The 72,089-nt window shown below is 44.1% G+C and overlaps 1 protein-coding gene across 1 annotated transcript; it reads left to right on the top strand.

The window, feature by feature from the left end:
* Window positions 1–17,730: 17,730 nt before the first annotated feature.
* On the top strand, window positions 17,731–61,103 carry LOC143984048 (solute carrier family 35 member F2-like). The gene is made up of 8 exons (XM_077484330.1): window positions 17,731–17,966; window positions 39,385–39,560; window positions 41,438–41,565; window positions 47,750–47,909; window positions 49,409–49,565; window positions 50,379–50,431; window positions 53,043–53,197; window positions 60,528–61,103. Exons 1-8 carry the CDS (start codon window positions 17,866–17,868, stop codon window positions 60,729–60,731), a joined length of 1,134 nt encoding a protein of 377 aa, XP_077340456.1. The 5' UTR covers window positions 17,731–17,865; the 3' UTR covers window positions 60,732–61,103.
* The last annotated feature ends 10,986 nt before the right edge of the window (window positions 61,104–72,089 follow it).

The raw sequence follows: 72,089 nt of genomic DNA, 5'->3' as shown, positions 1-72,089 counted from the left end.
TTTTTTTATCGTGACTGTGATATTGTGGCAGACACATTAGACACTTTTGACACATTTGTGGGTCGATTGACAATTATACAGCGATCGGTGCTATAAAAATACACTGATTACTGTATAAATGTCACTGGCAGCGAAGGGGTTAAATGTGTTCCCTAGGTGTCTGTCCTAACTGTAGAGGGAGGGGACCTAGCTATTAGGAACTCGCGATCTGTCACTCCTCACAGAACCGGGATTTCTGTGTTTTACACACACAGGCGTCCCTGTTCTGCCTCTCGTGCCCGCGATCGTCATCGCGACCGTCGACCACAAGCATCGGCACCCCCACAGTGTATGCGTGCTGCTATCCCGCTTAAAGGAGCCGATGTACAGCTACGATGGCTCATGGGATTGTGCCGACCTGCCGCAGTATATTGATGGCGGCTGGTCAGCAAGAGGTTAATCTATGTTTTTCTCCCTATGACTTAAACGAGGCACACATGGGCCAAAAATGGTCAATTCGGAAATTAAAGGCGAACTTTCGGCCCATATGTACTGCTCCTTCCCTGACAGAAGCTTATGAGCATTCTGGAAAAGCAGCATCTGATCGGTGCCTGCAGGTAATGGTTACTGTGTTCTGGTGGGACATTCTGAATGAATGAATGACTTGTATAGCACTACCTATGCGAATTGAATCGTCTCAGGGCGCTTTCTTGCCACCAGTCCATCTGCAGCTTTTTACGCGGTCCTTTAACCTGTAGGGCCCCGACACACTTGCAACATACATACACGTATTATGGACCCAAAGCAGTCCTGAACCTTGAATTGTAACACATGAAGGCCTCATTTATCCTTCACGCCAATATGACTTGTCATGCGATTTGACAATTCAAAATCACATGATACGCCACACCCTATTTGCTACACATACTAGGACATTATGAAATACTTCGAACGAAGCCCTCCAGTGCCACACTGGCACTGCTGACGGGCACTTCCATTTTCACCCTGTCTTCCTTCCGGCTTTGCATCTTCCGGTCGCGGGAGTCATGGACCGCGGCACTGAGCTCTGTAGGGACAGCACGGGTATATACCGTCCCTTCAGAGCGCATGCGCCGGTGATATCAACGGCTGCATGCAGTATGAATATTCATAAATAGCGCAGGTTTAGGAGATATTCACTCTACCTACAGGCAAGCTTTATTACAGGCCTAACTATAGGTACACAAAGGGGTTTACTTCTACTTTAAATGAAGTTGCAAGCTACAATGAAATCGCACATCCAAATTGCACTGATCTGCGGCTTTGAAATGGTCCTGATGAAGTAGCACAATTTCCAAGCTGCACTGGTCTGAACCGGGGCTTATACTCCTTTTATATTGCTTCAAAACAGCTGGGAATGTTCAAACATACAATGGAAGTTTACAGCTGTAGTGTTAAAGAACTGGATTAGCTGCTTTGGAAAAGTTTGGTCTATTGCTCTTTGAAATGGAGTTTCAGTGCTCTTCTAAGTTGAAAAGATCTATTCTGATGGACACCTGGTCCTTCTACACTGAGGATGCTGTGGAGTCACCCATGGAATTCTTCAATCAGCCTTTCTCAACCAGGGTTCCTCCAGAGGTTGAGGGGTTTCTAGTGCAATGAGCAATTTCTGCCTCTCGGATATGTAGCCACTGTCAACCATAATCGTTTTGGCTATCTGTAATCTTGCTGAATGGGATTTATGCAAGGAATGGGCCATGTAAGGCTTGTCTTGCCCTAGAATTTTTTTTTTTTGTTTTTTTGTTTTTTTTCAGAAATTTTCCAGCAGCTTTCAGTCAAATAATCAGTTATGATGACCTAAAGCCAACAGTGTTGTGTGTGTGTGTGTGTGTGTGTGTGTGTGTGTGTGTTTTTTTTTTTTGTGTGTTTTTTATAATTGAAACTGAAGTGCTTCCTGACATTTCATTGTTTTGTGATCAAAAGCTGACTGGTGAGAAATGTCTCAAAGTTTCCTAGTGAATCGCCAGCCTACGGCCGGCCATAGACAGTGCAAATTTCTTTCCTGCAGCCACGGGTTGCAGGAAAGAAATTTGCATGTTTCCCCTATCAACACGGACAGCGCTGACAGGAATCCCTCCTGCCGAGCCATTGTCTTCTCCCAGCGAGGGGAAAGTTGTCCCTGCTGGGAGAAGACAGTGATTATCGCTAGCGGCTATAGCAGCCACTTTTGAGAATTGGAAGTGAATCTGGTAGTTGGTACATTCAGCCTACCCAATAATGGTTTGAATCTTGGCAGGTTCCTGGTGAACCTGCAGAGAATCAAACCATGAATAGCCAGCCTTAAAGGCACTAGTGAGGGATTCAAACGGTTGAGAGCTCATTAGCGCATTCAGAGATTTTCTGACCTACAATGTGGTTGATAATTCCTGGAGCCTTGGACCATCTCATTGAAAAGAGGAGTTCTTAATACGTCTTTCAATAAATTTCCTGAATTGTAAGTTACAGTGCAGGTGGTTCTGTGGTGATCAAAGACGGGCAGATGCATCAATCTTGTTGGTTGTTGATAAGACGCTTCTGCCTGTTTGTGGCCACCCTTAAGACCTAAACCATTGAATGCTAAAGATTGATGTCAAAACAATCTTATGAAAAAAACAAAAACGAAAAAACGCGTGGGTATGATTAACCTCATGCAACTGTAAGATTCTAAAGTTTTATAAATTAATATGGTGATGGATATTGATTGCCAAATGATCCAATACAGTGTTTTCACTTTATATATTTGTTTTTCTTTTGTATGGCGATGAACACTAGAACTCCCAGATTTTTTTTTAGATTTTTTTTTTTTTACCTCATTTGTATCTGTGAAATGATGTTCCTGCTGGCAACATGGTTTTCTTCTATGTATGTTAAGTAGTTTTGTTTGTTTTTCAGTATGTTTTTTATATTTATTTTGGAGAAAATTTTAGTAAAAACTTCAACTTTTTTTAAAGAAAATGTTAATGTTTTGTATAATATTTAATAAATCATTTGCCTATTACTTGTGTGGTCGTGTGTAATTAAGCTATGTTTTATTTTTATGTTGATTTGAAAGGTTTGTCTACTCGTAAATGAAATCTAACCTTCAGGGTGCAACACTGGTTAGCCCAATCTTCCATTAAGTTCTCTCTCCTACAGATTTCAGCAGGAAGGTTTTCCCTGTGACTCGGTTCTCTAATGTAAAATGACCGTGACTGCAAAATATATAAAATGCCAGTGAATTCTTCTGCGTTTAAGGCTCCATGCACACTAGTGGTTTTTTTAATTCTTTTTGGTCAAAAAATGCTGCTAATGGCTATTTGTAGTAGGGTTTTCGGAGCATTAGCATTTTATTGACATTTTTGCAGTAAAAAGGCTCAAACGCTATTAGTAGCATATAGAAACGTTTCTGCTGGAAAAACACTATAGGAAATTTTTTTTTTCCTGCTCCTAGATGCTGACGCTCTTGTCATTAATCTGGAGGATGCAGCACCCATGCATACCAAAAAGAATATCAGATTTAGATTTGTCTGACCATAGAACAGTTTTCCACTTTGCAACAGACCATTTTAAATGAACTTTGGCACAGAGAAGACAGCTGCGTGTTTGAATTATTATGTTTATATATGGCGGCTTCTTTGCATGATAGAGCTTTAACTTGCATTTTTGGATGCCATAGAGAACTGTCAAACGTCATGGGGCAGACCCCTAAAACACCCAGTAAGAAACAGTGGGGGAGGGGAAAATAGAAGGGAGGTATCCTATTTTTTCCTCTCCAAAAAAAAAATAAAATAAAAATAAAAACCCAATGATTTGGGGCAGTTCCAGTACCTCAGCAAGAGACAAATCTGGCTTTCTATTTGCATGTTTTTGTGGTACAGAAACCATCGGGCAAATTCCGCCTAATTCTAAATTTGAAAGTCTCTAAACAAGGGGGTGGTCTTCAAAACGTTTTGAATGGAGATAATTTTTACGGTAAAGGCAATCCCCCCCCCAAATTGCTTTATGTAAGCAGCTTTAATGTGGGCAGGACGAAAATGAATGTGGATGTTCTCATGTATATGCAATAGAACAAGATATAAGTTACCAGTACTTATGGCCTCTTCATGGCTATTCATTATTGGATCAATGTACTAACTTATTGTTGACTATTTTGTATTTGAATTTTATAGCTTAAATATTTACTGTTAATCCCTGATGGAGACAACACTCATCCCCCAAACGTGCTGGGTGTAGGAGTCTGTATCTTCATTTTGCATAGCTTGATTCCTCAGTATCCATGACCATGTTCGATATTTCATATTTTTTTAATAATTAAAATCATATTTTCTCAAATCGCCTTTCAGGACAACCTTGGAGGTCCGCCTTCTTCACAGGAAACACATGCAGCCTTTAAATCCCTCCCCTTCCACCATGGCCATATATATATATATATATATATATATATATATATATATATATATATATATATATATATATATATTTATTTATTTTCTCCGCCATGGTGGATGCATGTGCCTGGAACCAGGGGGCTGTACTCTCTCCAAGGTTAGAAGGGTGTTAGGCTTACCACTTGTTGCTAGTTTCAGCTACCATCCCAGCACCCCCTTGGGGCGGGGGGTGTTCCAGAGCATCTCTGTTCCGGGTCCCGACTGCTGAGGGTGTCATGTCCAGTGACGCGGCTTCCTGAGAAGGCATGGCGCCAGTGGTCCCAAGTGCCTGGAACGCAGGGACCAGAGGGCGGGTCTATAGACCAGTGTTTTAGGCCCTCGATGATGCGGGGACCTGGAAATTTTAAAAAACTTGTGGGTTTTTCTTTCTTGCTGTGGTTTCTCTGCAAAATTGATGAGAGCAAGATGGCAATGGTAGATGCAGACGCCCTTAGCACCAATCAAGCCCAGGTAAGAAAGGTACAGTGGTGCCTTTTTTTTCTTATCCCTATGGGCTTTATTGGTTTTGTTTGTTTCCTCCCCATGGGGAACCTGTAGTTGCATGGTCAGAGGTTATTTCTCTCTGACCCTACAGCATGGACTGGGTGCTTCACTGTTAATACTGCTTGGGTTTCTGTTTTCCTTGGCTTGGTGGTGGCTTTGCTATCCACTAGTGTGTGTGGTTTTAGGGACACTAGGTTTAGTTAAAATTGTTTCTTGTACAGGAAAAAGCGTTAGTAAAAACTAAACATGTAAATTCACCAAACCAAAGGAAATGTCCTCCTTGCAAGAAACCCCTTAGAGATTCATGGCAGAAGGCAATGTGCAGATCCTGTATTAAGGAACTGGTGGAAGAAGAAACGTCCCAGAAGTACAAGGACTTATTCTCTTCTGTAAAGGAACTTACGAACTCGCTGAGTTCTGTCAGGTCAATATTGGTGCAGAACCCAGCAGCTCAGCTTGAGTCCCAGAATCCACCACCTAGTCCCAGAGCATCCTCATCCAGACTAGTGGTGACTGAGGACTCAGGTGATGAAGGGGTAAGTACTCTCCTCTCACTCAAGGATTCAGATGAGGAAAAGAAAGATGATAGCAGACCCTCTCGGTACAAACTATCCTTGGAGGAAGTGGATGACCTCTTAAGCGCAATCTACACTACCCTTGAAATTCAGGAGGAAAAAGTACAACTGTCAGTTCATGACAAAATGTACCAGGGTCTGGATGAAACTAAACAGAGTGTTTCCAGTTCATAGGGTCCTATCAGAGTCAGTCAAGAAAGAATGGAAGCACCCCGAGAGGGCCTTGGAGAAGGGATACCTACTCTAAGACCCTTAGGAGAAGGTTTTCATTTGAAGATAAAGACTCTGAAGTTTGGAATAAGAAATCATGGGTAGATGCTGCTTTCTCACAGGTTTCTAGACGCACAGACCTTGCATTTGAGGACATGGGTTGCTCAAAGACCCAATGGATAAGAAGGCAGACTCCCTTCTTAAAGCTTGGGGTTCTACATCAATCGGTCTCAAACCCAAGGAACCTGGAAGGCTGGGTGGAAAAACTGAAAAGCCATATTGAAGCGGGCACACCGCGTAAAGATTTGTTAATAGCTTTTAATATTAAGGGAAAAGACACTAAGTATATGGCTGATGCGTTGTTTGAATCAGTCAAGTTGGCGGCAAGGTCGTCAGCACTGGTGAACTCCGCCAGATGTGTGGTCTGGCTGAAGACCTGGTCTGGTGACACATTCATTCTGAGCATAATCAGGGAGGGTACCCAATTCATTTCAAGGGCATTCCGGCAACAAGAACACTTGTAACCTCCCCTCCCAGGGATCCTTCAAAGGCAGCAGCACTTCTATCTCAAATTGGCAAACTGATAGACCAGCGGGTGCTCATTCCAGTACCACGGCAAGAGACAAATCTGGGTTTCTATTTGGATGTTTTCGTGGTACAGAAACCATCAGGCAAATTCCACTTAATTCTAAATTGAAAGTCTCTAAACAAGAGGGTGGTCTTCAAAAAGTTTTGAATGGGGACAATTTTTACGGCAAAGGCAATTCTCCCTCCCCCAAATTGCTTTACGCAAGAGCTATAATGTGGGCAGGATGAAAATGAATGTGGATGTTCTCATGTAAATGCAATAGAACAAGATGTAAGTTACCAGTACTTATGGCCTCTTCATGGCTATTCATTATTGGATCGATGTACTAACTTATTGACTATTTTGTATCTGAATTTTATAGCACTGGTGAACTCAGCTAGATGTGCGGTCTGGCTGAAGACTTGGCCTGGTGACACAGCTTCTAAGGTTAAGCTGTGCAGTTTTACCCTTTTCAGGTGATTTTCTTTTTGGTCTAGACCTTGAAACAGTCTTCGATAGGACAGCCTACAAGAAAAAGGCTTTCCCTGCCAAAAAGAAACAGCCGATTAAAAAATAATTTTTGTGCTGTTCAACAGCCCCATAAGAATAAGGAACAGGACAGTAAGAGCCGTTGGGATTCCCAAAGGGGTAATGGAAGAGGAGTTCTCTTCAGATCTCCCCCAGATCAGTCCTCCAAAAGTGTCAATCTCACTCCAGTAGGGGGAAGATTTTCAGCTTTTCACCTACAGTGGAAGTTGACATCTCCAAGTCTGTTTGTGAAAAGCATCATAACTCGGGGATACAGGCTGGAATTTTTAGAGCCACCCCTGAGCAGATTTTGTTACAGCCCTACCAAGAGACCAAGAAAAAGCTTCTGCAGTGATGAGCCTACTACAGGATCTGATTCAGCAAGAAGTAGGGGCTTCTACTCTCATATATTCCTGGTAAAGAAGCCATCAGGGAAGTATCATCTGATTCTAAACTTAAAAAACTTGAACAAATAAATACGGTACAAGCATTTCAGGATGGATACAATCTTTTCAAATACAAAGTTGCTGACTCCAGGCTGTTTCATGACATCCCCTGGATCTAAGTCTGGCACCTTAAATTCAGAGCTCTGCCGTTCGTTCTGTCATCCTTCCCCAGGATCTTCACAAAAATAATGGTGGAAGCTCTGGAACCTCTGAAGTTGAGAGGGGTTTCAGTTGTTTTTGGGTTACATCATATACTCTGTGCTTCAAAAAGTATTTTTACTGCAGGAGAAAGGGAAAAGATCCAATCAGTGGAGACGGGTTCAGAACAACCTGTCAGTGTCAGTCAGGTCAGCTATGGAGGTGTTGGGTCTTCTTACAGCATCAATTCCTGCCAGTCAGTGGGCCAGATTGCATTCCAGGCCCTTTCAGTTAAACATACTACGCAGTTGGTCCTACCAGGAATAACTAGAAAAACAGATAAAACTTTCCTTAAAGTAAAGAGGGCTCTCTGGTGGTGGAGAAATCCGTCCAACCTGACGATAGGCCCGATGGTCAGATTTCTCAGGGGGTCGGGTCCAAGTCCCAAAATTCCTCAAACTGGCGGGAACTGAAGGCAATTTTTCTGGGTCTCCTAGTCTTTCAACATGTAGTAAAGGGCCATCATGTTCAGATTCTATCAGACAATACAACTTCTGTAGCCTACATAATGAAACAAGGAGGAACCTGGAGCAAAAGGCTCCTAGAGTTGACCAGTCAGTTACTGACCTGGGTGGAACAGAACGTGGCCTCATTATCAGCTGTCCACCCGAAAGGTTCTCAGAATCTGCTAGCAGATCTTCTAAGCAGGCGGAAGCTGGTGGAAGCGGAATGGAGCCTAAATCAAGAAGTCTTCCTGATTAACTCCAAAGCTTGGGGGCAACCCCAAATATATCTGTTTGCCAACCAACAAAACACAAAAATACACAAATTCTTCTCTCTCCACCGAGAAGATCAAGCAGTAGGCATAGATGCCTTCGCCCAACCGTGGCATTACCTGCTGTGTTATGCGTTTCCCCCCTTTCCTCTGATACCACTGGTCTTAAGGAAGTTCAGTGAAGAAAAGACCAATTTGATCCTGGTCACTCCCTTCTGGCCAAAAAGGCCTTGGTTCACAGTTCTGTTAAATCTAGCCACAAAACCTCCATGGAAGTTGCCGTCCGGAAAAGATCTCTCGCAGGGGTCAGTGAACCATCCGGAAGTGGACTATCTTCAGTTAACAGCTTGGCTTCTGAAATAGACCTCATGAAGGCAAAAGGACTATCTGACAAAGTAGTAAAGACCCTTCTTTCAAGTAGAAAAGAGGTCACTCGGCCACATACATGAAGGTCTGGAAAAAATGTAACTCCTGGTGTGCTTCTAAGGGCCTCCAGGTCAAGCGTTCAGTATCTGTTCTTGAATTTCTCCATGAGGGAATGGAGAAGGCACTGGCAGCCAGCACCCTGAAGACTCAGATGGCAGCTCTATCTATCTGTTTATTTTGAAAGAGCTTTATCCAAAGAAGTTTTAATTTCAAGATTTTTCAGGGCACTCACACAAAATTAGGCCAAGAGCCCTTAAAGATTTTCCCAGTTGGGATTTGTCTATGGTTTTGCAGGGTCTCTCGGGAGCTCTGTTTGAACCCTTACAAGAAGCATCCTTGCAGAATTTGGTTCTCAAAACAATTTTTCTGGTGGTCATCACCTCCACATGAAGAATCAGTGAGCTCCAAGCTCTGGCAGTTACAGAACCTTTCCTGAAAGTTTTTGCAGACAGAGTGGTCCTTCAAATGGACCCAGCGTTTCTTCCTAAGGTTTCTTCTACCTTTCACTGATCACAAGAAATAGTCCTAATTTCTCTTCAACTACGACCAATGCAGAAGAAGCTTTTCATGCTCTGGACCTGAGGAGATGTTTGTTACGTTTTCTTACAGTAACCAAAGAATTCAGAAGATCGAATGCTCTTTGTGGTGTTCTCAGGCTCACGCAAGGGAGGAAAAGCCTCAAAAAGTACACTGGGCAGATGGCTTAGAATGGCAATCACAGAAGCCTATAAAGCCAAAGGAAAAATACCCCCTTCAGGTATTGCTGCTCATTGTACATTTCTTGGCTGAAAGGGCCGGTGCTACGCCTGAACAAATCTGTAAGGCTGCTACTTGGTCCAACTAGTCAACATTTCTCTGACACTATCGGTTGGATTTACTGTCCGCTGCAGATCAAGCCTTTGGCCGGAAAGGTACTGCAGGCAGTAGTCCCACCCTAGGGTAAGTTTCTCTTATCGTCTCCAAGGTTGTCCTGAAAGACGATTTGAGAAAGGCATAGTTAGACTTGCCAGTGACGGTATTTCCAAGAGCCTTTCAGGATAACCGTTACTTCCCTCCCTTTGTTTATCTTAAGAGTGGTTTTAAGTATCTATCATGATTGTTTGGTGGTTTTCTTTGCTTTGTTTTACAGTTTGTCGGCGACCACAATAACTGAGGCCATGGTGGATTGGAGGGATTTAAAGGATACAAGTGTTTCCTGTGAAGAAGGCGGAGCTACGCTCTCTCTCCAAGGTTGTCCTGAAAAGCTCTTATAAATACAGTCACTGGTAAGTCTAACTATGCCTTTTTTACTTTCATTGTCTTTGGTAGTACCTTTAACATCCCACCCCAGGAGCATTCTTTCTTTTTGTTCTTCATGGGATGTGGCACACTTTTTTGAAGTCTTATACATCAGAATTCTTTTCTCCAATTTTTACTGTACAACTAAAGTTCAAGCATTCTGTATGTTACTCTTATACATAAAAATAATTTTGAAAAGATAAAGAGCATTTTAGAGAGAGTGTCTCAGACGTAAAAGTTGGGAAGAGGTTCTCAAGTTTGTGAAAAGTTAGGTATAAAAAAATGTTGAACAATTTTAGAATAACGTTCCTCAATGTAAAATTGCAAAGACTTTAAATATATCATCATCTACAGTACATAATATTAACCACTTGCCGACTAGCCGCCGTCATTATACTGTGGCAGGTTGGCTCGTTCCCGCAAATCGCTGTAGGTGTACATCAGCTCGGAAATTCCCTTTTTGTGGGCACGCGCTCCCATTGGCCAGCGGGGGAGCCATTTGGCAGGTCTGGCGGACTCTGTCTGCCGGCCACCCTGATCGTTCCCCACTGTGACAGAACGGGGATCTGCCCGTGTAAACAAGGCAGATCTCCATTCCGACAGGGGACATCACACAGATCGTGTCTTCCTGCGAAGCAGGAAGATGGATCTGTGTGTTTCCTAAGGTAGCCCATCCCCCATACAGTTAGAAAACACCTGCAAGAAATACATTTAACCCCTTGATAGCCCCTGAGGTTACCCCTTCCCTGCCAGTGTCATTAGTACAATAACTGCATATTTTTAACACAGATTACTGTAATAATGTCACGGGTTCCCAAAAAAGTCACAAATGTCAGATGTCCGATCTGTCTGCTGCAATGTCTCAGTCCCGCTAAAAATGACTGATCGCCACCATTACCAGTAAAAATTTAATAAAAATGCCATGAATCTATCCCCTGTTTTGTAGACACAACAACTTTTGCACAAACCAATCAATATACGCTTATTGCTTTTTATTTTTTTTATTTTTTTTTTCAAAAAATATGTAGCAGAATACATATCAGCCTAAACTGACGAACAAATGTGTTATTTTTAAAAAAATTTAATTGGAAATGTTTTATAGCAGGACATAAAAAATGTATTTTATTTTTTTCAAAATTGTCACTCTTTTTTTGTTTACAGCGCAAAAAATAGGTACATCATCACACGCCCACGCAATTGTCAGTTTAAGAGATGTAGTATTAAAAAATATATATATTTTTTTTCCTCAGTTTAGGCCTATACGTATTCTTCTACATTTTTTTTGGTTGAAAAAAAACACAATTAGCGATTATTGATTGGTTTGCACAAAAGTTATAGCGTTTACAAAATAGGGGATAGTTTTATAGCATTTTTATTAATTGTTTTTATTTTTTTTTTATTTTTTATTTTTTTTACTAGTAATAGGCGGCGATCGGTGATTTTTATTGTGACTGCTACATTATGGCGGACACATCGGCCATTTTTGACACATTTTTGGAACCATTGTCGTTTATACAGCAATCGGTGCTATTTAAATGCACTAATTCCTGTGTAAATGACACTGGCAGTGAAGTTAACCACTAGGGGGAGGGGTTATGTGTGACGTGTGTGTGTGTGTGTTTTTTTTTTTTTACTGTTGGGGGGTGTGGCTTGGCATGTGACGTCACTGATCATCTTTCCCTATAACAGGGAACAGACGATCTGTGACAGCCACAGTAGGAAGCACGGGGAGAGGTTTGTTTACACAGACCTCTCCTCATTCTTCAGCTCTGTGACCCAATCTTGGGACACCAGCGGCGATCGGGTCCCGTGGCCATGGTCATGGAGCTCAGAACCGGGTCCTGCTCACGACCCATGGCTGGGCACTTAAAGAGCCACGTACAGGTACGTGATTGTGCCCAGCCGTGCCATTCTGCCGACATATGTGCAGGAGGTGGTCCTTAAGCGGTTAAAAAGAACATTTATTGCAAAGAATTAAAAGATATTCAACTCGCATGTATGAGTGCCTGATATCCTGGCACCGTGAGTGAACAGCAGGTAAAAATATCATCCGTAAAATCTGCCTGATCAGTTCATGTAGTGAAGGGCTCGATTTCTGGGTATGGGCGGAAGTTGTCACGATCACGTAACTCAACCTCTATGCATTTCGGCCTATCAGATTGGCTGTCCTCAGGAACATTCATCATCGTCAAACAACGGTCCAGAGGACATCTACAGGGGTCACCCCACACACGCATTTGACCTAACTAGCAATAGTTGGTCCAATACCAAGAGTGAGTGCACATCTACTGGGGGGGGGGGCACCCTCTTTTAAGCACATAAGGAGCATGGAACTACTTATCAAGTCACAGCACTGTATATGAGTTTTTTATAATTGTTCCATAAGCCCCAACACTTTTCACTGGGGACTGTTTTATTTATTGATTGTCTTTTTTTTTTTTTTTTCAGTATCTTACATTTATTTTTTTGTATGTAGCAATGTATTACATATAGCATTTAGCGTGGTATATTTATTATTATTTATTTTATTTTTTTATCCAATAGGGTGGCCTGGCACTTTGGCCTATCGGGAAGCAGGTCTGATGTCCTGTCTCCTGATTGGCAGGGAGGAATTTTAGTGTGAAAATAGCGAAAATTAATTTGCTATGGTCACACAATTGGGTGGGGTCAGGGAGCACTCTCTGCGCCCCAAGCCCACACTATTTTGAAGCCTATTAGAGCCTCTGGCTCTAATCGGGTGCTTCAAAAAATACCACCCCTGCCATAGGAATCCATGCATCTGGCATCCTGAAAGGGGCCGGGCTCATGGATGGGGGGGCGGTGCCCGTGCGCCCATAGAGGACGGGCCGCCACTGGGTGAAAGGGTTAACTGGGGGCGAGCAAAGGGTTAAACCTTTATTATGGGGGGGGCCCTAGATCGAACGGGGCTTACTACTAACTGCCCTAACACTTATTACCATCACAAATGACACCAATGCAGTGATCAGTGGAAAATATGAAAACTGCAATTGGTGACACAGTGACAGGGAGTGAATGGGGTTAATGGGGGGGGGGGGCGATCGGGGGTGGCAAGTGTACCTATGTTTAATGGTGTAAGTGTAGTGTTGTGAATCCCACAGTAAGACGTCTTGTCTCCTTTCACTGGAATCGAAAAGACTCCGCGAGGAGAGATGACATCACTTCCTCCAGTCTGTGTTTACACTTGAACAGACAGGGAAAGTATTTCATTCTTTAGGACCAATCAGCAGGTACAGACCATAAGCCATTGTTCTGGCCCTGAGGGTTGATTGCTTCTCTAACGATTCCGACCGCGGCAAGCACGGGAGGGATGTACAGGTACGCTCATTTGCCCACTTGTGCCATTCTGCCGATTGTATATCGGCGTGAGGCGGTCGGCAACTGGTTAAGGACAGATCTTCCTCTGGTGGACGTTTTGTCCACCCTTGCAACACAATTTTCAAATCCCACTTTGGCAGGATCCTGAATGAAATCTGCCTAATTCTTGATAACCCCTTGAAAAACCCGCCAACTAGCGGGTCTAAAGCCAGGGATTGTTCTAAAAACACTGACAAGGCTGCCACTTGAACCTTTAAGGCCCTTGGTCCACTCCATCTTGTAACAATTTCAAGATGGCCAGAACTCCTACAGACACATTCCTGGTTTACAGCCATGAACAAAAAACTTTCCAAAATTTTAAATAATTTGCTTGGGTCACCTTTTTTTCTTCTGGAAAGGATTGTATTTACCACCTTGTCTGAAAGCCCCTTAGCCTTCAGGAGGCTTTCTTCAGACACAATGCCAACAGCTTTAGACTCTGTAACTTTGGCACCCGGACCGGGCCCTGAGATAGCAGGTCTTCTCTCTCGGGCAATATGAGGCGAGGATCCACTGCCAGGCGCAGCAGTGTGGAAAACCAGGCCCTCTTCGGCCAATACGGAACCACTATAATCGTTGTGTGTTCTTGAGCAAATTTCCTCAGTACCAGGGAGTTGTTTTGAACAGGGTAAATGCATAGCATAGGCGAAATGCTGACTTCTGAGCCAAGGCATCTATCCCCTTGGCCCCTTTGTCCCTCTCTAATTAAAATGATGTCGGGACTTTGACATTTGACTGGAAGGTCCCATTTCTCTGCAGTTAGCTGAAAAATTTCCCAGTTCAGAGACCATTCTGCTTCGCAGACCTGGTGGCGATTTAAAAATTCTTCCAGAGGGTTGTCCACCCCCTTGAGGTAAACTGCGGAGATTGATCTCAGCCCAGGCAAAAATGGCCTTTGCCAACCGGATCAAGGAAGGACACTGTGTTTCTCCCTGCTTGTTGATATGTGCGACCGCTACTATGCTGTCCAAAAGAACCTATACATGGTGATCTCTCAATTCATTGGCGAATGCCTTCAGGGCTTCCCAAATTGCCTGCAACTCCCTCCAATTGGCTGACCTTTGGGACGCCACTCTGGACCAAGCTCCTTGGGCCACTTTTGACCCCCAGTGGGCCCCACATCCCCAAACAATGGCATCCGTGGTGATACGTGCGGACACCAGAAAGCACCACATTCGGTTTGCAAAGTATGCATGCTTTATTCCTATAGTAAATCATCCTCGGAACAATAACGCATGTGCAGAAGAAAGAAATGAAATGTGAAAGTCGCATCAAAATCTGTGGAAGTTCATCATTCTCTTTTTTTTTTTTTTTTTTTTTTCTTTTACAACCAGCGGGATGTGAATGGGGGAATACTTCCCGCTGAGCTTTTGTATTCTGACAGAGGGGAGCCTTCCCCGCCATCACAATACATTGATCAGTTTGCCAGCTATAGCCTGCTACCCTGGTCAATTGGGAAAAACCTGACAGGCTGGTTGTTAACAAGTCAATCGATTGTCTTGTGTACAACCACATTTCCCATACATGGATGGAAATTCAACTGGTCCCTGCTGAACCGGCCAAATTTCGATCCAGCTTAAGGCAAGCCATGCAATATTTGCTCAAAATCTGGGGTTGTGATCACCACAAAGGAGCATGGAACTACTTATCAAGTCACAGCACTGTATATGAGTTTTTTTATAATTGTTCCATAAGCCCCAACACTTTTCACTGGGGATTGTTTTATTTATTGATTTTTTTTTTTCAGTATTTTACATTTATTTTTTGTATGTAGCAATGTATTTCATATAGCATTTAGCGTGGTATATTTATTATTTACTTTATCCAATAGGGTGGCCTGGCACTTTGGCCTATCAGGAAGCAGGTCTGACGTCCTGTCTCCTAATTGGCAGGGAGGAATTTTAGTGTGAAAATAGCAAAAATTAATTTGCTATAGTCACACAATTGGGTGGGATCAGGGAGCACTTTCTGCGCCCCAAGCCCACCCTATTTTGAAGCCTATTAGAGCCTCTGGCTCTAATCAGGTGCTTCAAAAAAAACCACCCCCGCCATAGGAATCCATGCATCTGGCATCCTGAAAGGGGCCGGCCTCATGGATGGGGGGGGGGGGGGGGGGCGGTGCCCGTGCACCCATAGAGGCCTGGTGTGGCCTGGTAGTTGTGAAGGATGGGAATTTATTTTGAAGGCCAAAGGTAATTTGTTTGTATCTTTTTTGCTTTTTTTTTTTTTCCGATACCATTCACCAAACTTTTTAAACACACCTCATATTTCACGGCATGGAACAAGGTATGCCTCTATGGTTTATAGAGATTACAAAATGAAATTCACAGTCGTGTCTGCCCCTAAGACTGGTCATACACGGAGTGAATTTCACTGTCGCTGTCTTTGTTAATGGGGGAATCAAGCAAATTTCTTTCCTGCAATCTGTGGCTCCATTTACCCATCAACACAGAAAGTGTTTATGCTGGAATCCCTCCTGCAGGGCCATTGTCTTCTCCCAGCAGGGGAGGGCGGGGGAAGCTGTCCCCACCTGGAGACTGGTTGTACTCAACTTGATCGATCAACTTGGTACATTCAGCCTGCCCACTAATGCTTTGAACTGAGTATGGCTGGCCTAAGGCAACTTGAAAATTAAGGTCTCCCCCACAGTTATATGGAGACCCTTAATAGGCACAAATTGGTTTAAAGCAAATTAGCCTCCCAGCATGTATTTTTGGGATTGTAAGACCCCCCACAAGCAGATAAGACGTATATATTGTAAACATATGGTTTATTTGTGTGGGGACGGATCCTAGGACCCCAGATCTCTACTGTATTGTAGCTAACCACTTACCCAGCTTGCACTAATTGTGCCTAGCTTTGGGTAGATTAGCCATGCATTAACCAACAACCATTAGTCTCCTGCGCATGAGTGTACCATCTGTGTATTCTCCTAGAACCTTGCTGCCCTTAAGGACTGGAAGTGCATTATTTCACAAATTTGAATAAATAATGATTAGAAAGAACTACTCCCAAACACATGAGTTAAAAGCGCTGATCTAGCCACTCGTCCATGGCTTGGTACTCCCAAACTGGAAAGTCACCAGTACATAAGGGGGACCTCACCGGGATCCCTGCAAGCTGATGCGTTTTAAAGGGGTTTCCTTTTTCTTCAGAGACAAAACAGGCCTGTGTGCTCTTTTTTTTTTTTTTCCTCTATTTTTCATTAGCCTTGCATTGGCTGAAAATGCAATCTTACCTGTTTATCTGACCGCACGCTCATGTCTATAGCCAGCTTTAAGGTGTCCAGTAGGGCTATTTTAGACCTGATCAGGAATGTCTGTGAGCAGCAGTTACTGTTGGCTGAGAATTGTTTGATGGAAAAGCAATTGGACAGGTTGGGGAACTTTAGCTAATCACTTTTATTTTTCCACTGAAGGTTCGGCACCATTTGTGTCTGATGATCACCTCTCCCAACATCTCTGTGAACAAGACCAGCCACCGCAGTTGCACTGCGGCAGGTTGGCTCTCCTGGACAAATCATCGTAATTGTACGTTGGCTGCTGTAACAGCACTTGGGGGAGCTGCCGGAGCCGATGCGTGTCTGCGATGTCTGCTTGGCACCCTGGCACCCATGATCGCTCCTGAGAGAGACAGAATGGGAATCTGTCAATGTAAACTAGTGACGAGGAACAGAGATCTCTCTCTACACTGTCAGTACACTGCCCCCACAATTAGAAACACCTCCCCAGGGAACACTTAACCCCTTGATTGCCCCCCAGTTTTAACACCTTCCCTGCCAGTGATATTTATACAGTAATTAGTGGATAGTTTTAGCTCTGATCGCTGTAAAAATTTCAATGGTGTCAAAAGAATACATATTGACCTAAACTGATAAAGACATTTTTTGTTTTCTTTACATTTTTTTTTTTGTTTGGATATTTATTATAACAAAAAGTAAAAAAATATTGTTTTTTTTTATTTATTTTATTCAAAATTGTCGCTCTTTTTTTGTATTATAGCGCAAAAAAAGAAAAACCGCAGAGGTGAGCAAATACCATTAAAAGAAAGCTCTATTTGTGGGAAAAAAAAGGACATCAGTTTTGTTTTGAGTACAGCGTTGCACCGCGCAATTGTCATTTAAAGCGACGCAGTGCCGTATTGCAAAAAATGGCCTGGTCATTAAGGGGGTAAATCCTTTTGGGGCTGAAGTGGTTAAAGTTGTTTATTTCTTTTTAAATGACCAGTTTGCACTTTTTATTGAATCTCATGGTATTACTTAGGACTTGTTAAAACCAGGTGCATTTTCATTAAATGTGCTTTATTTTTAAGTGCATGATAAATTATCTTCAATAGGACACGTTCACACCATTCATTTTAGTAAATGCAAATCCATGCTTTGCAAATGATATCAATAGGACACACCCTATTGCATGTGTTATGTAGTGAACGAGCCTTTGCTTGCACGTTTCTTATTGCAATCCAGACACTGACTCTACTTATATCACACCTTTTGTTATGGAACTCCTGAAATCTGACCCTAGCAGTGATGGGGCGTGGATTTTTTTTTTTTGGTCTGTAGACTTTACTACTCTTATGTAAATTGTCAGTATTCTCATGTTCTCAGTGTATGTGGTCAGTGGTCTTGTGAGGCTGCAGGATGATGGATGCAGGAGCCAGCCAGCCATTGCTGGGCCACCCAAGCCCTCCAGCACGCAATGATCCAGCATACCGACGTCTCTGGAGGAAGATCTTCTCATGGTAAACGTAATTATTTATTTCAGGTGTTTACATAACCCCAAAAATATATACAATGCTTTATATATTGTACGATCACATGCGCCCTGTGTTCAGATTTTATACAAGAGTGGTCCGCAGGACCAATAGAGATAGTGAATCCCCATATTTAGTGGTAGAGGCAGCAATAATCATCTCACCATTCTATAATATATATATGTGTGTGTGTGTGTGTGTATATATATAAAATAATATAATATAGATCTCATGCTGTAAATACTGTACTGAAAATACAAGCAGTTTAAACAAAACAATAACTTTCCTTTCCCATAAAAAAATAAAAATGACTACTATTCATTACTGTGCAGCTGAAAATATGCTTTATTGCAAAAAAAACCTAAAAACTAAATTTGAGACACAGTGGAATAAGTAAAACAAAAAAACAACAACTCTGCACTGCAGCATGGTGAGTTGAGTGACCAGTTTTGAATGTGTCATTTGGTTTCCATGCAGGGAAGAGTTGCAAGTACTGCTACAAACTACACAAAGGCTTATGCAAACAGACACCCTAAGAATTCAGTGTATTTCTGCATATGGTCACAGGTGTTGACAGCTATGACCAGCAGCCTGTACAAATCGGTGGCAGGCTGTCGTATGTCACAGCTGTATGCCTGTAACTGTACATCTGAGATCATCCATCCGTGTGTGTGTGTGTGTGTGTGTGGTTACACATGTACAGCCGCGGCACTTGGCAGCGTCTCCTTGATTTGTGCAGGTTTCTAGCCGCAGTTGTAAGCCAACATCTGTGACTCCTAGGTACAGAAATTTGCTGAATTCTTGCGGCGTACACCTGAATGTAACTGTGCATGAGCCCTAAGTGTGAAAAAGCTTGTACAGTGTTTTAGCAACCTATGGAATATATTTTGTGGGCTCAACCAATATTCACGAGGATGTTGGCCATAAATTTTAGAAGAATAGAGGATACAATTATAAACGCTGAAGACACAACTGAATGAGCCTCTGTGACTAGTATCCTGGTAATCTCTCTAGTTCCTGCAATATTTAAAGTAGAATTCAAGCTTAAACTCAGCCTTAAAACTGTCTCCTCTGCCCTCTTACATAGTTACATAGTAGGTGAGGTTGAAAAAAGACGTAAGTCCATTAAGTCCAACCTATGTGTGTGATTATATGTCAGTATTACATTGTATATCCCTGTATGTTGTGGTCGTTCAGCTGCTTATCTAATAGTTTCTTGAAACTATCAATGCCCCTCGCTGAGACCACGGCCTTTGTAAGTGAATTCCACATCCTTGCCGCTCTTACAGTAAAAACACCTATGCTCAGTAACCTGAGTGAAAAAGATATATGTAATTGCCTATTTTTTAGCCTGCTCTGGTCTGATCATGTGATCCCTTGTGTCAGCTAGATGCAGCTGCAGGGGAGAGGTAAGAGCGCTCCTACAGTGGCTGGTAAAGCCTGGGGGGGTGACGTCACCCCTAAGCTTCAATGGCCCATCCATTGTCTGTGCTCCCTCTCCCCTGCAGCTGCTCTGACTGACACAGGGGAGCCAGATCACACGAATGGACTGAAGCAGCTTTGAAATGGGCAAGTATATAATTTTTTTTTTGTACACAGGTTAGTCAAGATAGGTGTTAGGAAGGATGACTGTTATCAATCTAGTTAGGTTTAGGGTGGAATTCTATTTTAACCACCTCCTGCCCGCCATATAGTAAAATGATCGGCGCATGATTGGTTTCTCTTCATATGACGTCGCCCCTGTGGCAATCGGCAGTGCGCTGTGCCAATGGGACACGGTGCATCCCTGATCTTGGTAAAGAGCCGATGACCAGGCTCTTCAGGAATGTGATCAGCTGTGTCTAATCACAGCTGATCACATGTAAACAAGGAAATGCTTGTTTACATGTGAATAAGGGAAATACTTCCTTATTATCACACTGACAGCGTGAGGAGAGGAGAACCGAGGGGGAGATATGCACAGATAATCGGGGCACTGATCATCAGAACCCTGATAATCAGTGCAGCCCCAACAGTGCCTAGCAATAATGTCAGTCAGTGCCCAGCAGTAAAGCCAGGGGGGCCAATCACTGCTTATCAGTGCCGCCTATCACTGCTTATCAGTGCCGCCTATCACTGCTTATCAGTGCCGCCTATCACTGCTTATCAGTGCCGCCTATCACTGCTTATCAGTGCCGCCTATCACTGCTTATCAGTGCCGCCTATCACTGCTTATCAGTGCCGCCTATCACTGCTTATCAGTGCCGCCTATCACTGCTCATCAGTGCCGCCTATCACTGCTTATCAGTACTGCATTTCAGTGTCCATCAGTTCAGCCTCATGAGAACACATCCGTGAAGGAGAAAAAATACCTCTGCAAAATTTTATAACTAAAAATTTTCGGTCTTTTTACTTTTTATTCATTTTTTATTTTTTTATTTTATCCTCACTTCCTGTTTTCTGGCAACATTTCATCAAATGGGAAGGAAGGGGCCGTTTGCAACAGCAACACAGAAAAAAATATTAGCAAAGTAGGGCAACACTAGAACCAGTTGATTTTGAAAATTTTGACTGTGCCCCTGTTGTAGCTTTTCCATAGGTCCCAACTGTCCCTGATTTGGAGCAATGTCCCTCATTCCTCCTCATTTGTCCCTCATTTTGGTCTCCTCTATATAGATGTATATAAAATGCACTTTTTATCTATCAAAAAGTGTTTTTCCAGTGCTAAACCTTTCATCTGATTTCTAAAATGCTGCATTTGTAAATTCCAAAAGCCAATTTAATGGAATAGTAGTGGTAAAAAAGCACTTGTGGGTATAACCAATCTTGGATTTTTGTAAAATTCTCCTTTAAGGGGGCGAGGCGGGGGTGTCCTATGCCTGCATACTTTTGCTGATAGGTGTCCCTCATTCCCAGATCAAAAAGTTGGGAGGTATGGCTTTTCCCCTCACCTCCTGTACAGTGTTGTCGGCAGGACTAGAAGTAAGGATAAATCTTTCTATGGCTGCATTCACACTTCAGTGTTTTGAATTACGTGCAGATTTGCTGCGATTCTGCCCGTGATTTGAAAGCGTCGATGTGTGAAAGACTAATCGTGGGACTTACATATGAGATGCCATTCATTTTCTTTACACCTAAAATCGTGGTGCGGGTCTGCCGCGATTGTCATTCGACAAATCTCACTGCAATCGTGGCAACCTGCATCGCATGAAGCATGTCACACAAACAAAGTTCAGGAGCTACGTTTGGATGACGACATGCTTCCCACGATACGGGTTGCTGCAAGATTTATCACGGAAGACCCTCACTGCGATTTTACATGTAATTCAAATGAATACTATCTCAAATGTCAGTCCTGTGATTTGTCATTCACACATCGGCTCTTTCAAATTGCGGCAAATTCAAAACGCTGAAGTGTAATTGCAGTCTAACAGAGCCCTGGGTAGTAATAATAAAAAAAAATAAAAAAAAACATGAGTTCTAATCCTTATCCACTCTAAAGTTAAAAAAAAATTGTCTTGATGTACATTTTAAATATTATTTTGGCTTACAAATAGCTGCTCTTTATCCTGGGTTCACACTGCCGCAACTTTTTTTTTTTTTTTCTCCAACCCACTGAGCCATGATTGCTGTAGCCATGCCCAGAGTAGTCAATGTGCAGGTCAGGATCTAACCACCAGTATGTTTTTACATTTGTATTAGGAGTCTTCTCCTGCTGTGCTAAGTGTAGTAAGAAACTATCAAGTCTGGCTTATTGTCAATGTTTGGGTGTTCCTGGTATCTGAGCTTTTTTTTTAATCCACACGTCCGAATATGCATGTGAATGGGACAGTCAGAGGTGTGAAGGGCCAACCACCATGTCTAAGGTTCTATTATGTATAAATACAGTACAGCTAATTGACATACAATGTGTTGGTCAGTCTAACAGATTTTGTTTCCATGAATGACTGTCTCCATTATTATTATTATTATCCATTATTATTGTTTCCTTTTTACAGCATCAACAGTTTGCACAGCACTTTACAAAATAAAGGGAGACAGTACAGTTACAATATACTTGAAAACAGGAGGGTTAGGGGAGCCTGCTCCTGGGAGCTTACAATCTAAAATAGTCTGAAATGATTGTTTATTTTCCAATAAATATTATCTGGCTGATACTTTCTGTTACTAAACCCAGGACCCTGCATTCACTAGATCTGGTCTCCCACAGTACACAGAACATAGAAATGCAATTATTTTAGTAAATATAAACTGCTATAAAATACCTTTTCTCATCAGCAGCATATAGCAGCCTTGCGACTTCTATTAGTTTCTAGTAAAGCTTGTAGAAGGAGTTTTCCTTCTCCCCTCACCCTCTGTCTGGCAAGTGCTGATTGGCCCTGTGCAGATCACATGCACTCACTCCCCCAAGAAAAAAAAAAAAAAAACTCTCAAGCTATACACCAAATTGAGCATGTGCAGCCTGACTCCTAATGCTCTGTTCTATCACAGGATGGGTTGGAGTCAGTTAAAAAAAAAAAAACAGGAGGATCAGAGAGACAAGATCACACAGAGAGCAGACGTGCAGCAGAGCAGACGTGCACGAGAGGCTCCATCCCAGCGCCAGCTTAGCCAGTCTCCCCCTCCCTCGGCTCTCCCCGCTCTCCCCCGGGCGCCCACCAACCTCAACTCTACCAGTACCTCACCGGCTAGTTAGCTCAGTGACACGGGGGCTGGGAACAACCCCCCCAGTCACCTTCCACCTCCTCGCCTTCCACCGCGGCCGCGGACTGCGGACTGCCTGCCTGCCACCCGCTCGGGTAAGGCAGTAGGCTACACTGCGGCTCCGGCCCAGTCACTGCCCGGCAGCCGCCTTACCAGTACTGAAACTCGGCATTTGGGGCTCGCACGCCGCGCAGCCCCCCCGGCCCCCTACCGTCCTCAGGACCGGGCCCCCGGGACGGGAATTAGGAAAGCCCGGGGTTCCGGCCTAGTCGGCGGCCATCTTGGTCCACCCATTCTGTGTGGAAAACATTAATTTCCCCCAGCTCACCAGCAAATCTCCTAGAACTCTTAAAGTGTCACACCGCAGCCACCCTGTCATCACCCCAAAGGGGCTAAGCATTTAGCCACACATAGACTGGTGGCTGCGGCAGAACCACAAAAAAAAAAAAACAATAAAAAAAAACTTTTTTTTCTCTGCCAGGTATCCTACCACCATCCTCCCCCCCCCCCCCCCTCATTTTAAAGATCCCACTGCAAAGGGCAACCTGACCACTCTCCAGAAATGTCCGGCTGACAGCAAGCCAGATTCACCGGAATCAGACAGTTAATGGGGATCACCGCGACCAGGTAAGCTCGCACCTCCACTCCCCACCCCCCCAGTAATTGTTCCAGGGACTCCGTCCGACCACCTACGGGGGTCAGGAAGGAATTTTTGCCCCACTGGTACATTTGGCTGCTACTGCCAGGGTTTTTTTTCGCCTTCCTCTGGAACAATCAGGAACAACCGTAGGTGAGCATACCCCTACCTCCGGCCTCCATTCCATTTTGTCACTCTACCCTAGGACGGCTACTCCAGATCACAGCCAGACGTATTTTCTGAGCAGGGACCTTCACCTCAAGTAAAGGTAGCCGGAACAGCCAGCAACCGTTTACAACAACTGCTTCAGCATCCATATAGGCATCCCCTGATCAACTTGCGCGCTAAGCCTCAAGCACGGCGTCAAGTCTGATACCTAGCCCCTCCTCGGGGTCAAGACTCTGATCTGGATCAGCATCTTTAGGCCCATTGTATCATCAACCACATCCACAAACCATGTGCCACTTCAAATACTCAGCGGAAGTTCTGCACACCAACTTTAACACCACATTGCGTTCTTCCATACAAAAAATACTTCAAAGAGAACAACTATTAAAAACTGGACGACAAGCAACTCCCAACCGCAGGAAGAGATCTACTCAACCACCACAATTAGAGTGCGCCTTGATTAACGCCAGGTCTGCAGTCAAACATAGACTGGAAGTACACAACTTCATCATCGAGAGCAATGTAGACTGCCTCTTCATCTCCGAAAGCTGGTTAACCTCTGACTGCAACACCATCCTCACCGAATTGGTGCCGGAAAACTACAGGATGCTAACCGAACACCGGATAGGGAAAAAAAGGGGAGGCCTAGCAGTGATCTTTAAAGCTCACCTGGATCTCACTAAATCATCATCACAGAACCCAGTGCCTTTTATGGAAACCCTGACGCTAAATCTTCAATCAACTCCCCATGACACCATTCATATTCTACTGTGCTACAGACCACCGGGACCAAAGTCCGATCATCTTTCACCCCTCACGGAATTCTTCGCAATGCACACCCTAAAATTCAAAAAATTTCCTGGCGCTCGGAGATTTCAACCTTTGGGCAAACGAGCCCAAAGACCCCATTGCGACGGCCTGCATCAATCAACTAGAAGAACTGGGTCTCCAGCAACTGATAAAGACTCCCACGCATGGGTCAGGACACACCCTGGACCTCATTTTCAAACAGAACATTGACGTCAACATACTCGACAACATAACTCTGCCATGGACTGATCACCACGCCATCAAATTCAAAATCTCTACCAACATCACCAAAACGGAATCCTGTAACAACCAACTGGACCAGATCGCATAAAAAAACTGTACTTCGAAGCCTTCAAAACCACTCTGCCCAAAAAGACATCTACAATAACCTTAAACCACTCTACGGAGGAAACACTCAACTCCCTTAACAGGGCATTACTGCAATCAGCGTACTCGGTAGCACCAAAACGCAGGGCACTCATCAGGAAGAAAAATGCTGGATGGTTTAATAGCTCCCTCGCCGTACTAAAGAGAGAACGCAGAAGAGCGGAAAGAACATGGAGAAGAAATCCCACCGAGGAAAACCACTTTAACTACAAATGTATCACAGAGAATTATCGGAAATCAATCTTCAAAGCTAAAAAGGACCACTTCGCATACACAATCTCAACGGCCGCAAACCAACCACGGGAACTGTTTAATCTAGTCAATCTATCAATGAATCCAGTGTGCCTAGAACCCCCAGAAAGTGAATCCCAGGATTACTGTGACAAACTGATTTTTTCATCAATAAAGTCAAAACCATCAGGGAAACAATCTGTCAGAAGAAAACATCAGACCTCAGCCAGCAAACACATAAAGAGGATGTCTGCACCAACACTCCGCAACCGCCAAGATTTTCACTATCCCCAAATACCGCAGACACCGTAAAAAAACATCATCAATAAACTGCGTGACAGTACCTCACCTATTGACATCATCCCCACAAAACTACTGAAAGAATGCTCCGACATCGTGGCTCCAACCATAACCCACCTCATAAACCGATCATTCATCGAAGGGATTGTTCCCAGCATCCTCAAACAAGGCATTGTCAAACCTCTACTCAAAAAACCAAACTTGGACCCTCAGGACCCAAACAACCGTAGGCCAATTACAAGCCTCAATACCATTTCCAAGATCATGGAGAAAGTAGTAGTACATCAGCTACAACTCCACCTGGATACTAACAAACTCCTGGACCTGCTGCAATCAGGCTTCCGACCAGGTCATGGAACAGAAACAGCACTCCTGAAGATCTGGGATGACGCCCTCGAAGCAGCAGATGACGGAGAGCCGCGTCTCCTCGTACTGTTAGACCTAAGTGCAGTGTTTGATACAGTAGATCACAATACTCTACTCGTCCGCCTCACAGAAGTAGCCAGAGTCCAAGACATAGATCTCCAATGGTTCGTGTCCTTCCTAGGAAATCGGTCACAGACAGTGAAACTAGGAAAATACTATTCAGAAGCTCGGGCAATCACCTGCGGAGTCCCTCAAGGCTCTCCTTTGTCACCCGTTCTCTTTAACATTTATATCCGCCCACTGCTCCAAATCATCAGATGCTCAGACCTCTACTTCCACTCTTACGCTGACGACACACAACTTTACTTAAGGATCAATGGAAAAAAAGATCACCAACAACAACTTGAAAATTGCCTCAAATCAATAGAGGACTGGATTACCACCAACTCCCTCCAACTGAACGAATCAAAAACAGAGCTGCTTATCTTACAGCCAAATCATAAACCCGCAACCAAAACCCCATGGTCTCCAATAACTGTCTTTGGGCAGGCTATCCCCCCAAAAACCAAAGCCAAGAGTCTCAGGGTTATTTTAGATGCACAAATGTCAATGGATGCGCAAATAGGAGCAGTAGTCAGGGGATCTCACCATCTGCTGCGCATGCTTCGCAGACTCATCCCTTTTATCCCAAAGAATGACAAGGCAGTGGTAGTTGGAACAATCATCAATTCGCGATTGGACTACGCAAACTCGCTTTACATAGGATTACCTCAATATCAACTTGCACGATTACAACTTATCCAAAACACGGCGGCAAGGCTGATAACAGGGAAAAAACCCTGGGAATCCATCTCTCCTTCGCTGCGGAGCTTACATTGGCTAACCTTAAAAAATCGGATCACGTTCAAGACCCTTTGCCTCACCCACAAATGCGTGCATGGAGAAGCTCCGCAATACCTTATGGAGAAAATAAATCATTACACACCAAACCGCAGTCTTCGATCAGCTAACAAAAACCTCCTCCTCGTGCCCAAAGTCCGGTATAAATCCAAGGGGGATCGGAGATTTGCTGTCCAAGGGCCCCGGCTATGGAATGCTCTACCAATCAACATCCGTCTGGAAGAAAATCACCTGGCTTTTAGGAAAAAACGTAAGACCTTCCTCTTTTAGCTGATGATCAAAGCTCGCCTCAGCGCCTAGAGGCGATTCAGTTCGCATTGTGCGCTATATAAGTATTTCATTCATTCATTCATTCACACAGCCTTTATACACAAAGCAGACGATTAACCCCTTAGGTTCCACACTGAGTAAAGCTGAGCTGTTCTGTTTTGACAGGGGGACATCTCCCCCCACCAGAACACTCTGATCAACACTTTCTGCCATTGGCTGAGAGTGCTGATCCGGAGTCGGTTTGCTGCTGGCTTTCCAGCATGCTAAATGGACAGTTTCTGTCAAACAGACTGACCTACACACGGGCCAAATGTCATGTCGGTCGTTTTTTTATTGTATTGAACCGGCTGATGTCTCCCGACATTCAGCCCATGTGTACCTGGCTTTAGGATCCATATGCAGCAGACGTTTTTGCACATTTAGACAAATTGGGTTAAGCTGGCCATAGATGGGTAGCATATTGAACAAAAATTCAAGAGAAACAAATAATCGTTTGATTTTCTATTGGTTAGTGTGCTTAATTGGACTATCGGTTTCAGATTCTTTATGAAAAAAGAAACAGATGGTCATGTTGGAAAATGTTCTAAGCGTGAGTAGTGAAATCAATTAAAAAAAACATTAAAAGCATAATCTGCATGTGCTTGTTGACTTCTTAGGCCTCCCTCTGATTACCTGCAGCCAGTTGCTAGGTGTTTTCACTTATCCCCCCTTACTCCCGCTTGCTTGTTACTCAATAAACAGTCCAGGAAATTTGGTTTTGATATTTATTTAGAACTTGGATGGGCGAAAGGACTAGCGGGATACTCCAACTTGGACTATTCACAGTAGATAAGGACAACTCTCACTTGGCCTTACTCGAAGATTTGTGGAAACAGACGCACTGGTTTTGCCATACTTCCACATATATGGAAGAATTAAGTCCTCTTGCTCTTTCTACCAGCAAATAGCGCATTCAGCATCTGTTTTGTGGACTTTTGACTCCAGGCCTTTCTGTAGCCCTGTGTCTGGTTATGAGGCTTACACTGTGTCCCTGACAATGGAGGCCATCGAGACTGCCTGGAAGCCATTGCCCCAGACAACTAAGGAGAAGGTTACTCAGCCAAGAGCTTCTTGCATGTTAACTCAGCTGATCAGTTCTTTAGCCACAGAATCCTGCTCACATGTATCAACATGAGCGCAATCCTGATGAATAGAATCGATCGAGTGGGGAGAAGACCGTGGTGGTTTTCAGAAACTTTGCGAGAGAAAATCCAAGACAAGTGGGTTCCCTCTGGTGTAGCCCTGGGCTACAAACATAGAGTCCCAAGAGTTTCTACTATTGCGTTTTCTAAAATCAAACATTCCCAAGGTCCCAGTAAAGAAAAAGTCCTTATTTCTGGCACTGGACCGATTACTGTATCAGGGAGGTTCCCTCAGAAGAGAGGGAATGCGGTTTTATTCAAATCTCTTTATGGTACCAAAACCAAATGGAGATGTCAGACCCATTCTAGATCCCAGGAATTTCAATCACTTCCTAAACATTCACTCCTTTCCAATAGAGTTGATTCAGTCAGTTTCCATCCTATGGTGAGAAGAGATTCTAGCATCCATAGAAGGATGCATATCTACATGTGCCATATTTCCCCCTCACCAGAAATTTCTGGAGTTTGCGGGAGACTAACACCACTTTCAGTTCGTGGCCTTGCCTTTCGGGTTAGCCACCGATCCCTGACTGGTTACAAAAGTGTTAGCCTCAGTACTAGCAAGACTAAGGGGCCAGGGTATAGCAGTAATAGCATACCTAGACGACCTTCTACTGGTAGATCAGTCAATAGCAGGGTTAAATCAAGGAGTGTCCAGAACAAACTGATCCAAGCCTTGGATTATCCAATGAATCTAGCTTCAAAGGTACGCCGGAGTCTCAACTGCTGGTTGACAACCAAGAATTTACTGAAGGGAAAATCCTTCATTCCAGTTTCCTGGAAAGTAGGAACAACGGATGCCAGCCTATGGGGCTGGGCAGCAGTTCTAGAAGAGACCACTGTTCAGGGGAAGTGGTCAGAGTCTGAGAAGACCTTGCCCATCAATATCCTAGAGATTCGGGCAGTACATCTGGCTCTAATAGTCTGGACGTCCAGGTTGCGGAATGCTCCTGTCAGTATGCAATCCAACAATTTCACAGCATTGGCCTATATCAATCACCAAGGGGAACACCGGATGCCACGCACCCCAAAGGGAGTTGGACCATATTCTGTCTTGGGCAGAAAAACATGTTCCTTCCCTATCTGCAGTTTACATTCCAGGAGTGGAAAATTGGCAGGCAGATTTTCTGAGCCGTCAACAGTTGTTGCCGGGAGAATGGTCTCTACATCCCAATGTCTTTTTGGCCATATGCCAAAGATGAGGTATGCCGGACGTAGATCTATTGGTGTCCAGGATCAACAAGAAGTTGAACAACTTTGTGGCGAGAACAAGGGATCCACTTGCACTCGGAGTAGATGCGTTAGTGATCCAGTGGAATCAGTTTTCACTGATTAATGCATTCCTTCCAGTTCAGCTTCTACCACGGCTGCTTCAGGGAAGAAGGGAAGCCGGTAATCCTAGTGGCCCCGGCATGGCCCAGAAGACCCTGGTATGCAGGGATCATGAGAATGGCAGTAGGGGAGTCTTTGATTCTTCCACCTCACCCGGACCTGCTGTCGCAGGGACCGGTATTCCATCCTGCCTTATAAACGCTAAATTTAATGGTGTGGCTATTGAAGCCCACATTCTAAAAAATCAAGGGCTTTCAGGTTCGGTAGTTACCACCCTGATTAATGTCAGAAAGCTGGCCTCCAGGACCATTTATTACATTGGGTTGGCATCCTCGTAAGTATGTCATAGGAAGAATTCTGGTCTTTCTACAATTAGGAATAGAAATTAAGCTGGCCTTGAGTACAATCAAGGGCCAGATTTCGGCCTTGGCAGTGTTTTTTTTTAAAAGGCTGATTGCTTCACATTCTTTAGTCTGGGCATTCATACAAGGGGTAACTCGGATAACTCCGCCAGTTAGAATACCCTTGTGTCCATGGAATTTGAATCTGGTTTTGTCTGTGTTGCAAAGACAACCCTTTGAAACTATATGGAATATTCCTTTGATCCTTTTGACAAGGAAAATGGTATTCCTAGTTGCGATAACATCTGCAAGAAGAGTATCAGATTTGGCTGCTTTCTCCCGTAAAGAGCCATACTTAATCATTCACAAGGATAAGGTGGTGCTGTGTCTGCATGTGAATCAAGATGTTTCCTTACCTACTTTTTTCCCCAGAACCTTATTCTGCAAAAGAAAATTGATTACACTCTCTCGATGTAATGAGAGCAGTTAAAACCTGAAAGGGACTGCTTAGATATGGAAAACTGATGTTTTGTTTGTGTTGCTGGAAGGCCCTAGAAAGGGTCAGGCAGCATCGAAATCTACTGTGCTATGTGGATTCGTCAGGTGATAAGTCAGGCTTATGGCCTGAAAGGAAGGGTTTCTCCCAAGATTAAAGCACACTCTACCCGGGCAGTCAGTGCTTCATGGGCAGTGCATCATCAAGCCTCTGTGGCTCAGATTTGCAAGGCAGCTACTTTGGTCGTTGGTACATACATTCACATGATTTTATCAAATGGATGTAAGATGGCAGGAGGACACTGCCTTTGGGCGCAGTGTGCTGCAGGCAGCAGTATAGGTCCTTTTTTTGGGGGATATTTATTATAGCATGTAAAATGTAAAAATAATGCGTTTTTTTTTCAAAATTGACACTTTTTTTTTTTTTTTGTTTATAGCACAAAAAATAAAAACTGCAGGGGTGATCAAATACCACTAAAAGAGAGCTCTATTTGTGGGAACAAAAGGACGTCCATTGCTCTGGTCTTTGGCCTTCAAAATGGTCCGGGGCTTAAGTGGTTAACTACAATACATCTCAGTCATTAGTGGGGATAGATCTAATCCTTAACTTAAACACTTCAGCAGTACCCACCCTTGTCGTCTGGTGAGTTGGTACATCTCATACGTATATGCTGTCATGCTGTGTCAGGAAAAAGGAAAATTTTATATTTGCCTAACGGTAATTTTCCTTTCCTGATGCAAGCATGACAGCATATAGGTCCCTCCCAAAAAAATAAAAAATAAAAATTAAAGGCTTCACAGTTATACTAAGTTATGAGACTGCTGCGGGCAGGGTGGAGACCTACTCTTATAGTATAACCGGTCCTGAGATAGGGCAGGGGGCGGAGCCTACCAAATGTATATGCTGCCATGCTTGCATCAGTAAAGGAAAATTACCGTTAGGTAAGTATCAAATTTTCCTCATTCTTGGAGTACATCACGGGACACAGCGATCCCTCTCCTCTTATTGGGATATTTGTATATATTGCTTTGCTACAAAAAGATTCTTCAGGTATGGGAGGGGTTATATAGGGAGGAATACTTCCTGTTTCTTTTTTGGTTATGCCAGTGTCCATTCACCTAAAGGTGGCCTATAACTAGTGATGGCCGAACGGTTCGCCCGGCGGTCGTTTCGCGGCGAATTTCCGACTTTCGCCGTCCGCGGGTTCGAACGCCTTTTTCCGTCGTTCGCCCCGGCGGACTTACGTGTTTAATGTATACAAGAACTTTAACCTTTCGTGACACGTTTATCATGTGTTACAGGACAACCAATTGAGACATGACAGCTCATGGACACTTGGACATTCCCCCTAACCTATAAATACACCCGATCCGGTGGCCATTTTACATTCTTTCTTCTGTCACTGTAGGGAAAGGATCCTGTGTGGAGTAGGGACAGAGAAAACGCTAGCTATTTGGTACACAAAAGTTCTTTTCAGGACTGGTATAGGTGTTAGGTCAGCAGCCTGAGTTTCTTTTGTCAGTTTAGATAAAGGGACAGAGCGCTGTATGCTGCTATTTTAGGGACAGCTCAGCCAGATTAGTCTTTCTTCATCATCATCATCATCATCATCATTAGCTGTTACTATCAGGTCCACAAAAGAGCTGTTCCAGCTAATCGTTCCAGCCTACTCTTTTTTGCCAATTTGTATAGGGACAGGCAGGAAGCAGTGTGTCAGGCAGTGAGGATAATTTTAAAGACTTGCTGTTACTATTAGTTCCACAAAGGTTCTTTTCAGGACTGGTATCAGTGGTACGGTAATAGGCTTGTACACGTATAATATTCTTTCTTCCAAATATAGAAAGAATATTATACTTGACTGCTGCCCTTCTGCTGCAGTCTGCTAATCATTCACAACTCACTTGTTCCACAAAAGTTCTTATAAGGACTGGTAACTTGGTCTGTCTAGGGTGCTACGGTACATAGGCTTGGGTGCGGTACAGTCTGCTGTTCTGTAAGGACCGCTATCGGTCCACAATAGATAGGGTTGCCGTGCACTACTGCTGACCGCTGCCCTATACTGCAGCAGTCCTTCAGCGGTATAGGGACTGACGCACAGTCTGCTAAACACTAATACACAACCTGCTTGGTCCACAAAAGTTCTTATAAGGACTGGTAACTTGGTATAGGGTGCTACGGTACATAGGCCTGAGTGCGTTACAGTCTGCTGTTCTGTAAGGACCGCTATCGGTCCACAATACATAGGGTTGACGTGCACTACTGCTGACCGCTGCCCTATACTGCAGCAGTCCTTCAGCGGTATAGGGACTGACGCACAGTCTGCTAAACACTAACACACAACCTGCTTGGTCCACAAAAGTTCTTATAAGGACTGGTAACTTGGTATAGGGTGCTACGGTACATAGGCCTGAGTGCAGTACAGTCTGCTGTTCTGTAAGGACTGCTATCGGTCCACAATACATAGGGTTGCCGTGCACTACTGCTGACCGCTGCCCTATACTGCAGCAGTCCTTCAGCGGTATAGGGACTGACGCACAGTCTGCTAAACACTAATACACAACCTGCTTGGTCCACAAAAGTTCTTATAAGGACTGGTAACTTGGTATAGGGTGCTACGGTACATAGGCCTGAGTGCGTTACAGTCTGCTGTTCTGTAAGGACCGCTATCGGTCCACAATACATAGGGTTGCCGTGCACTACTGCTGACCGCTGCCCTATACTGCAGCAGTCCTTCATTGGTATAGGGACTGACGTACAGTCTGCTAATCACTAACACACAACCTGCTTGGTCCACAAAAGTTCTTATAAGGACTGGTAACTTGGTATAGGGTGCTACGGTACATAGGCCTGAGTGCGTTACAGTCTGCTGTTCTGTAAGGACCGCTATCGGTCCACAATACATAGGGTTGCCGTGCACTACTGCTGACCGCTGCCCTATACTGCAGCAGTCCTTCATTGGTATAGGGACTGACGTACAGTCTGCTAATCACTAACACACAACCTGCTTGGTCCACAAAAGTTTTTATAAGGACTGGTAACTTGGTATAGGGTGCTACGGTACATAGGCCTGAGTGCAGTACAGTCTGCTGTTCTGTAAGGACCGCTATCGGTCCACAATACATAGGGTTGACGTGCACTACTGCTGACCGCTGCCCTATACTGCAGCAGTCCTTCATTGGTATAGGGACTGACGTACAGTCTGCTAATCACTAACACACAACCTGCTTGGTCCACAAAAGTTTTTATAAGGACTGGTAACTTGGTATAGGGTGCTACGGTACATAGGCCTGAGTGCAGTACAGTCTGCTGTTCTGTAAGGACCGCTATCGGTCCACAATACATAGGGTTGACGTGCACTACTGCTGACCGCTGCCCTATACTGCAGCAGTCCTTCATTGGTATAGGGACTGACGTACAGTCTGCTAATCACTAACACACAACCTGCTTGGTCCACAAAAGTTCTTATAAGGACTGGTAACTTGGTATAGGGTGCTACGGTACATAGGCCTGAGTGCGTTACAGTCTGCTGTTCTGTAAGGACCGCTATCGGTCCACAATACATAGGGTTGCCGTGCACTACTGCTGACCGCTGCCCTATACTGCAGCAGTCCTTCATTGGTATAGGGACTGACGTACAGTCTGCTAATCACTAACACACAACCTGCTTGGTCCACAAAAGTTTTTATAAGGACTGGTAACTTGGTATAGGGTGCTACGGTACATAGGCCTGAGTGCAGTACAGTCTGCTGTTCTGTAAGGACCGCTATCGGTCCACAATACATAGGGTTGACGTGCACTACTGCTGACCGCTGCCCTATACTGCAGCAGTCCTTCATTGGTATAGGGACTGACGTACAGTCTGCTAATCACTAACACACAACCTGCTTGGTCCACAAAAGTTTTTATAAGGACTGGTAACTTGGTATAGGGTGCTACGGTACATAGGCCTGAGTGCAGTACAGTCTGCTGTTCTGTAAGGACCGCTATCGGTCCACAATACATAGGGTTGACGTGCACTACTGCTGACCGCTGCCCTATACTGCAGCAGTCCTTCATTGGTATAGGGACTGACGTACAGTCTGCTAATCACTAACACACAACCTGCTTGGTCCACAAAAGTTCTTATAAGGACTGGTAACTTGGTATAGGGTGCTACGGTACATAGGCCTGAGTGCAGTACAGTCTGCTGTTCTGTAAGGACCGCTATCGGTCCACAATACATAGGGTTGACGTGCACTACTGCTGACCGCTGCCCTATACTGCAGCAGTCCTTCAGCGGTATAGGGACTAAGAGTTTTGTCACAGGGTGATTTAAAAAATGACAGGCAGAGGAAGAGGCAGGCCCTTCCGCAGGGGTGGTAGGGGTAGGGCAGGAGCAACAGCCTTGAGCCAAAGTGGGAAGTTGCAGAAGGTGCGTTCAATTACTTTAAAGGACGCACCAGACTTGGTTGAGTGGCTCACTCAGCCTTATTCTTCTGCACCCTCCTCATCCTCTCGATCTGCACCCTCTTCTTCACTCTCTGCTATGTGCACCCCCAAAGACACTACCACCAACAACACCACCACCACCACATACCTTCCGCTTGAGTGCAAATGGGGGCCTTCATGCTCCAGTGTTTTAATAGGGACCCCCGTATAAAAAGCATGAGGGTCAAGGACCAGTACTGGGTGGCAACGTACTTAGATCCCCGGTACAAACACAAAATGGCGGAAATGTTACCGCCGTCGCAGAGGGCTGTCAGAATGCAGCACTTCCAGGCCTTGCTTCGAGAAATGCTGCATTCTGCTTTTGCGTGCGCTGGCAGAGGAGCAATTCCCACTCCCAGAGAAGGATTTGCGGGTACCAATCCAACAGCGCCTGCAAGAAGAGGCCGGTTTGAAGATGTGTTGGTGACTTCGGATATGAGGTCATTCTTTCAGCCGACCCATCGACAGGTGTCATCCGGATCCAGCATCAGGGAACGCCTAGACCGTCAGGTGTCCGACTACATTGGGTTAACGGCCGATGTGGACGCTCTGAGGAGTGATGAACCCCTAGACTACTGGGTGGGCAGGCTTGACCTCTGGCCAGAGCTTGCCCAATTTGCAATCGAACTGTTGGCTTGCCCCTCATCCAGTGTCCTGTCCGAAAGGACGTTCAGCGCAGCAGGGGGGATTGTGACCGATAAGCGTACTCGCCTAGCTCACGACAGTGTTAACTACCTCACATTTCTAAAAATGAATGAGGCATGGATCTCGGAGGAATTCAACACATGTGATCAGTAGACCATGTATATGTCTATAAACAATTTTTGGAATCAAGCACACAGACCTTCTTAATTCATTTGGCTCACTTCCCTGACCCAAAAAAGCACACCGTACTATATGCCCCTACCCTCCTCTTTGAAGAGGTTGAGCGGTGTCATATTTCTACTGGGGCTGCTTATTATGAGGGGTTCCCACCATCCCTGTGCTGTGCTGACTTCCTCCTGGGTGTTCTTATTATGAGGGGCTCCCACCATCCCTGTGCTGTGCTGACTTCCTCCTGGGGGTTCTTATTATGAGGGGCTCCCACCATCCCTGTGCTGTGCTGACTTCCTCCTGGGGGTTCTTATTATGAGGGGATCACACCATCCCTGTGCTGTGCTGACTTCCTCCTGGGGCTGCTTACGGTGCTGCTGTCAGCGCTGTATGTCACGGAGCTGCTGTCAGCGCTGTATGTCACGGAGCTGCTGTCAGCGCTGTATGTCACGGAGCTGCTGTCAGCGCTGTATGTCACGGAGCTGCTGTCAGCGCTGTATGTCACGGAGCTGCTGTCAGCGCTGTATGTCACGGAGCTGCTGTCAGCGCTGTATGTCACGGAGCTGCTGTCAGCGCTGTATGTCACGGAGCTGCTGTCAGCGCTGTATGTCACGGTGCTGCTGTCAGCGCTGTATGTCACGGAGCTGCTGTCAGCGCTGTATGTCACGGAGCTGCTGTCAGTGCTGTATGTCACGGAGCTGCTGTCAGCGCTGTATGTCACGGAGCTGCTGTCAGCGCTGTATGTCACGGAGCTGCTGTCAGCGCTGTATGTCACGGTGCTGCTGTCAGCGCTGTATGTCACGGAGCTGCTGTCAGCGCTGTATGTCACGGAGCTGCTGTCAGTGCTGTATGTCACGGAGCTGCTGTCAGCGCTGTATGTCACGGAGCTGCTGTCAGCGCTGTATGTCACGGAGCTGCTGTCAGCGCTGTATGTCACGGAGCTGCTGTCAGCGCTGTATGTCACGGTGCTGCTGTCAGCGCTGTATGTCACGGAGCTGCTGTCAGCGCTGTATGTCACGGAGCTGCTGTCAGCGCTGTATGTCACGGAGCTGCTGTCAGCGCTGTATGTCACGGAGCTGCTGTCAGCGCTGTATGTCACGGAGCTGCTGTCAGCGCTGTATGTCACGGTGCTGATGTCAGTGCTCTGTATTACGGTGCTGCTGTCAGTGCTCTGTATCTCCTGCACCCTCTTGTTTGCCTACCCTGGTCCCTGACCTTCCCTCTCCTCCATTGCCTTCATTAGCTCCATAGTCCTGAATTGTCAGAACAATTTCCCAAATAAAAAAAAAATGCTTGTAGTTATCGATCCCAAATTCACCTCATACATGTATTATGCTATTGTCCAGGTGGTGGGACTGCGTGCTACCCCCTAATAATTACCCCGTGGCCGCAAATTCGACCTAAAGGTTTGCGAAATTCGCCTCCCATTGAAGTCAATGGAGCCCGCGGCGAACGGTCGTTTTCGCGAACGTTTGTGCCCGTTCGCGTTTCGCGTTCGCGAAACGTCCCGTCGGAAGTTCGTCCATCACTACCTATAACCCACATAGTTATTACTATGGTGCTCTGTGTCCCGTGATGTACTCCAAGAAAAGGATTTTACAGGTAAGCTGTTATAAAAATCCTATTTTTTTTTTTAAATGGGGATATTTATTATAGCAAAAAGTACAAAATATTGTTTTTTGTCTTTTTTTTTTCAAAATTGTTGCTATTTTTTTGTTTATAGCGCAACAAATAACCGCAGAGATGATCAAATACCACCAAAAGAAAGCTCTATTTGTGGGAAAAAAAAGACATCAATTTTGTTTGGGTACAGAATCGCACGACCACGCGATTGTCTGTCAGTTAAAGTGACGCAGTGCCGAATCACAAAAAATGTTCTGGTCATTAAGCAGCCAAATCTTCTGGGGCTGAAGTGGTTAAATTCCACCACGGTATTGAAGTGGTTAAACTATCTCTGCACATATATGAACCCAGCATTAATAAAGACAATAGATTCTTTAAAGCGGAGTTCCATCCAAAAGTGGAACTTCCGCTCATTTGTCTCCTCTGCCCCTCCGTTGCTACAATTGGCACTTTTCGGAGGGGAGGGGGGACAGGATACCTGTCTTTGACGGGTATCCTGTTCCCACTCCCAGAGGCCGTGCTGCGGCCCATGATGTCACCGCGGGGCTCCCTCCTTCTCCCCCTGTCGCCGTGCCAGTAGGAGAGAGGAGCGGGGCCTTGCGCATGCGCAGTAGGGTTCCCGGCATGAAGCTGTAAGGCTAGCCTACCTGGGTTCCCTTACCCACAATGGCGATGGCGAAAGCACCCGATAGCTGATGGAACGCTGGACTCCAGGACAGGTAAGTGTCCTATTATTGAAAGCCAGCAGCTGCAGTATGTGTCTGTGCCCATCTCTTGCATCCTGTCCGCAGTCTGTGCCCATCTCTTGCATCCTGTCCGCAGTCTGTGCCCATCTCTTGCATCCTGTCCGCGGTCTGTGCCCATCTCTTGCATCCTGTCCGCGGTCTGTGCCCATCTCTTGCATCCTGTCCGCGGTCTGTGCCCATCTCTTGCATCCTGTCCGCGGTCTGTGCCCATCTCTTGCATCCTGTCCGCGGTCTGTGCCCATCTCTTGCATCCTGTCCGCGGTCTGTGCCCATCTCTTGCATCCTGTCCGCGGTCTGTGCCCATCTCTTGCATCCTGTCCGCGGTCTGTGCCCATCTCTTGCATCCTGTCCGCGGTCTGTGCCCATCTCTTGCATCCTGTCCGCGGTCTCTGCCCATCTCTTGCATCCTGTCCGCGGTCTCTGCCCATGCCCATCCCCGCCCCACAGAGGGTGGCACCCTAACCTTACTGACCAATCAGCACTGCCCTTTCCCTATTTGACCACTTCCAACATGGTGGTCGATATGCCTGAGGAAGGACCACGCATGCTCCGAACGCGTGCAACGACGTCATCGCAGCGCGACCCCGTACGACCAACGAATGGACCTCCCTGACGCTGCGACACCGGGCCGTGAGACGCTGGGAACCACCGGCGCCACCGGACGGAAAATAACAGCAAAAAGAGGACCGCTTCTCCCCGGGAGCCCTGTGATGTCCCCCAGAAACCTTCTTTTACACGTAAAACGTGATGTGCCTGAACCATTCCGATAGAGTGAGTGTACTACTTTACAAATAAATATCTGTGATCTAAAATACTGCACTTAGGTTGGCGCTGTTTTTCTTCTGTTTGTATAACAGTTTTTGACTTTATCCTGCGGTGTGTCTGCTGTCTCTGACACAGAATATTCGCTGAATTTTATGTGCAGCCCTTTGTTGATGTTAAGGGTGCACTTGAGTCCATCCCAAATATCAAGAAAGTTGACTACTACTGCTCTAGAAGTTGAAAATCCCTGCAGTAAATGCCGCTACTCCAATGATCTCAAATAGCTTCTGGGTCCTGTGACAAGAGTCTGCCCTGCTGTATTCTGAAAACACCGCTGCTTGGCACAGGCCCCATTCAGGAAATGTTTTGCATTTCTCAATGAATACAAATCTTTCCTTGATCAGATGACATGGAGAGTATAAATTTGACTTGGTATTGGCCTCTTGCAGTCAACTGTACAGCAGAATTCAGAGAGGGAAGGGAGAAGTAGCACAAGGAGCCAGTAATATTGCTGATAGGAGGAAAGAGCAGAGTTACTGGGAGATTATCTCATTGTACTGCTTATCCTTTCACTGGCCAGTCACAGGCTTGAGGTAGGAAGGAAATGCAATTGGATCGGCAGCAGAGAAAAATCAGGTCCTTTGCCCAGCCAGGCAGTACCATGTTATGTGGCAGAGTGGAGTAAATTTCAGGATGGATATAAATACAAATCCTTTGGTGGGTAAAACAACTCTCAAATACTGAATGTATTCCACCTGTGTATTTGCTCTAGCGGTTTGCATGGAGTTCATTTTTAATGAAAAAAAAAATGAAAACTGACAACAGTGACTGGAGTTCCCTGCATTAAAAAGTATGTCAGCACCATTGTCTGAATAACGTCCACTTTTTTGCAGGCAGGTTTTGAAGATTGTTCTTCTGGGACAATTTTTGTCTCTCTTCTTATGTGGAACATCAGTGAGCAGCCAACTCCTTGTAGATAATTATATGGTGGATACTCCGGTAATGCAGAACTTCATCTCCTATTTTCTGCTGTCTCTTGTTTATACTGTCTGGCTGGCATGTAGATCAGGTATGCGATACTATTTCTTTTTTTTTTTAACTCTTAAACACAGACTATAATAGTTCTTGTTTTTTTTTTTTTTATTTAATTACTAATTTATTAAATGTTTTTTTTAAGGTTCCATGCACACAAGCGTTTTTGTTAAGCTCCTTGAAGCTGTTATTAGCATTTTGTTCTGCTCCTGGAAGCTAAATAGTGTTATCCTATGCTCCCCTGTACTCTACATTATGCTATTAGCATTTTTGAGCTTCAGCGTCTAGGAGCAGAAAAATTTTTTTTTTTTTTTTTCTTTCAATCGTTTTTTTTTTTTTAGAAAAGTTCAGATCAAACAAATTAAGTAAAAATTACAACATTCTATATTGACTCAGAGAAAAAAACTCAACAGGCTGCTTGTACTGAAGTTGATCAATGTATTGTCTTCAGTACAAGTCAACCTGCCCACAGATGGATCAAAGTTTGGCAAGTTCCTTTTGAAACAGCCAAATTTCTATCCATCTATGGTCTGCTAAATATTTCAAAACTGTGAGGGGACAGACTCTTGGTAGAAGAAAATGGCACCATCTGCCTCCCACCTAGGGTTGCCACCTTTTCTTCAAGCCAAACCCGAACACTTTTGCGGCACAGGGCAATTTTTTTTAAACTTTTTTGCAGTAAAAACTATAGGATTATAAAAGACCCTGGGACACATTTGGGTGTCCCAAGGGGAATAGTAATGTAGCGCACAGAGCTTGCCAGTGGGTGTGGCCAAATCGCTCTTGTTGACATAATGACTCCACCCTTCAGTGATGCCAAACCTGCCACCAAACAGCTGCCCGCAGCGGCGATAGATTTGTGTATGACTATCTCGGTTACTTGGGGAGCCCCAGCCTGGTCTGAATAATGTGTCACATGATTCAAAACCTGAACTGTCCGGGTGAATCCTGGACAAGTGGCAACCCTACTCCCACCCAACATCCCTTGACTGACAAATCGAAGGAACTGGGTGGATCATTGACAGCTTAAAAAGCCATCAAAGTACAGGCATAGCTCCCAACTGTCCCTGATTTGGAGCAATGTCCGTCTGTCCCTCTCATTTGTTCCTCATTTTGGTCTGATCTATATAGTTGTATATAAAATGCACTTTTTATCTTTCAAAAAGTGTTTCCCAGTGCTAAACCTTTCATGCAAATTCTAAATTGCTGCATTTGTACATTTTTAAAGCCTCTAATATATATATATATATATATATATATATATATATATATATATATATATATAGAGAGAGAGAGAGAGAGAGAGAGAGAGAGAGAGAGAGAGAGAGAGAGAGAGAGAGAGAGAGAGAGAGAGAGAGAGAGAGAGAGAGAGAGAGAGAGAGAGAGAGAGAGAGAGAGAGAGAGAGAGAGAGAGATATCATTCCCATCTCAAAATGTTGGGAGGTATGCAATCGGCACAGCAGGAGATGTGTCCTCCTGCATTGGGTGCAGGGAGGACTCTACTTTTTATTTATTTTTTGCAAACCTGCAGCCTAAATAGAAAAAAAAAGGATTGTTGTTTGGTGATCTTTACCCGGCTGAAGCACATTATTTATGCATCATATCATCATTTAGGATCATGCGGCTCTCGCTTGTGGCAGCTCTCTAATCATACAACCTTTTACCCTTTTTACAGAATTTTAGCAAACATGGGTTGGATATATTCATAGCTAATAGAGACTTTACTCATATTTTATGTTCTGTGTCTGTAGCACAGATGTGATGGGCTCATCTCTTGCTCAGTCTTTGGTTTTAATCTTGAACCGTTATCTGCATCCTTTCTAAAACTCATTCAGTGTTCTGCTGAGCTATGTTATAAAACAAGATAAGTATAGAATGTCTTATTGTTTTCACTGCTTTAATCCTTTGGAACAGGAGAGAGCGGACTTCTGTACATACTGAAAAACAAGTGGTGGAAGTATCTATTTCTGGCTGTGGTCGATGTGGAAGCAAACTATTGTTTGGTTAAAGCCTTCCAATACACCACCCTTATCAGTGTTCAGGTAAGAGGAAATGTTTGTTGGTTAAAGGATGCTCCCGCTGAGAAAAATATGTAAGCTGCTGACTTCCGTCTGAAAATTCAAATTACTTGCTTGTTTCTGGCTTCATTATTTAGAATAACTGACCCGGCCAAGCATGATATTTCAGTGACTGGTAGAAGATAGAAGCTGTTGGCAATCCCTAATGAACTTTCACTTTTCTTCTATTAAATAAACCATTGAAATATTTTTTTTTTTATATTTGTTCAATAAGTGCAAATAAATACCTGTTGATCCTACCAGAAATCTGCTAAACTGATAACTTCCTGTACTCTCTGGTATTATCTGCGAACAATGTAACAGCTATTTTCTGTTATATTGCTCACATTTCTCTTGGTGTGCTACATAGAGATAAGAAAAGTGAGCGGTATTCGGTAGTCCTAACACACTTCCTGTATTAAAGTGTTTGTAAACCTTAGACATGAAATATGAACACGGCATATCCCTCTATAGTGTGTGCTTGTCTCAATGAAAAGCACAAAGTGTCGTTTGTCTACTGCTTCAGTCCTCTGCTATCAGTACAAGTCACTTCTGACAAGTTTTCCTGACACCAAGAGAAAAAACGGTGACAGTGGAGGGATCCCCAGCTGATTGACAGCCTTAGCTCTGTTCCTGTGAGCTGTGTGAAGGTGGGTGTGTCCCTTCCCTCCTATAAGTTCGCAGAGCTCTCCTCGCTGAGCTCTGCACAGTGTAATTTAAGCTCTCCACCCCCTTTTTTCTGATCTCTCTAAATTCAGCACTTTGAACAATATGTAAAGAAGACTGCACATAGACAGATACAACTTATGTAGGAGGATTTATTTAATCTCTGTGTATCACCTGAGGACAGTCCCTTCACTAGTTATATATAAGGGCTCACAACCAACTTTAAGGTGACAACAGTGCTCCTCTATAGATACAGTAGGCAGGATCCTCAAGTGAAAATAAAGAAAACAACCTGAAAAAAGAGAAACAAATGCAGCCACTACATCTAAGGTAAGGTTTCTCAATCAGGGTTCAATGAAACCCAGTGGCCTTCAGAGGTTTCTAGGGGTTCCATGAGCACTGAGCAATTTCTGCCTTTCAGATAAGTTCCCACTGACACCATTGATCTTTTTAACTATCTGTCAGGAGTAATTCTTCCCAATGACCACAAGTATAAGGAAAATTCTTCCAAGTGACCATCACACTATTGTATCATGAGTTGTAGATATGGTCATTTTAGCAGGGTTTCCCTGAAACTGAAAAGATATTTCAAGGGTTCATCTGTGTGGAAAATGTTGAGGAAGCCTGGTAAGCTGCAATATGTTTCATTTTTGTTCTTGAGTTTAGATAAGCTTTAACAAACTGGAGCAATCTTTGAATGTTGGTTCCCTGGCCCTGCACACCTTTGTGACCACTAAAGGTGGACCACACTCGTCATACTGGGATTTTTACCAGTATAGCTTCCAGTCCTCTATAACCTCTATGTATGCAGCAATTTCACATTTCAGCTTTGGGCCTACTAATTCAGCAATAATGTTTTCTTGTACATCACAGGACATAGAGCAGCATAGTAATAATTATGTGTTATATGCCACCTTCAGGTGATGGACACTGGCACACCCAAGACAGGAACATCACTCCCTATATAACCCCTCCCATACTGGGAGTACCTCAGTTTTTTCGCCAGTGTCTAAGGTGTTGGTCACAGCTAAGGATGTGCTATGAAGAGCTCCCCTGGAGTAATCCTTGCTGAAGCAAGCTATGCAACCGGATCCATTCAAAGTGCCGTTAAGACCAAAGTGGATGGTACCCAGGCTTCGCCATGGAAGAAACAAGGTTTTGCCTGTAATGCCTCTCTTCGAGGGCTTGACCCAGGGACCCAGTGCTTTGGTCATGCAGCCAATACCATAAAGCTTTCTGTCAGGGTGCTATACAGGTCCAAGCCAGTGGAATCCCGATATAAAGGGACCCGGTCCTTGAAGGTTTTTTTAAAAAGTAGCCCACCGTGATGGGTGAAGATTGGGTTTGTTTGGTTTCCAACAGATCCTGCGGTGGGATTAGGTAAGTGAAGATTCCTAAGGAACTTTACGTTTTCTTATTTATTTCTTCTTTGTAGTAAATGTTGTCATGCTTAAAATTAGACACTAGAGGGTGTAAAGAGCACATTCCTGTTCCATGCTTTCCTCCAGTATCTTGCTCTGTGTCAGCAGAAGCTGCCAGGCTTCCTCCAGCTAAATAGTCCTAGCCACCGGAAATATGTTGGGGGGGGGGGGGGGGTATTCCTTTCCCGGGATGAGAAGCGGCCCCCGCCTGGGCAGTACAGCTTCTTCCCATCCCCAGGAGCAGGCAGAGGAAGTTTGTAATGGTCGGCCTGTGTGCCATTCCACTCCCCACTTCACTGCATCTAGCAGGGATTGCGGTGGCTCCTTCCTTTCCTCCCCCCCTCCTCGCCGATCTGAATGGGGGCCCACGCGCGAGGAAATAAACTTGAAAAAAAAAAAGAGAGGGGACATGGCGGGGAGAATGGGGGCGTGGCTTAGTGCAGCGGTTGCACGGCTCGGCATTATGTTCTCCATGCGGCGCAGGACTGCAAAGTTATAAAGCCTCCTTGCCATATTTTCATCTGGTTGACGGAGGGACACAGGAGCAGATGGGGCATGTGAGTGGTGATACAGGCACATTCCCAAAGGCACATTTAATCAGCATCTGGCTGAGCATTAATAGCAGCATCAATTTGCTGGACTATTGCTCAGCCGTGTGTGCGTTTTTTTTTTTGTCAGTACCTCTGCTTTTTTGCTTAGGTCTACGCCTTCCAAAAAGAGGGATATAAACACCCAAAAATAGGGACCAAAGGTATTACCTTCGGGCTCTGAAGACCCTAATCACACTTCTGCAATTCCATCCTCCCCTGAAAGACCAGAGGTGGCTGGTCAGGGTGAGCCATCAGTTCTGTTAAGTGTTGCAGCTGTTTCCAACATTTCAGCCCCTGTCTATTTTACTGAGAAAGTTTTGTCCTCAGCCTTGGTGGGGTTAGAAGAAAGGTTAGCTGCTTTAATCACAACTTCCCAGAATGGAAGAAAACACAATATGTCCCCTGAATATCCAAATTTTAACAGTGCTAGTGAAATGTATAAGCACAATTAAAGTGCAATAATCAAATACTGAATAATGAAATACTAAATAAAGTGGCAAGTGCTTCCAACGGCAATCAAGGATCCAGGTTGAAAGGAGTCTCAGAGAACACACTCAAAGAACACACTCTCCTCTTGTTACCCCACTCGCCAGAGCTTATGGAACCTCAGCTTTTGCAGTCCAGGGGTCATAAATTATTTTTGGAGTTGTGATATATGGATCCAAAGTCAGATTGGCTTCCACAAATTATTTACATATGGACTGAAGAGGGTGATGTATATTTAAGGGAAGAGAGGAAAAAAATGGCATAGTGAAGTACTACCAGCACTGGTTTACTGCGCCTTAACAAAAACCAGACTCGCGATACGGGTTGGAAAAATGGGCATCATTGTGTTCCAGGTTCGCATCTGCAGCGCGTGTTCCATGGATACCGGATGTTGCGTCACTGGTATGTAAAACTGGAAATGTGTTGCCGTGTTTTGTCCCTCTTCCAGGGTGTCAAGGACATCACTTCCGCAGTACGTCCCCTTCCCCTGCCCTGGGCCATCAAACAGGGGAGCGGTGGGTAGAGGAGGGTGAGTCACCTTCAGGGGACCGGGAACAGGCTGATGATTCTGGTTCTGAGGAATTGAATATAGAAGAACCCTTTTCGGCTTTACAATCTGAGAAATTGTTGGTGCAATCTCTTACAGAGATGGTCCGTTCTACATTTAAGCTGCCCTTAACTGAGTCCGCTGAAAGGCCGCCTTCTTTGGGTTCCCTAAAACCTCCACATGCCTTTCCTGTCCATCAATTGCTGGAACAGCTTGTATATACTGAGTGGGATCACCCAGATAGGCATTTCCTCCCTCCTAAAAAGTTCTCAGCACTTTATCCCATGGAGGAGAAATTCACCAAAAAAAGGAATATACCTGCAGTTGATGCTTCTATATCCTTTGTGAATAAAAGTTTAACATGTCCGGTAGACAACAGTCAAATGCTTCAACAGATCCAACAGATAAAAGGTTGGAATTCCTGTTAAAAACCTCCTTTGCTCTGGCAGGTACAGTGACTCAACTTGTAGTGGCAGCAGTAGGCATATGTCAATCCTTAAAGGACCAGTTGAGACAGGTGCTCAAGGTTATCCCTGCTCAGCAAGCCCAGGACTTAGCTGAGCTGCCAAGGGCATTATGTTTTGCAATTGACACTATTAAAGATTCTATTCATCAGGCATCATGCCTTACGCTTGTGCTGGTGCATATGCATAGGATCTTGTGGTTGAAAAATTGGTTAGCTGAAGCGCCATGCAAAAAAACTTCTGCCCGGTTTAACTTTCCATGGTGAATGTCTGTTTGGGGATAATTTGGACAAATACATACAAAAGATTTCAAGTGGAAAAAGTACCCTTTTACCAGTTAAGAGAAGTAAACCATCTCTCATTTAAATGGGTTTCTTCTCCAGGGCCAGGGGCAACTGCCTCTGGGCAGTTGCGATGGCCTCTGCCTTCAGGTTCAAGAAGTAAACCTCAAAGTCAACCCCAGGAACAGAAGTCCTGGGGCCAGAAACTTACGAAACAAAATTCGAAGGCCACTTTATGAAGGGTCGCCCGCTTGCACGGGTTGGGGGAAGACTTCTGCACGTTTCAAAGGTATGGCAGGAAGAGATTCAGGACAGATGGGTCATCTCCACAATAACTCTAGACTACAAACTACAGTTCCAAGAGTTCCCATCACCTCTTTTTCTGAGGTCAAGCGTTCCCAGAGATCCAGGAAAAAAGACAATCTCTGTTTCTGGCATTAGACTGGCTGTTATCTCAAGGGGTGATCATGGAGATCCCCACAGAGGAGCAGGGTTTTATTCAAGCCTCTTCACGGTACCAAAACCAAATGGAGATGTCAGCCCCATTCTAGATCTCAAAGATCTAAATCAGTTCCTGAATATCCGCTCCTTTTGCATAAAAAAGCACCTTTTTCAGTTTGTAGCCTTGCCTTTCGGCCTAGCTACTGCACCCCGGTGATTTACAAAGGTTCTGGCCAGGCTAAGGGCTCAGGGTATAACAGTTGTAGCATACCTAGGTGCCCTGCTTTGTTTATGTCTCCCTGCCCTCAGATAGCATTGCTCGGGGACATCCCACATAGTTATTACTATACTGCTTCTGTGTCCCGTGATGTACGATAAATAAAATAGGATTTTTATAACAGCTTACCTGTAAAATCCTTTTCTTGGAGTACATCACGGGACACAGAGGTCCCTCCCCTCTTTTGGGATATACGTATATTGCTTTTCTACAAAAACTGAGGTACTCCCGGTATGGGAGGGGTTATATAGGGAGTGAATTTCCTGTCTTGGGTGTGCCAGTGTCCATCCCCTGAAGGTGGCCTATAACCCACATAGTTATTACTATGCTGCTCTGTGTCCTGTGACGTACTCTAAAAGCTGTTACACAAATTCTATTATTACTAGGATACTCAAATCATACCTTTTGGAGTTTTAGGACAAAAGAGGCTTTCTTTCATATTGTTTTCAAAAGTTTTTCTTTTTATAAATTTTAAAGCGACAAAATAATTTGATTGATTTCTCCCTGTTGGGGAGATAGGAAAAGTGTGTTTTTTGATTCAAACCATAGCATTGATTTTGAGGAACTCTATCAGGTGATGCAGGAGTATGACACAAGGAGAGGGCAGGTTCACAGGAAATAAGAGTGAGAACTATAATTATCAGGTTATTGAATCATGTGCTTAGAATCTTGTTGTATGCAGAGCATACTTTACTTTCATGGAGGATTAGCAATGCATGTTTTACTGGAATCGGGACAATACAAGTGCATGCTTAGATACAGAAGGTTAGGTCCTGTGATTACGTTTCCACAGAGAATACACACTATAATGCTGCAGTGCCACCTGCTGGATAGAAAGGTATAATGTATGTGTGTGTGTATATATAATATTTTATATATATAATTTCACATTACAAAGCAATTTTCATTGCATGTTGTTCTTCCAAAAAGAACATCCAATGCTTTTCAAACTTTATTAAAAACATTTACGTTGCATTATTCTTTCTGTTTATTTAGCTTCTGGATTGTGTTGCAATCCCTGTATTGATGGTCCTTTCCTGGTTTATACTTCGTTCAAGATACAATTGGATCCATTACCTTGCAGTTTGTGTCTGCCTTTTGGGTGTTGGAACCCTGGTTTATGCAGATGTCCTGTCTGAAAGAGTAGATGGCAAAGGTTAGAGTCCAAGTTTTCCTCTCTACCACTGTTTAGTATGCCATGTATCAGGTGATGTCTTGATAATCAATCTGTAATCAAATAAGCAAAACCAGTCCAAAATTAGAATCTGAATCACCACTCTTATGGTTTTATAATTGTGCAGCCTTACCTCTCAGTGATAGCTATGTGTGCTGCTATTCAGTTGCATTCTCTGTCTGTTAAAGCAGATATATCCGATTGTAAGGTCCCATGAAGGTGGTCTTCAGCTTGAATTCAGGGGCGATAACCAGGGCTGGACTTACCATTGGGCTTGACTGGGCTCAAGCCCATGGGCCCCGCCCAATAGGGGGCTCCCCAGGCCCCGCCGAAATACATAGCCGAGTGTATTTGGCTCGACTACGCTCACAGTCATGCCCAGTCCCCACCTCGAATGGACATAACACAGGGATTGGGCATGAATGTGAGCCAAGCCGAGTACACTCGGGTACTCTTGGCTCCACTCAGGACTGCGAGAGGACCCAAGAGCTGCCGAGAGGACTTGAGAGCCAAGATATACAGGACTCTGTATCTCGACGGTGCCATTTTTAGGCTGCAAATGACACTGGAGCATGGCTGCAAATGACAAGGCTACACTGACAAGGCTGCAGATGGGCAAGGCTTCAGATGGACACTGATAAGGCTGCTTTGATGGGCAGAACAGGGATTTTGTGTGTTTACACACACAAATCCCTGTGCTGCCTCTCGTGCACACGATTGCGTGTGGCTGGCGCCGTTTGCGCCTGCCGGCCACAAGCATCGCGTCCCCTGCTGTACATCGCGCTCCTCCCGCGACTGTTAAAGGGGACCCCGTACCCGTACGGTGTTTCGTCCAGCGGTGCCATTGTGCCGCAGTATATCTACATGAGCTGGTCAGGAACCGGTTAAGCGAGCAAGCTGTAAAACCATCATCCAATCAGTGCCTGCAGCCATTGATCTCTGTGTTTGGGCAGGGGGGGGATGCAGCGCTCCTGTCATTACACAATAGCTCAGTGAGGGAGATCGCCACACAAACGATGAATGTGTTAGTACAGCGATCTGTAAGGTTTTTTTTTTTTTTTTTTTTTCAGTCTGCTGAGTGGAATGAAAAAAGAAAAGCTTTCCATGTGTACCAATCATAAAAGAGCACCAAAATACACACATCTGCTCCTACAGTGTTGGTACCTCACTGTTCAAATTAGTAAGGCATTGTTCGGTCACTAGGGAAGATAGTACTGCACACAATCCAACCTGAAACGTCTTCAACCCTGGGATTCTGTGGCCATCTTTTAGAAACTTGTGCCCTGCTAATTGTTTCAATTGTGAACTTTCCAGTTAATAGGTGATTTTCCAAAGCTTTGGGCTCCAGGCACAGCTTTGGATAACATTTTAGCAGTGTCTACCTAATAGTTATATATTTAATTGAATAGGAAGGATATTTTTTGTGTGTCCATTGGGGAAATTCTTCTTGTAGTAATCGTCTTGTATTTATTTTCTTGCAGGCAGTGACGTGCTATTTGGGGATTTCTTAGTTATCCTGGGAGCTTGCTTGTATGCAGTTTCCGATCTCTGCCAGGAATATGTGGTGAAGAAGTTATCCTGTGTGGAGTTTCTGGCGATGCTAGGCCTGTTCGGGGCATTTGTCAGTGGGACACAGCTGTAAGTGCCTATACTTTTATTGCTGGTAAATTCACCTTAAAGAGGACCTCCAGCAGATATTTTTATTTAGTGTTGGATGGAAGGTCACAAGAACAAAATGGGGATAAAACCGTACTGTCTTGGAGCTTTCAGTGAACACCTCCCCTACTGATCCTGTTTTACTCACCTATACATGAGTTGATGCATTCCCTGTTAAAGTCAGTGAGGGGAAACCCAATGTTGACTGGTGGAATCGGCAGGGTTTGTGTTGCGGACCTACCTGTGGAATTGGACAGTGTTATGTGAAAGTGGGTGGTTCCGGTTTGAGGGCCTCATTGGGTGTTGGAGTGTTGATTTGTTCTGCCAGTTCAGAAATAGAAGCATAATTGGGATATAGCCAGGGTTTGATATCCAAAGGCTTTGTTGAACAGGATAGGGTTGGAACATACAGCAAGATATCAGAAGTCAAACCTACAATCCTGAGGGTCAAGAGTCAAAGAAACGCAATCCAAGCGGTGGTACAAGAGCTTAAAACAAGGGTTGGGACCTCTATCACAGTCATTGAGGATTTATCTCGTACATCTATTGTTTTTGTAGCATATCATGTAAAAGTAGTAACCCATATATTTAAGAAAGTGTCATTATGCACATTATTATGGAAACCACCTGTGAGCCATTCAAGCGGTGCATCTCCTATACAGAAAAGTATCCCTATAAGTCGGCCAAGTCAAAGGCAAAAGTCCTAATGGAGGCAGTCTATTGTGAACATAGAGTAATCTAATCCCTCATTTCTTTTCTTTCTATTTGTATCTTCTTTTTTATGTCTCACCAAAGCATGGCGCTGGAATCAGCTGCTGTTGCCAGTATTAACTGGAATTGGAATGTAGGTAAGTAACTTTTCTTTCAATGGCATTTTAGAAAGATGACATCACACTTGTTTTTAAGAGGTGAGCACCATCTTTTAACACGTGCGGTCAGCCTGTTTTCTAAATATTCTTGAACAAATCAGAAGATGCTTTTATTATGTTTTCAGCAAACTAGAGAAGGTTGATGGCTCCGAACTTCCCTTTTGTTCTGTTTGTACCAGCTCAGTGACGCACACTGTAGTGTCAAGTCAAGATCCATACTTCATAAAGGAGAAGTTTGGGCTATATAAAACACACACACACACACACACACACACTCTCACCTCCATGCTACCGCATCGGTCTGCTGGTGCAGCTGTCCCCTGTCGGCTCTATGCAATAACCCGCTATATGCTCACTAGATAGATGCATAGTAAAGTCACAGCAGAAAAAAAGACCAGGTGGGTCATTGAGTCTGCCCCATTTTATTTTATTAAAATGTATACTTTTTTTTTTTTGTTAACTTTTAACTTGTATACATCTGTTTGTCCCAAGCATGTTTGAATCAACTTACTGTTGACTGACTCTCTACCTCTGCTGGTCTATTCCAAGCAAGCCACCAATTCTAAGATTAGTTTTGAACTTTCCTCCTGCTAGTAAATGGTTCATATCCCTGTGTTCTTGATCATATCTTTGTATTAAAAATATTACCTGAAGATGTCAGAGGTGTGCATCTTCACTGGTCTCATGATTTGATTTGATTACGACTATCCTGTCAACGATTCGATTCAATTCCCAATGCATCACGATTACTCCAATGGTTTTCCTAAAAAAAATCAATCAGAGGAACTCCCTGCATGTATAGCAAAGTCTGAATACAGGAGACAACAGTATTTATTTAGAACATAAATACTAAATGGCACAGCCACCTTTACATTCCCCACCCTCCCTTTATATTACACAGCTCCCCTGACGATTAAACAGCTCCCCTGCACATTACACATCCCCCCTGCATGCCCAGGAGACCATTTGCCAAAAAAAAAAAATCACTGCCAGCCCCTCTGTTTTATGAATCCATCCTACACTGTGTAAGTGTTATGCTGCGTACACCGATCTGATTTTCCAATGGGAAATGTTGGATGTGAGCTTGTCGGAAAGTCTGACCGTGTGTATGCTCCATCAAACATTTGCTGTCTGACTTTCCGCCAACAAATGTTTGCTAGCAGGTTCTCAAATTTTCCGCCAACATCTTATAGCCTGGTCTAGGCTATAAGAAGTTTGCCAAGACCCTGAAACTAAGCTGCGGCACAGTGGCCAAGACCATACAGCAGTTTAACAGGGCAGGTTCCACTCAGGCCTTGCCATGGTCAGCCAAAGCAGTCAAGTGCACATGCTCAGCGTCATATCCAGAGGTTGTCTTTGGCAAATGAACGTATGAGTGCTGCCAGCATTGCTGCAGAGGTTGAAGGGGTGGGGGGTCAGCCTGTCAGTGCTCAGACCATACGTCACACATTGCATCAAATTAGTCTGCATGGCTGTCATCCCAGAAGGAAGCCTCTTCTAAAGATGATGCACAAGAAAGTCTGCAAAACAGTTTGCTGAAGACAAGCAGGCTAAGGACATGGATTACTGTAACCATGTCCTGTGATCTGATGAGACCAAGATAAACTGATTTGGTTCAGATGGTGTCAAGCGTGTGTGGTGGCAATCAGGTGAAGAGTACAAAGACAAGTATGTCTTGCTTTCAGTCAAGCATGGTGGTGGGAGTGTCATGGTCTGGGGCTGCAAGAGTGCTACTGGCCCTTGGAAGCTGCAGTTCATTGAAAGAACCATGAATGCCAACATGTACTGTGACATACTGAAGCAGAGCATGATCCCCTCCCTCCGGAGACTGGGCTGCAGGGCAGTATTCCAACATGATGACCCCAAACACACTTCCTAGACAACCACTGCCTTGCTAAAGAAGCCGAGGGTAAAGGTAAAGGACTGGTCAAGCATGTGTCCAGACCTAAACCCTATTGAGCATCTGTGGGGCATCCTCAAACAGAATGTGGAGGAGAGCAAGGTCTCTAACATCCATCATCTCTGTGATGTCAGTAAATAATAAAAGAGGTATTCCTGTGCCAATCAATAGACTACTAGCTAGTGTACTGCTGCACGCACTGGGGGAAATGTCTGAACCCATAGGAGAATAAACTGTTAAAAAGATAGTGGTGCGCTGTACAAAAAACTTTTTCCGTTGGAATGTCCGACCAACAAAGTTTGAGAGCTGGATATAAATTTTTCCGACAACATGATCCGATCGGACTTTGTCCGATCGTTTGTAGAGAATTCCGATCGGACGCATGCTCAGATCAAATTACAAGACCAAAGCTATTGGCTACTAGCCTGAACGTAGTCCTGTCGTAACGAACGAACGTCATCACATTCCGACAACTTTGTCTGACCGTGTGTATGCAACACCAGTTTCGGACAAATCCGACGGATTTTGTGGTCGGAATGTTCGACCGTGTGTACAAGGGTTTTATATGTGTATGCAAAGATGAATTGCACAGATGTGTTGTATGCAGTACCTAAAATTTTGTAATGTTCCCTTCACCAAATTTCCAGGATATCTCTTTTCATGCTGGTTTTGTTTGTGCTTCTTTTATAGGATTGCTGTATGCAGGGTATGCCTTGTGCTTGTCTGGGTTTTACTCTGTAATGACATTTGTGGTTCTACACTCCAGTGCCACCTCTGTTGCTTTAGGCTTGCTGACTTCTGACATCTATAGCCTGTTCATTGGCCGTTTTTTATTTGGCTACAAGGTAAGCACTCACTAATTACACATATTTATAAGTATTATTTTACTTGATTTTTTCCATATTTATAGCGTTACAGCATCTGTGAACAGAGATCTGGTCCCTGAACCCAGAGAAGCTCATAATCTTACGGCCCTGCCACTCTCATACACATACTAGGGGCAATTTAGATAGACGCAAGTTTTGGATTGTGTAGGACAGTGATGGCGAACCTTGGCACCCCAGATGTTTTGGAACTACATTTCCCACGATGCTCATGCACTCTTCAGTGTAGTTGAGCATCATGGGAAATGTAGTTCCAAAACATCTGGGGTGCCAAGGTTCGCCATCACTGGTGTAGGAGGTAAGCGAAGAACCTGCAGAAGATGTGTTTCAATGGGAACAGGCCCTACTGGTAGTGGGTAGCAACCATGAACCATGCATAAGAGAGGGACACTCAGGAACAAGCGGGTTTTCCCTGAATTTTTATTTAGCGAGTCAACAAAAAAGAGTTTCAAAGCAGGGCTTTGTACAGCGAGTTCATAGAATAAACACACTCATCTGCTTGTCTGAGCCACTAACTAAATTCAGGTCAATTCCTGACAAACAGGGTGTCCTCTAATGGTTTCCCCAAAATGAACAATGCAGCACATGTACCTTTTTTAGTGTTCTGTCAGCGTGCAGCCTTTCACCCGGCAGAAGGCTCCTACACCAAAGAGAGAGAGAGCTCTGAGCATCAGTCGTCTCACTATATATACACAGTGGGGGTTATTTACGGAAGGCAAATCCACTTTGCACTACAAGTGCAGTCGCTGTAAATCTGAGGAGTAGATGTGAAATGAGGGGAAGCTCTGCTGATTTTATCATCCAATCATGTGCAAGCTAAAATGCCGTTTTTTTTATCTTCCTTGCATGTCCTCCTCGGATCTACAGCGACTGCACTTCCAAGTGCACTTGTAGTGCAAAGTGGATTTATCTTTCGTAACTAACCGCCAGTATCTCACAAAAGTGAGTACACCCTCACATTTTAAGGGGTGTACTTTGTAAATATTTTGGCTGTGTGTGACATTAATGGCTGTGTGTTGAGCTATTTTGAGGGGACAGCAAATTTACACTGTTATACAAGCTGTATACTCACTACTTTACATTGTAGCAAAGTGTAATTTCTTCTGTGTTGTCACATGAAAAGATATAATAAAATATTTACAAAAATGTGAGGGGTGTACTCACTTTTGTGAGATACTGTATACATAGGTGTGCAGAGCCTATTGCATTAGGCTGTGCACCCCAAAGCTCAAATTCATATGACTTTCTCGGCAGCTTCAGCTGCACATGGCAATGGATAAATGGGAAGTGCGGAGTGGTTTCCTGTTCATTCACACACTGAAGCATAGTAAACACGGTTTAGTATGCTTCGGTCATGGATGTACACAGTGAGCGAGTGTGTTAACTGTGTTCATTTAGAAAAGGAAAGGGCCAGCAAATTACATATTCACTAGCCCCTTCCCCCATTCTCCATCCTGAAACATCCCAAACAGCAGCCGGGGGGAGAGGAGGGAAACCCAGACATTAGGAGGAATTGTCACTGCACATAGTGGTTGATTTATTAAAACTGGAGAGTGCAAAATCTGGTGTAGCTCTGCATAGACTTCCAGGTGTTTTTGTCAAAGCTTAAACATTTGTGAACCCCAAAAAAATAAAGATCCTGTTCCTTTAATACATGTTATACAGCACAGTGTTTGTGCTGTGTCATTTGGCCCAAAGTATACCCTAAAAAAAAGGTGGCTGATCCTGCCAGTTTCTGCCCTCCCCCCCGTAAACTGACCACGGTTCATCGTGGCTGCTGAGCCTTGACACCGTGGTCAGTTCATGTGCCTCCGTCATCCGCAGCCCTGCTCTGTCTCCTCTGTCCTCCTCCCCCTCCCTGTCTGTGAGCTCTGTGTCCATGCCCGCCCCCTCTCCTTCTGCTGCTCAAATTAGGTTACAATTTACATTATCCTCTTAGTTGATGAATCTAATGTCCCTCTGACTGTGCTTTATAAAAAATGCAGCTATATACCTTGTTTACAGACCACAGATTGGGGCTCACGTGACCCATTGTCTTTCTTTATCGTACATCGTGGGACACAAAGCAGCATAGTAATAACTGTGGGTTATAGGCCACCTTCAGGTGATGGCACACCCAAGACAGGAAGTTCACTCCCTATATAACCCCTCCCATACTGGGAGTACCTGAGTTTTTTCGTCAGTGTCTAAGGTTGTTGGTCACGGTTAAAGATGTGCTATGAAGAGCTCCGCTGGAGTAATCCTTGCTGGAGCAAGCTATGCAACTGGGGGTTGAGGGCTGGACCCTGGGATATAGTGCTTTGGTCACGCAGCCAATACCGTAAACCTTTCTGGCAGAGTGCTATACACGTCCAAATCAGTGGAACCCCCGATTAAAATGGTTCTTAAAGGTTTTTAAATGGAGCCTGCCATAATGGGTGAAGATTGGGTCTGTTTGGTTTCCAACAGATCCTGCGGCGGGATAAGGTAAGTGAAGATTCCTAAGGAACTTCAAGTTTTCTTATGTATTCTTCTTTGTAGTAAATGTTGTCATGCCTGAAGTTTGCCACTAGAGGCTGTAAAGAGGACATACCTGTTCCATGCTTTCCAGATCTTGCTCTGTGTCAGCAGAAGCTGCCAAGCTTCCTGCAGCTAAGCAGTCCTAGCCTTCAGGGACTCCTTTTTGAGACATTTCCCACACCTGGGCAGTGCACCTTCTCTGCCTCCCCAGGAGCAGGCAGAGGGAGTCTGTAATGGTCGGCCTATGTGCCATTCTACTCCCCCTTCCACCGCCCCTAGCTGGGATCGCGGCGTCTCTTTCCTTTCTCCTCCTCCCCCTCCACGCTGTTGCAATCAAAGGGCCGCCCATGCATAGGAATTAACTTTTGAAAAAAAAAGAGGGAGAGGGGGCGTTCCACACGGTGCAGAACTGCAAAGTTATTAAGCCTCCATTGCCATGCTTTTCATTTGGCTGACGGAAGGACACAGGAGCGAGGGCATGTGAGTGTGTGGTGATACAGCACTCCCAAAGGCACATTTACTCAGCATCAGGCTGAGCATTAATAGCAGCATCGGTTTGCTGGACTATTGCTTAGCCGTGGTTGTGCTTTTGCTTTTTTTTTTTTCTGTCCGTAAGTTTGCTTTTGTGGTCAGGACTCTGCATACCGAAAAGGGGGTATAAACACCCCAAAAAAGGGACAAAAGGTATCACCTTCGGGCTCTGAGGACCCCAATCCTACATCTGCAATGCCATCCTCCCCTGAAAAACCAGAGGTGGCTGGTCAGGGTGAGCCATGGGGTCTGTTAAGTGTTGCAGATTTTTCCAACATTCAGCCCCTGTCTATGTTACTGAGGACGTCTTATCCTCTGCATTGGTGGGGTTAGAATAAAGGTTAGCTGCTCTAATCGCATCTTCCCAAAATGGGAGATAGCGTAATAGGTCCCCTTCTCCTGCCCAGGGCCCTCAAGCAGGGGAGTGGTGGGTGGAGGAGGATAAATCACCCTTAAGAGACCAAGAAGAGGCTGATGATTTATCTTCTGAGGAATCGACTATAGAAGAACCCTTTTCAGCTTCACAGTCTGAGAAATTGCTGGTGCAATCTCTTACAGAAATGGTCCATTCTACATTTAAACTGCCCTTAACTGAATCAGCTGAAAGGCCCGTTTTTTTTTTGTTGGGTTCTCTGAAGCCTCCTTGGGCTCTACGTGCCTTTTCTGTCCATCCATTACTGGAACAGCTTATATATGCTGAGTGGGATCACCCAGATAGGCATTTCCTCCCTCTTAAAAAGTTCTCAGAACTTTTTCCCATGGAGGAAAAATTCACCAAAAGATGGACTATACCAGCAGTTGACGCTGCTATATCCTGTGTGAATAAAAGTTTAACGCTCAAATGTTTAGAGATCCAACGGATAAAATTCCTGTAAAAAAACCTAATTTGCTCTGGCAGGTACAGTGTCTCAACCTGCAGTGACAGCAATAGGCATATGTCAATCCCTAAAGGACCAGTTGAGACAAGTGCTCAAGGTCATCCCTGCTCAGCAGGCCTGGGACTTAGCCAAACTGCAAAAGGCATTATGTTTTGCAGTTGACATCAGGTATCATGCCTTACGCTTGTGCTGGTGCATATGCTTAGGATCTTGTGGCTGAAAAATTGGTCAGCCAAAACTTCTGTCTGGTTTCCGTTTCCACTGGGAATGCCTGTTTGAGAATGATGTGGACAAATACATACAAAAAATTTCAAGTGGAAAAAGTACCCTTTTGCCAGTAAAGAGAAGAAGTAAACGTCCCTCATTTAAATGGGCTTCTTCTCCAGGGCCAGGGGCAACTGCCTCTAGGCAGTCGCAATGGCCTCTGCCGTCAGGTTCAAGAAGTAAATCCCAAAGTTAACCCCAGGGACAGAAGTCCTGGGGGCGTAAACCTGCAAAACAAAGTTCCATGGTCTCCTTATGAAGGGGCGCCCTGCTCGCACAGGTGGGGTAAAGACTTCTGCACTTTTCAAAGTTATGGCAGGAAGAGATTCAGGACAGATGCGTCATCTCCACAATAGCTCTAGGTTACAAACTAGAGTTCAGAGAGTTCCCATCACCTCGTTATCTGAGGTCAAACGTTCCCAGAGATCCAGCAAAAAGACAACCTCTGTTTCTGGCATTAGACCAGCTGTAATCTCAAGGGTTGAACATGGAGATCCCCATGGAGGATCAGGGGTTAGGGTTTTATTCAAACCTCTTCACGGTGCCAAAACCAAATGGAGATGTGCAGTCCATTCTAGATCTCAAAGATCTAGATCAGTTCCTGAATATCAGGTCAGTAGTTTCCATCCTACAAGGAGGAGAAGTTCTATCTGCGATTCAAAAGCACAAGGAAAAGCACCATTTTCAATTTGTAGACTTGCCTTTTGGCCTAGCTACTGCACCCTGGGTATTTACAAATGTTCTGGCCAGACTAAGGGCTCAGGGTATAACAGTTGTAGCATATACATAGATGACCTGCTGCTGATAGACTGGTCGGTAGCCTGCTTGGACCAAAGCGTGCTCAGCACAGTCAACTACCTGGAATACCTAGGTTGGATTCTCTTCCTTAAAGCCACTATGAAGACTGGAGTACTTAGGTCTGATCATAGATACAGCTCAGAAAAAGTAGTTTTTGCCCTAGGCAAAGGTCGGCACCATAAAAAAGCTGGTCCAGGTGGTCTCCTTTGCATGAAGTTGTTAGGGAAGATGGTGGCTTCATTCGAAGCTGTTCCCTATGCCCAGTTTAATTTGAGACTGCTGCAAAACAGTATCCTAGCGGCTTGGAATAAAAATGTCCAAGCCCTAGATTTCCCAATGCGTCTGACTCCAAAGGTGTGCCAGAGCCTCAGTTGGTGGTGGATAACCAAAAATCTGCAAAAAGGGAAATCCTTCTTACCAGTTACCTGGAAGGTGGTAACAACAGATGCCAGTCTTTCAGGTTGGGGAGCAGTCCTGAAAGAGGCGACTATCCAAGGAAAATGGTCCAAAACCGAAAAGACCTTGCCCATCAACTTTCTAGAAATTTGGGCAGCACGTTTGGCTCTGAGAGCCTGGACATTCAGGTTGCAGAATTGTCCAGTCAGGATGCAATCTGACAATGCCACAGCAGTGGCCTATATCAATCACCAAGGGGGTACCAAGAGTCATGCAGCCCAAAGAGGTGAACCATATCCTAGATTGGGCCGAAAAGCATGTACCTTGCCTATCGGCAGTCTTCATTCCAGGAATAGAGAATTGGCAGACAGACTTCTTGAGTCATCAGCAGTTGTTCTCGAGGGAATGGTTTCTTTACCCCATATGTTTCCTGGTGTGAATCCAAGGGTTGGCATCCTCGGAAGTATGTCATAGGTAGAATTCTTGCCTTTCTGCAATTCGGGGTAAAGATGAAGCTGGCCTTCAGTACTATCAAGGGTCAGGTCTCGGCCTTATCTGTATTGTTTCAACGACCATTCACATTGCTTGGTCCGTGTTTTTATACAGGGAATAACGTAGCTTAATCCGCCGGTTAGATCACCCTTGAAACCTTGGGACTTAAATTTAGTTTTGTCGGCATTACAAAAGCAACCTTTTGAGCCGATACAGCATACTCCCTTGGTCCTTTTGACAAGGAAGTTGGTTTTTCTGGTTGCTATATCCTCTGCAAAAAAAGGGTATCGGAGTTGGTTGCTCTTTCTTGTAAAGGACACGGTGGTGTTACGTCCTCATCCTAGCTTTCTGCCGAAAGTGGTGTCAGGTTTTCACCTGAACCAGGATATTGTTCTACCTTTATTCTTTCCAGAACCCTGTTCTACGCAAGAGAAGTCGCTATATTCTCTTGATGTAGTGAGAGCAGTCAAAGCCTACTTGAAGGCGACTGCTCAGATTCGAAAAACTGATGTTTTGTTTGTGTTGCCTGAAAGTCCTAGAAAAGGACAGGCAGTGCTAAAGTCTACTATTTCTAAGTGGATTTGACAAGTGATTATTTGGGCTTATGGTTTAAAGAGGAGAATTCCTCCTTTTCAAATCAAAGTGCACTCCACCAGGGCTGTTAGTGCTGCATGAGCAGTGCATCACCAAGCCTCCATGGCTCAAACCTCCAAGGCTGCAACCTGGTCTTCGGTCCATACATTCACTAGATTCTATCCGGAGGATGTGAAAAGACATGAGGATACCGCCTTTGGGCACAGTGTGCTGCGGCCAGCAGTATAGGTCCTCAAGTCTGATGGTGCCCTGCTTTGTTTGTCTCCCTCCCCTCAGATAGCATTGCTCTGGGACATCCCACATAGTTATTACTAGGCTACTCATGTGTCCCGTGATGTACAATAAAGAAAATAGGATTTTTATAACAGCTTGCCTGTTACCTGCAGCAGTCATGTGAGAGAGGAGAAAAGCGGCGGTCACGTGATCACAGATCTGCGCTCTGTAAACTAGGTATATAGCTGCATTTTTTTTATAAAGCACAGTCATGGGGGGGGGGGGGGGGGACATTAGATTCATCAACCAAGAGGATAAAGTAAATTGTACCCTGTAGGTTAACACTTTATTTTAATTGAACAAGCCAAAATTAGTAGCTGATTGGCTTTCATGCACAGTTGCACTAGATTTTGCACACTCTGTTTTTAGTAAATCAACCCCATAGTGATTAGGGTGTGCCCAGGCCACCTGGCACACCCCCTGAGCAATGCTAGGGAGCTATACTTGCTTGCTAGAAATATCAATATGAAATGTTTGTGATATATAAAAAAAAATGTTAGATGTTATTTTAATCAAAATAAAGTACAAAAATACACACACATTTTAATGTCTTGCTTTCCTTGCAGTTTTCTGGTCTTTACATCCTGTCATTTATAATGATTATTGTGGGATTCGCTTCATACAACAGTGTGACTACGTATACTTCCGAGATTAACAAAGAGACTGAGAACAATGACACAGAAGAGATGGAGGCACCTCCGGAGTCCGCTACTCCTCTGGAGAATGTGCCCAAGCAGCTCTGTACGGTCATCGAGGACTCAGCTCAATAATGGATTTTAAGTCATAAAATGTATTTTCAGGAGGATGGAAAGCTTTCCATGTTCCCTGTCAATCATTGCCAGTTCTTGCAAGTGTTCCTAAAGAGTTAAAGTAGATATCACCTTTCATGTGGAATTGGTGCATTAACCACTTTCCTACTGGGCACTTTCACCCCCTTCCTGTCCAGACCAATTTTCAGCCTTCAGTGTTCTCATAATTTGAATGACAATTGCACAGCCATTCAACACTGTACCTATATATTTGCATCTTTTTTTTCACACAGATAGAGCTTTCTTTTGGTGGTATTTAATCACTGCTGGGTTTTTAAATTTTTTGTGCTATAAATAAAAAAAAGACTGAACATTTTGTAAAAAAATGCATTTTTCTTTGTTTCTGTCATACAATTTAGCAAATTGGTAATTTTTCTTCATACATTTTGGCAAAAATTTATACTGCTACATATCTTTGGTAAAAACTCAAATCGGTGAAAATGTTTTGTTCTTTGAGAACGTTCTAGAGTCTACAAGCTATTGTGCCAGTCTCTGAAAATTGATCACACCAGATGTACTAACAGCCTATCTCAATTTTTGAGACACTAACAAGTCCAGAAAGTACAAATAACCCCCAAATTACCCCTTTTTGGAACATAGACATTGCAAGGTATTTAGTAAGTCACATGGTGAGTTTTTTGAAGTTTGTAATTTTTTTTCCCCACAATTATTTGCAAAATGATGATTTTTCATTTTATTTTTTTTTTTGACAAAATTGTCATATTAATATGTTATTTTTCTCACAGAGCATATGTATAATTGCAACTACACCCCAAAACACATTCTGCTACTCCTTCTGAGTATGACGATACCATGTGTGAGGCTATTTCACAGCCCAGCCACATACAGAGGCCCAACATGCAGGGAGCGCCATCATGTGTTCTAGGGACATAAATTGCACATCTAATGTCTTGATGACCTATCACAGTTTTGAAGGCCCTGGAGTACCTGGACAATCAAATTGAACACAAAATATCCCCATTTTGGAAAGCTAGCAACCCAACATATAATCTATGAGGCATAATGAGTCTTTTGAACATCTCATTTTTTTTCCAGAAGTTTATGGAAAATGTAGAAAAAAAATTAAAACTTGTCATATCCAGAGGTTGTCTTTGGGAAATAGACGTATGAGTGCTGCCAGCATTACTGCAGAGGTTGAAGGGGTGGGGGGTCAGCCTGTCAGTGCTCAGACCATACGTTGCACACTGCATGAAATTTGTCTGCTTGGCTGTCGTCCTAGAAGGAAACCTCTTCTAAAGATGATGCACAAAGCCCACAAACAGTTTGGTTAAGACAAGCAGACTAAGGACATGGATCACTGGAACCACGTCCTGTGGTCTGAGACCAAGATAAACTTATTTGGTTCAGATGGTGTGAAGCGTGTGTCGTGGCAACCAGGTACAAAGACAAGTGTCTAGTCTACAGTCAAGCATGGTAGGAGTGTCATGGTCTTGAGCTGCATAAATGCTGCCAGCACTGGGGAGCTACAGTTCATTGAGGGAACCATGAAGGCCAACATCTACTGTGACATACTGAAGCAGAGCATGAGCCAATCTCTTCTGAGATTGGGCCGCAGGGCAGTATTCCAATATGATAACGACCCCAAACAAACCTCCAAGACAACCACTGCCTTGCTAAAGAAGTCGAGGGTAAAGGTGATGGACTGGGCAAGCATATCTCCAGACCTAAACCCTACTGAGCATCTGTGGGGCATTCTCAAACAGAAGGCGGAGGAGTGCAAGGTCTCTAACATTTACCAGCTTTGTGATGTTGTCATGGAGGAGTGGAAGAGGCCTCCAGTGGCAACCTGTGAAGTTCTGGTGAACTCCATGCCCAAGAGGGTGAAGGCAGTGCTAGAAAATAATGGTGGCCACACAAAATATTGAAACTTTGGGCCCAATTTAGAAATTTTCACTTTTTCAGGGGTGCACTCACTTTTGTTGCCAACGGTTTAGACATTAATGGCTGTGTGTTGAGTTATTTTGAGGAGGCAGCAAATTTACACTGTTATACAAGCTGTAGACTCACTACGTTACATTGTAGCAAAGTGTAATTTCTTCAGTGTTGTCACATGAACAGATGTAATAAAATATTTACAAAAATGCGAGGGGTGTACTCACTTTTGTGAGATACTGTATATTATACACACATGAGTTCCTGCCCTCAAAGAGCTTATAATATAAGGTCCCTAACTTGTTGCATGATAGTGGTGTGCTGTCCATACAGCCACATCCACTTCTCTCCTCCATCCTACAATACTGCTCCTTCCTGCCCCCTCCCTCTCCCCACTACATTATTTATGCCATTGTGGTAATGGTGTACATTTTTAACTTAACACATTAGTGCAATCGCTTTATTTTGACACATACTATAGGACATTGGGAAAACTGTTGAGAATCACTTTTAAAGTGGTTTAGTTTGGTATTTTTTATTTGCACAAAAAAAAAATAAGTTGTAAATCCCCCAAAGTGCCCCCCCCCCCCAAATTTTCCAAAAATCTCTTTATCCAATTCCATATTCTCTGAATAATACATACCATTGCTACTCCTGTTTTAAATACACACCCTCCCAATACACATGCAGTGGTTGGAGGGCCTCTGTACAAAAATCGCTGGCTCTTCGATCCCCCTGTTGTCCTGCCGTTTGCAGGTCAGGTTAGACATTACAATTCCTGTTCTAGCTCCCTAGTGGCCACTCCAGGCCTTTCATACTGCGCACAGACTGAGAGTGGCCAATTGGGATGTCCTGCAATTGAGAGGACAGAGGAGGACTAAAGGGCAGTAGTTCTTGTGAAGAGGCCGCATGACGTGTAATAGGAGGACATGCACCATTTAATACAGAGGATGTACTATTTAGAGAATATGTGAAAAACCATGAGGGTTTACAACCCCTTTAAAAAGTAAAAGTCAGCAGCTATAAATACTGCAGCTGCTGACTTTTAATATATGAACACTTACCTGTCCAGGGAGCCCACGATGACGACTCCCAGGTGCTGCCACTGCCATTACTGGTAAGGGAACCAGGCAGTGAAGCTTTTTTGCTTTACTCCTGGATCCCTACTGCACACAAGTGGAGTGCACTGTGCTTTATAATTAGCCCAGTGACGGAGGAAAGAGGAGGGGGGCTGAATTTCTGGGAGATTAGGCCACGGCCCGTCTGGGGAAGGGGACCTGTCATAAATAGGTCCCAGTTCCCCCCTGAAAGATGCCAAATGTTACACCGGAAGGGGGGGAAGCATATAAGCAGAAATTCCACTTTTGGGTGGAACTCCGCTTTAAGGACCACCCACTGCATATATACTGAGCAGGCCGGCCCTATTGTGCAAAATGACGTACCCGTACGTTGTTTCATGCAGGAGACACTGCGTGTGGCACGCCCGCTGAGCGGCAGGTTAGCCAATGCATAGGTCCCGTGGCCGCAATGTCTGCTGGGCACCTGCGATTGCTCCACAGAGAGACAGAATGGGGATCGGTCAATGTAAATAAACAGATCCCCGTTCTGACAGGGGAGTACAGATCTGCTGTTCCTAGTCATCAGGAACAGCGATCTCACCATACTCCCAGTCATTTCACCCCCCCCACAGTTAGAAGCACCTCCCTAGGACACACTTAACTCCTTGATTGCCCCTAGTGTTAACCCCTTCTCTGCCAGTGTCATTTATACAGTACTCAGTGCATATTTTTAGCACTTATCACTGTAATAATGTCACTAGTCCCAAAAAAGTGTCAAAGGTGTCCGATCTGTCTGCCGCAATGTTGCAGAACCAAAAATATATAGAAGAATACATATTGGCCTAAACTGATGAAGACATTTTTTTAGTTTTTTATTTGATATGTATTATAGCAAAAAAATAAAAACTGCAGAGGTGATCAAATACTACCAAAAGAAAGCTCTATTTGTGAGAAAAAAAGGACATCAATTTTCTTTGGGTACAACATCGCAGGACCATGCAATTGTCTGTTAAAATAACGCAGTGTCGTATTGCAAAACATTACCTGGTCATTAAGGGGTTAAATCCTTCTGGGGCTGAAGTGCTTAATGACCAGGCTATTTTTTGCAATATGACAATTTTGAAAAAAAAAATATATATTTTTTATTTTAAGCTATCCTACATATCCAAAAAAATTATTTAAAAAAAATGTATTCATCAGTTTAGGCCAATATGTAGTATTCTACATATTTTTGGTAAAAAAAATCGCATTAAGCCTATATTGATTGGTTTTGCACAAAAGTTAGAGGCTACAAAAAAAGGAAATAGATTTAGGGACTTTTATTTTTTTTTATGTTTTTACTGGTAATAGTGGCAATCTGACCCCAAGTGACACTTTTTGAGGACCAGTGACATTATTACAGTGATCATTGCTAAAAAAAAAAAAAAAAAGCATTGATCAATGTATAAATGACACTGGCAGGGAAGGGGTTAACACTAGGGTGCAATCAAGGGGTTAATTGTGTTCCCTGGGTATGTTATAACTGTATGGGGGATAGGCTTACTGGGGCAACATAGAGATCGCTGTTCCTGATCACTAGGAACAGCAGATCTCAGTATTGTCCCGTCAGAATGGGGATCCACCTTGTTTACATAGGCAGATCCCTGTTTTTTGTGCAGTGATCACGGGTGGCCTTTGCTTCCAGCAAAGAGACATATAATGATGGTGAGTGAGAGGGCATTTGGATGTAGCTGGGTCTCTGTGCTTCTCTATGCAACGCGGGTAGATCATGGCTGGTAGGAAGGGCTGCCATAGCTTCCTATAAAACATCACAGCACCCGGCCTCAGTACTCCTCTCAGGAGCTCTCAGCCCTGATGCAAGCAGTGTGTTGGCCCTTATACCGCGTACACACGGCCGCAACATTTTTCGGCAGCAAAGGTCCGACAGAGCGAATCCGTCGGACAATTTGATTGTGTGTGGGCTTCAATGGACCTTTGCTGTCGAAAAATCAGACAGACTTTAGATTTAGAACATGTTTCAAATCTTTCTGACAGACTCGTGTCCGTTCGAAAAATCCATTTGTATGCTAGTCCGACGGACGAAAACCGATGCTAGGGCAGCTACTGGCTATGAACTTCCTTATTCTAGTCCAGTCGCATCTCATCACGTTCAAATCCGTCAGCCTTTGGCGTGATTGTGTGTGGCCAAGTCTGTTCGTTTGGAAAGTCCGTTGGAAGTCCACCGAAAGTCCGTCGGGAAGACCGAAAGTCCAGTCGTGTGTACATGGCATTAGGAGGAGTTATACTGATATCACAATGTCTTAATAGGTGGTTTTCCGTATGGAGGAGTTGCCATTCTCAGGTAGGTTTTATTTACATGCTGACTGTGCTAGGTAATGCCCACATGTGATGAAATCCAATGAGTGAAAGGGATGGCCAAGGAAAATAAGGCTTAGGAGGAAAGAACTAGATGATACTGAATGTCTACCAGCCAGTTAAAGAGGTGTTCCAGCCTGGGGAAAACATTTTTAAAGTCAGCAGCTACAAATACTATAGCTGCTGACATTTAATATTTGGACACTTGCCTATCCAGGGAGCCTGCAATGTAGGCACCCCAACCGATTTTCGAGTTGGCTGTCGGGGTGCTGCCGCCGCCATCTCCTTTCAGCTCCATGGACAGTTTCCTACTGCGCATGCGCAAAGTGCACTACGCTTTCTAATTGGCTCAGTGGCAGAGGAAGGAGAAGGGGGTGCCGAACTTCCAAGGGATGGTGCCACAGGTACTCGTTCCCCCCTCCCCCCCCCCCCCCCAAAAGGTGCCAAATGTGGCACCGGGGGGGGGGGGACCAAATAAGCGGAAGTTTCACTTTTGGAGGAATTCGCTTTAATGAGGTGGAGTTTACCTGACCTGCTGCAGCTGCTAATTGTGTGAAGCTCACAGCATTCAGTGAAATCAGACTAGACATTTCCAGTACAGGAGAGGAACATGTGCAACTGTGCAAGACTGAATGAAAGACTCTAACCCTAAGCCTAACAGTAAATTAAAGGGTAACTCCACCTTTGTTGGGGGAAAGAAAAGCACATAAAAAATAACATAATATGTCGTATCAATAACAACCAACACGAATCAGTGCTGTAATTTTCTGAAAATGCAATATGGCTACCTGGAGACGTTCTGTGCACAGTTGGTGTACAGAACGCCCCCTGAAAATTAAATCTCCTACTTGTATCTTACTGCTGACTTCTGGGACAATCAGTGAGCAAATCACACAAGTCAGGTTTCAGGCATCGCCTGCAACAAAAATTACATTTTTGGTGAGATACTCCCAATAGGAAATCACATCTAAAGGGATGTACAGTGGGGATCGAAAGTTTGGGCACCCCAGGTAAATTAATGTATTAATGTGCATAACGAAGCCAAGGAAAGATGGAAAAATCTCCAAATGGCATCAAATTACAGATTAGACATTCTTATACTATTTCAAAAAAAGTTAGATTTTATTTCCATCATTTACACTTTCAAAATTACAGAAAACAAAAAAATGGCGTCTGCAAAAGTTTGGGCACCCTGCAGAGTTAATATCTTGTACTGCCCCCTTTGGCAAGTATCACGGCTTGTAAACGCTTTTTGTAGCCAGCCAAGAGTCTTTCAATTCTTGTTTGAGGTATCTTTGCCCATTCTTCCTTACAAAAGTGTTCCAGTTCTTTGAGATTTCTGGGCTGTCTGTCACTCACTGCTCTTTTGAGGTCTATCCATAGATTTTCAATAATGTTGAGGTCAGGAGATTGTGAAGGCCATGGCAAAACCTTCAGTTTACGCCTCTTGATGTAATCCCCTGTGGATTTTGAGGTGTGTTTAGGATCATTATCCATTTGTAGAAGCCATCCTCTCTTTAACTTCAGCTTTTTCACAGATGGCATCAAGTTACCATCCAAAATTTGCTGCAATTTTATTGAATCCACTTTTCCTTCTACTTGTGAAATGTTCCCTGTGCCACTGGCTGCAATACAACCCCAAGCATGATTGATCCACCCCCATGCTTAACAGTTGGACAGAGGTTCTTTTCATTAAATTCTGTGCCCTTTCTTCTCCAAACGTACCTTTGCTCATTCCGGCCAAAAAGTTATATTTTAACCTCATCAGTCCACAGAACTTGTTTCCAAAATGCCTCAGGCTTGTCTATATGTTCATTTGCAAAGTTCAAACGCTGATTTTTGTGGTGAGGATGTAGAAGAGGTTTTCTTCTGATGACTCTTCCATGAAGACCATATTTGTACAAGTATCTCTTTATAGTGGAATAGTGTACCACAACTCCAGTGTCTGCCAGGTCTTTCTGGAGGGATCGTGCAGTCAAACGGGGGTTTTGGATTGCGTTTCTCACAATCCTGCAAGCTGTTTTGTCTGATATTTTTCTTGGTCTTCCAGATCTTGCTTTAACTTCCACTGTTCCTGATGACTGCCATTTCTTAATTACATTCCGAACAGAGGATATTGACATCTGAAAACGCTTTGCTATCTTCTTATAGCCTTCTCCAGCTTTTTAAAACTTTTGAGATTGACATCACCTGGTCTTCCCAGACGATGATTGAGAACAATCCATGACACTGGCAGGTCTCAGCTTTGCAAAGGGGACAGTGCATGCTATAAATTCTGGAGGGTGCCCAAACTTTTGCAGACACCATTTTTTTTGTTTTCTGTAATTTTGAAAGTGTAAATGATGGAAATAAAATCTAACTTTTTTTGACATATTATAAGAATGTCTAATCTGTAATTTGATGCCATTTGGGGATTTTTCCATCTTCCTTGGCTTCATTATGCACATTAATACACATTTTTACCTGGGGTGCCCAGACTTTCGATCCCCACTGTATACCCTGTGATTTTCCTCATTAGGGGCCTGCAGGTGCAGCAACTGGTTGATAATTAAAAATTTGATCCCATTAGACTCACACATGGGCACAAACACACAGGGTTTTTTTCAGAATAACAAAAGGAATCTACAACAACGTTTGTTAAAATTCATACAATGTATACAGATCACCCAGAGGGGAATGTTTATTTTCTCAACAAAAGTGGAGTTACTTTTTTTTTATTTATTTTCAAGTTTTAGGTGTTTGCTACTTTTATTTTATAACATTTTATTGAAAATTTTAAAATACATAACAGAGAAAAGATCAACAGTTGCGGACACAGCCGCTTGTTACAAGGTACAGTCAAGAAATATATTTAACAATATACAGTGTTGAAATGATTACAGTATGTCTGGTTATGTTATTACCATATACGATGTAGGTTTCTGTGGATGCAAAGATCATATATCTAAAAAGTAAGATGAGTAATCAAATTATAGAACACTAAAAGGATATGGAGAGCCATAGTTTAAACATATTTTAAACAAGGCTAAAAGACAGCTTAGTATTCGAATATATTTCTAAGGATTCCGTGAGGAGAATACATTTATTTATAGTGGTTTTGAGAAAGAATAAGGGCGTTGTAACTTGTACATAAGGTAAGTTTGGAAGATAGAAGGGGGAGAATGTAGGGAGGGTCGAGATTTGCACGTGTGTTTGTAAAAAAAAAAAAGAAAGAAAGAAAAAAAAGTCGCCTCTACACCAATCAGGCGTGTGGGTCTGTTACCCGTCACCTGATTGGCTGAAACGATAGGCGTAGCTATTGGACGCCTATCAGGAGGAGAGGACGGGAGATTAGGATGCAGGAGAGGCATGGAGGACCCCGCTTGTGGCTGTTACCCACTGCCCACCAAGACAGGGTAAGTGCCGGGCAGATGGCGAGCGGGCGGTGGGGATTCCCAGTAGCAGCATTTGATGGCACAGTGGTGACATTTGATGGCACAGTGGCAGCATTTGGGTACACTGGCAGCGTTTGATGGGCACAGTGGCAGCGTTTGATGGGCACAGTGGCGACATTTGATGGCACAGTGGTGGCGTTTGATGGTACAGTGGCTGCAATTGATATTTTTTTTTTCTGAATTTTTCAGTTTGCTTGCACCCCCCCTAAAAATTTTGAGCACCAGCTGCCACTGGTTTATATGTGCGTGCATATGTTTATTTATATATATATATATATATATATATATATATATATATATATATATATATATATATATATATATAAAATGTATATGGGGGTCTGCACCGAGGTGGGTGTGTCTGCACTGAAGGGTTGACTGTCCTGAGGGGGAGGTTTATACTTAGGGAGGGGGAGGTTTATACTGCGGGAAAAGTGTCTGTAGTTAGTGGAGGGGGTCTGTACTAAGGGGAGACTATAGTTGTTGGGGGGGTGACACCAACCCTAGAGGTGAGCGCAACCTTGAATGGTGGCGGGAGGCACTGATCACTTTTATTGTGGTACAAAGAGTGGATCAATATATGAACTGTGACACTAGAAAAGTCTTCTTTGGCTTCTTGTATGTTTGGCACTGAAGATATATGACTTTTAATGCCATATAGGAAAGGCACAAAGGTGGACTGTGAATGCACTTGAAGCACTTTATATCAGTTTATTACTGTATGTAAATAGCACATTAATTTCTATTAAATGTTTTATGTTTATACACTGGAAGGGAGGTGCAGCAATATTTATCCATGCCTTCTCCCATTACAAGCACCATGGTAGTAAAGCACTGGTCAGGCACACATTTAACCCTTTGATGGCCCTCCATGTTAACCACTTCCCTGCCAGTGTCATTAGTTCAAGTTGTGTAAACAAAATTAGAAAAATTAAGTTTGCATACAATGTTGTATAACCGTGCAATTGTCATTCAAAGTATAAATAATAATTTTCACTATTGTCTTCCTGTTTCTCCTCCCAATCAATAAGGAAGCAGGTCCTGAGACCCGATTGGCCGGGAGTCTCAGGACCCGAATGGCCACGGGTCCTAAGTCCTGATTGGCTGGGAGGAGAAGTCCTCAGTCTATGTGCCCTTGCGTATGTTGTGGACTTGTTCAGCTATTCTGATTTTTAACAACCGTTTAGTTCTCCCAATATACATTAGCCCACAAGGGCAGACTAACGCATATACTACATATGAGGTATTGCAGGTAATAAAATGTTTGATTTTGAATTCTCTCTTATTAGAAGGGGATATGAACTTATCAACTCCCCTCAGATGCCTATTTACTTCCCTGCATGGTTTGCACTTCCTACAGGCATAGAAGCCATCCCTATCCCAAAACAAGGGCAATCGTTCAGGGGGATCAAGTACCTTTTTGACTGTAGAATCCCCATAATTTGGGGCTCTACGGTAAATAAACTTAGGCTTGGATGGAAGCACATTATTCAAAGTTTTATCAAAGCACAAAACGTGCCAATGGGTATTAAAAATATTTTCCACTTCTCTATACTGTGAATGGAACGATGTTATAAACCCCCACTCGTGATCACTTTTTTCTGTAGTGACAGATGTATTTTTCAAACATTCTTCACAAGGGATTAATCTGATTTCCTCCATCACATTATCAAGATGTGAACTTTTATATCCTTTATCCACAAATCTATTTTTAAGCACAGTTGCCTGTAGATCAAAGTCCTCAGTCGTAGAGCAATTCCTCCTCACTCTCATCATCTGTCCCTTTGGTATATTCCTCAACCAAAGAGGATGATGACCACTGTGTGTGGGCAGGTAGCTATTCCTATCTGTGGTTTTCACCCACACAATAAATGGTGACATCTAAAAAATTTACAAAGTCCGAGTGACGAAACTGGTCAGGAAGTGGTTTTGCGGCGTTCGGAAGTGATGTAACGTACGCTGGGTTCCAAAGACACAGCAGTGAGAACCGGAAGGAGAAAGTGCAGGACGGTAAGCGGATTGAGTGTATTCCCGCAGCACAGACACTGTAACCGGATCAGTCGGTTCTTTCAAGTTGGTAATAACTAGTGATGGCCGAACGGTTCGCCTGGCGGTCGTTTCGCGGCGAATTTCGGCTGTTCGCGGTCCGCCCGATCGGTGGACTATTGCCGCCGTTCGTCCGGCGGACTTCCGTGTTTTCTGTGTAAAAGAACTTTGACCTATGATGACACATCCATCATGGGGTACAGGACAGCCAATTGAGACATTACAGCACATGGACACTTGGACATTCCCCCTAACTTATAAATACACCCGATCCGGCGGCCATTTTACATTCTTTCTTCTGTCACTATAGGGTGAGGTTGCTGTGTGGAGCAGGGAGAGATTGCAGTGACCCAAATCGCTAGCTATTTGGTACAAAAAAGTTCTTTTCAGGACTGGTATAGGTGTTAGGTGTAGTTCAGGATATAGGTTTGAGGCAGTGCTGTGCTAGTGAGTGATTGTTGCAGCAGCCTGAGTGTCTTTTTTCAGTTTAGAGAAAGGGACAGGACGGTGTGTGCTGCAGGGACAGTCAGTTT

This window comes from Lithobates pipiens, unplaced genomic scaffold, assembly GCF_037356315.1.
Source record: "Lithobates pipiens isolate NorthernLeopardFrog02 unplaced genomic scaffold, aLitPip1_a1.2 Scaffold_16, whole genome shotgun sequence".
NCBI lineage: Eukaryota > Metazoa > Chordata > Amphibia > Anura > Ranidae > Lithobates > Lithobates pipiens.
The sequence above is the reverse complement of the archived record's forward strand: the minus strand, read 5'-3'. Positions and strand labels throughout refer to the sequence as shown.

Coding starts and splice junctions, on each gene's coding strand:
- LOC143984048 (XM_077484330.1), top strand. CDS start 17,866: ATGATGGATGCAGGAGCCAGCCAGCCATTGCTGGGCCACCCAAGCCCT. Junction 41,566..47,749: donor CCACCCTTATCAGTGTTCAG/GTAAGAGGAAAT, acceptor CTGTTTATTTAG/CTTCTGGATTGTGTTGCAAT. Junction 49,566..50,378: donor TTTGTCAGTGGGACACAGCT/GTAAGTGCCTAT, acceptor GTCTCACCAAAG/CATGGCGCTGGAATCAGCTG.